This window comes from Simochromis diagramma, unplaced genomic scaffold, assembly GCF_900408965.1.
Source record: "Simochromis diagramma unplaced genomic scaffold, fSimDia1.1 OVJJ01000304.1, whole genome shotgun sequence".
NCBI classification, from domain to species: domain Eukaryota; kingdom Metazoa; phylum Chordata; class Actinopteri; order Cichliformes; family Cichlidae; genus Simochromis; species Simochromis diagramma.
In genome coordinates, this window is record NW_024387030.1 from 12,072,703 (window position 1) to 12,144,178 (window position 71,476).

Consider the following 71,476-nt stretch of genomic DNA (forward strand, 5'->3'; position numbering starts at 1 on the left):
GTTCCACAAACATGGACTGCATTTAATTTCAAACCACGAGGAGCAGTGAGTAAGAAATAAATAACAGGTTTTCAAGTTTTAACTGGGCATCAGTGTGTTTGTCATATTCTGCAGATTACAAAGAGGAAGTGCAACATCCTCAGTTGATGGCAAATCTTTTATCGCTTTGGTTTCACTCAAAACTGATGTGGACGTAGGCTGGTTCTATAGTGTCACATTTCCAATTCAATTAAATTCAATTTTATTTATATAGCGCCAAATCACAACATAAGTCGCCTCAAGGCGCTTCATAGGTACAGAGAAAAACCCAACAATCATATGACCCCCTATGAGCAAGCACTTTGGCGACAGTGGGAAGGAAAAACTCCCTTTTAACAGGAAGAAACCTCCAGCAGAACCAGGCTCAGGGAGGGGCGGGGCCATCTGCTGCCACCGGTTGGGGTGAGAGAAGGAAGACAGGATGAAAGACATGCTGTGGAAGAGAGACAGAGGTTAATAACAGATATGACTCAATGCAGAGAGGTCCATTAACACATAGTGAGTGAGAAAGGTGACTGGAAAGGAAAAACTGCATCATGGGAATCCCCGGCAGCCTACATCTATTGCAGCATAACTAAGGGAGGATTCAGGGTCACCTGGTCCAGCCCTAACTATATGCTTTAGCAAAGAGGAAAGTTTGAAGCCTAATCTTGAAAGTAGAGATAGTGTCTGTCTCCCGAATCCAAACTGGAAGCTGGTTCCACAGAAGAGGGGCCTGAAAACTGAAGGCTCTGCCTCCCATTCTACTTTTAAATACTCTAGGAACAACAAGTAGGCCTGCAGTGTGAGAGTGAAGTGCTCTAATAGGGTGATATGGTACTACAAGGTCATTAAGATAAGATGGGGCCTGATTATTTAAGACCTTGTATGTGAGGAGCAGGATTTTGAATTCAATTCTGGATTTAACAGGAAGCCAATGAAGGGAAGCCAAAACAGGAGAAATCTGCTCTCTCTTTCTAGTCCCTGTCAGGACTCTTGCTACAGCATTTTGGATTAGCTGAAGGCTTTTCAGTGAGTTTTTAGGACATCCTGATAATAATGAATTGCAGTAGTGCAGCCTGGAAGTAATAAATGCATGAACTAGTTTTTCAGCGTCACTAAGCGACAGGATATTTCTAACTTTAGAGATGTTGCGCAAATGGAAGAACGCAGTCTTACATATTTGTTTAATATGTGCGTTGAAGGACATGTCCTGGTCAAAAATGACTCCAAGGTTCCTCACAGCGTTACTGGAGGCCAAAGTAATGCCATCCAGAGTAAGAATCTGGTTAGAAACCATATTTCTAAGATTTTCAGGGCTGAGTACAATAACCTCAGTTTGATCTGAATTAAGAAGCAGAAAGTTAGCGGCCATCCAGGTCTTTATGTCTTTAAGACATTCCTGCAGTTTAACTAATTGGTGTGTGTCATCTGGCTTCATGGACAGATAGAGCTGGGTGTCATCTGCATAGCAGTGAAAATTTATGCTATGTCTTCTAATGATGCTGCCTAAGGGAAGCATGTATAATGTAAACAGAATTGGTCCTAGCACTGAACCCTGTGGAACTCCATAATTAACCTCAGTGTGTGAAGAGGACTCTCCATTTACATGCTACAAACTGGAGTCTATTAGATAGATATGATACAAAACACTGCAGCACAGTACCTGTAATACCTACAGCATGTTCTAATCGCTCTAATAGGATATTATGGTCGACAGTAGCGAATGCTGCACTGAGGTCTAGCAGGACAAGCACAGAGATGAGTCCACTGTCAGAGGCCATAAGAAGATCATTTGTAACCTTCACTAAAGCTGTTTCTGTGCTGTGATGAGCTCTGAAACCTGACTGAAACTCTTCAAATAAACCATTCCTCTGCAGATGATCTGTTAGCTGTTTGACAACTACTCTTTCAAGGATTTTTGATAAGAATGGAAGGTTGGAGATTGGCCTATAATTAGCTAAGACTGCTGGGTCTAGAGATGGCTTTTTGAGTAAAGGTTTAACTACAGCCAGCTTGAAGGCCTGTGGTACATAGCCGATTATTAGAGATAGGTTGATCATATTTAAGATTGAATCATTAATTAATTTAATAAAATTTCTTTGAGCAGTTTTGTAGGAATGGGGTCTAAAAGACACGTGGATGGTTTCGAGGAAGTAATTATTGAAGTTAACTCAGAAAGACCAATTGGAGAAAAAGAGTCTAACTTAACATCAATGGTACTAAGAGTAGCTGTAGATAATATTACATCTGTGGGATGATTATTGGTAATTTTTTCTCTAATGATAAAAAATGTTATTTGTGAAGAAGTTCATGAAGTCATTTCTAGTTAACGTTAAAGGGATGGTTGGCTCAAAAGAGCTCTGACCTTTTGTCAGCCTGGCTACAGAGCTGAACAGAAACCTGGGGTTGTTCTTATTTTCTTCAATCAGTGACGAATAGAAGAAGAAATCTGAGAGGAATTGCTCAAGAACCAGAACATCTAAGATATCAGATAACGTCAAAAAAGTTTTAACCCTCTCAGGCTCAAATTAAACTTTTTGTTGCTAATGCACAACCAAGTCCTGCAGTGGTACTTCTGAGTAAAAAAAACTATGTATGTGGGGTAATCAGGTTGTTAGTTTTCAACTGTTGCAAATCGGCAACGCCTGCCTCGAGAGGGTTAATAACCCAAATAAAACATAAATGTGGTAACATTGACCAGCTACTAAACTATTACCAAATAAACTAAAGCTAACAAACCTTCACAAATCACACAATTAACACAAGTATAAAAATTCAACTTCAATTTCATTTTAAATTCACACTTAGCTCATACAGTAAAGGTAAAATTGCTTTGATTAAATGGCCTTTTTGTAGTATAAAGGATAACAAGAATCCTAAAAAGAAGTACCAGCCATAGTAAAAAATAAATTAATTAATTAAATAAAGGAAAGGGTGGAATTCACACTCAAACTGTGCTTGGTTAATCCAACATCATTAAGTTGTTCTCTGTTTTGGTAGGTGCATTTACAGACTGCCTAAATGTGTGCCATTTGAAGAGCACAAGGACCCCAAAGTGCTCTCACTCCCTTGAGTGGAAAGCAGACACCGCTACTCATTTCCTCCTCCGAGAGGAGCAAGCAGCCGTGAGAGCTGAGGTTTGACACTGGGCCACAGGAGACCAGCTACCTTTCCCTCAACAATGACCTCCTAAACCACTGCAGGACTCATGAGGCCGCCCTGTAGTTGGAACACGTGGATGACATTTATTGTGCAGTGGAATTCAGAACTCCATCAGTAATCTCATAAGCTGTATACGTGCAGGGATAAAGTTGTGTGTGCATGAGTATGTGAGTGTGTGCAGTTTCAGGTCACTGTCTTTTACAGAGGTGAGCCAGCTTCTGACACATGCTTCATTACTGAAAGAGAAGTCTAGCTTTACAAAGACCCTTTTGAGTAGAGCTGTGCCATTGTGAAAGCTTGTTAACTTTTACTTGTTCCACTCGGTGACTGTGCTTCTCATGCGTCCCGACTGATACAAATACACAGTGTGTGCAAAGGTGATGAAAGCAAGGAACTATTGCAGATAAAGTGATTTTGAGTGAGTGTGTTTGTGCATCTTTGTTTGCCTGTTGTGTGTGCAGAGTAATGACGCACTGTGTCTGATGGGAAAGTCACATCTTAATGATGGATGGTCGATTATAGAGAGATCTTTTGCTCATCCCGGGCCCAATGTGCTCCGTTATTAGCATGCATGTAAATGGATCATACCCAGCAGCCTCTTCGCTCTCACTTGCTGTCGCTATTAGATATGCAGCCCTGTCTCTCCATTAATAAAGCATAGTCACACTGGAAATTAGTGTGTGTACTTGTAGTGCGTCTGTGGATATGTGAATGTGACAGACAACAGCTTTCAGCTCACATTAAATCTTTTGGCTTGATCAAATGTCACAAGAAAAAGAGGGAAAGCATGAGAGATGAGTATTGTGAATATTGTGTTTAATCAGTTTTCTGTCCTTTACATTATTTAGACTCTGTGTGTGTTTGTGTGTCCGTTTAAAAATATCACTAGACATGCACCAGCCATGTTTTAGGTACACCTGTTCAGCTGCCTGTTTATGCAAATATCGAGTCAGCCAGTCATATGGTAGCAACTCAATACATTTAGCTATGCAAACATGTCAAGATTACCTGTTCAGTTCAGTTTGAGGATCAAAATGCAGAAGAAAGGTGATTAAAGTGACTTTGAACGTGGCATGGTTGTTAGTGCTAGATAGAATGAGCTCAGTAGTTCAGAAATTTCCCACCAGCAAATTTTGATTTAGTTTCAGTCATAGTTTTTTGACTTAGTTTTTATTTAGTTTTAGTTGACATGGTCTTTTTCACAGAATGGTCTGAAGCATTAGAAGTCTACACTTGGTGCCACTCCTGCCAGCAAAGAACAGGAAACTGAGACTACAATTTGCAGACAATAGAAGAGAAAATTGTCGCCTGGTCTGATGAATCTCAATTTCTGCTGCAACATTAGGGTGGTGAGACAGGATTTGGTGTAAACAACAGGATTAGTTAATTAGCTTTTAGATGGAGAAATTAAACTCCTGATGGCTCCTACCAGCAGGATAACGTGTCATGTCACAGAGCTCAAATCATCTCAAACTGGTTTCTTCAACAAGACAATGAGTTTGTTGTACTCACATGACCCATATAGTCAGATCTCCTTCCAATAGAGCACCTTTGGGATGTGGTGGAGCAGGAGTTTTGCATCATGAATGCACAGACGACAAATCTACAGCAACTGTGTGATGCTATCATGTTACTATGACCAAAATCTCTGAGCAATGTTTCCAGAACTTGAATCTGTGTATAATAATTCAGGCAGTACTGAAGACAAAAGGGGGTCAGATCTAATAAAGTGTCCAGTGAGTGTATATTAGTGCACAAGTCAGTGATGGAAAATAGTAAGCATGCCTTACAGTGTGCCTGTGTGTGTTTGTGTGAGTGCCTGGATGTAGAGGGTACAGTTTTTGCCAAAAGGCATTTCCTAATTTACTACCTGGCAATCCTCAGTATGGAAGAAGCGTGCCATCCAGAGCCACATAAATCTCTGTAATGTAGAGGTTATTGCACTTTTTATGTTGAAATTCTGCTTGCCTTTGAATGTGACAAACAATGTTTCCTTTAACAACACAATCTGTTCTACACAACTGCCATTTGTTTTATGGACTATATACATGGAGAGTTACACTTACAAACAGCAGACAGACACCAAGAGCTATTGCTGAGCACAATGAACTCTCTCCCTCCCCGATAATCTACAAAGTGACATCAGCACATTATTTAAGAGGAAAAAAGTGAATCATGTAAAATGTCTGGTAGTATTTACCACCTCATATTGCTATGATAAATCATTAAAGAGCATCATTGAAACTGCTGCAAGAAACAAGAATCTTCCATAAATCTGTGAATAGAATTGTGCGTATACATGTGCGCACACCAGTGCACGTGTATATGGCTGCATTTGCATCATTAGATTACAGCGTAGTCTCCGAAACCCTCCTTAATGATGCTGATGCGTTTCCTTTTGGGGCACTTGCTCCCAGTTTGAGCCAAACCACACATTACTCTACTCTAATAACCTTTTTAACAAGTCATTAGCTGTTTTCTGTGACCAAAAGCAACCAACAGCATCCTCTTTTACGCTTTGATTGAAGTATCTTGCGATAGATTTTCTTTGCCACATAAAGCGCATCCCGGGATGCTCTCTAGAAATACTTGGACTTAAACAAACAACACGAAAATAGAGCCAAAAACATTTTTTTTAAACAAACACAAAGTACTTGACAGCAACTTTAGCTCACACTCAGTATCTTTATGCGCAGACTGCAGTATCAGCAGGCGTCATCCAAACGCTTCGTAGCATTTAAGTGAAACATCAGCGTCACGCAGCTGTGGCTTTAACACCATTCTCAGCTGGACGAAAATATGTAACGAGAATATGGCGAGGTGTGCGTTGTTGTAAGCGGCATTCTTTTACACCTTGGGAAATAATGTCGGGGCATATACAGCAGGAAGCTTAAGGCCTCTTTGGTCGGCAGCCACCAGCAGCAGGGAAGGATCCTCTGTTTGGCATTCATGTTAAGTGTGTGCTTTGCCTCCCCCCAACATTTCAACCTAATAGTTTGCGTGTGTCTGCTCATGTGGTGAGGGAACTGCTGTTTTTTAGCATGTGTGTGTCCGTGTGTGTGTGTGTGCACATGTGTTGCAGAGTAGAACAGAAGAGAAGAAAAAGGAGAAAGAAGGAGATGGAACGGAGGAATAAGAGGTGGTGAGCATGTTGGAGAGAGGGTGAGAGAAAGGGCAGTAATGGGTTCAGTCCCAAAGGTGAGGGCTATAATCCATCAGTAACCTTTCCTCCCACATGCTCTGCACATCTGCACATGTAAGTACACATAAACTCACTAACTGTGACTAGCTCGTGTAACCCCTACCGTCAAACTCCATCCACCCCACTGTTGGTTGTTTGATGAAAACCAGAATGCCCCACAAGATCACACAAATCCCCCCCCTTTAACTTTCCAACAACTTTAGCTTCATAGACCAAACTCTGTCTGTGTTGACAATATTTAATGCCCAGGGATTATCTTCAGGGTTCAACAAAGATTTTTAGACCGCTGCTGTCTCACTGAGGGTTTACACAAGCTTTTGATAGATATCCCCAATTCTATTAAGCAGCTGTGTACTGTGGGTTTAGTTGTACCCTCTGGAGTGCTGCATCACTTTTTAGTGCACTGTAGTTTTATGTTAATTGTAGCAGTCTTCGTCTAGGTGCCAGCTGGGAAACCGAGGAATATCCAAAGCTGTCATCGGCACCTTGTTCTTAAGCCCTAAAACACAGAGTGTTCATAGACAGTCATCTTTCCTTTTAAAGGTAAAAATGTTTGTCTCTCTTTGCTCCGGTCGCCAAATAATATGTTTGAAAATTACCCAGGAATGAGAGATCTAAGCCAGCCTACTACATTTTATAAACACTATGATACAAGTGAGGAAGCCAGAAAAAGTGGAAAACCACATGCTTAATTATAACACACAGCTGAAGCAATCCATTTTCCTTTTACCAGTGGAGTAAGTAGAATAACCCAAGATTGCATGATTCTGTTGGAATAATTCATTTTTTGTGGTTGCCACGTTGTTTAAAGGGTGTAGAGGCATTGAAACTTGGCTGGCTTTACAAGTGAGAGAAATGAGAGCTTTCAACCTCCGGCCAGGTTTTGCCTGGAACAAGGCAATCTTCTTCGCTCACAGAGCCTGCATTTTTAATGAGAACATCTGCTCCGGTGGCCCTCTGGTGGAACCGAGGCTTGCTTAATCACACAGTCGAGCCCCTCAAGTCTGTTGCAGTGGGATCTGCTCAGCCCAGTGATCAGACAGAGCTCACCACTTTGCACTAGAGCAAAGTCCTTGCTGGTTGACTGGGTGGAGAAGGTGTTGGAGGGGGCAGAGCAGAGGCACTACATTTGATGCAAACTTTATCCAGGGGAATTGTAGCTGAGACAGTGAAAGATGCAGTCAGAGTAAAAGCCTAGTGCTGCATGTGAGGTCTGTGTGCTATAAGTGGGCTTCTGACTCAGAGGAAATCTGTTTCTCTCATTTGCTCAGTAAAGATCCATTTGAAAAAGGTGTCGTAATCTCACGGGCTTGGAAAATTTACATATTCTATAGGTAATACAGTGGTTAGTGCTGTCACCTGAAGCAAGATAGTGCCAGGATTGAATCCACCAGCTGGTTATGCTCCTTCTATGTGGAGTTTGTATGTTTACTCTGCACATGTTTGGGTGCTCCCTGGATGCTCGAGCTTTGAAATGGATAAATGGATGTATAATTGTATTTTGTCTCTCATCTAGGATAATAAATCATTATATTTCTATCCATAAATAACTGCATATTATAACTGAAAAACTATCACACATAAGTACATCACTAAAACCGTTGGGCTTTAGCTGTGCCTTTTGAGATTTTTTTTTCATCTTCTAAAAGCATCTATTATCCCGTCTGTAGCTACTGTACGAGAGAATTCAGTAGAGACTTTCACAGCCTAGAATGGGTAATTTTAACAATTACTTACAGCAAATTAAATGCAAAATACTGTAAGATATTTTTCAAGTACACTGCAGCATCTTTTGTACTTTTGTTATACTCTCTCATGTTAAAGAACACAGTTAAAAAGGAATTGCTTCACTCTTCTTTCTGATGAAGAAAAGCACTATAGTTGCATTAGATCACTGGAGTGCCTGCAGTTGAATGAATCTGAGATGTAGGGTTAGGGTTCGGGATCTGTAAAAGCATGCCTTTTTTTAATTTTGGTGTGACTGTGGTGCTGAGTAGATTTGTAGTCACATAACCGTTACATAAAGAGAACATTTTTCTTTATGAATTTTGATGTGTCCATGTGCGTTCGCTCACAACACACTTTGTGAATGTGTAAGTTTCGAATGTGTGTCAGTGAGAGAGACCCTCTTAGCACACTGAGTACAGTGAAATATGAGCTGTTGTGATGGTATGAAACTTGTAGCCTCTGGTTGAACCTCCAGTGAGGCCCACCTCTGCCTCCACCACCACCAATTAGGATAGCACACATAATGCAACCTGAAAGATGCACTGAGCCTGGCAGCTTTATAAACATCCTCCCTTGTCTACGGCCAGTGCTCACAGCCCCGTCTTCTCTGCTCAGCTTTGTGCGTGGGTGTGGGTGTAAGTGTGTGCATCAGGCGTGACTGTGTACGTGAGCGCCGAGAGTGATAGATCCTCCCTCCCAGGGATGCACTCCCATCCTGACAGGGGGTGTTATAGTTATTGCTCTCTCTCCCTCTCTCTTGACTACATTATCTTATCTGATTACTCTCTGAGCCAGGATGCGCAGACATGCTGGAGACTGCAGTGTAATATAACATGCCTCTATATGAGTTGTGGTTGCTACATGAGATATGCCACCGCACACATCATACTACCGGTAACATCAGACTTGTCTGCTTGCCTCAGAGACCTGACAGCCTCATTGTTATTAACCATGCACAAAAACTGAAGCACAGACAGCCCAGCATGTCAATGCTGCAACAAACCTGTGTAATTACCCCATAAATCAAAGCAATCTCCGGCCATGCTCTGGCCAATTTATCTGCAAACCTAGATTTAATGTGTACAGGGAGGTTGCCTTGCCCCTTGACTTGTGTGCACTTCACAATTGAATAAGGTGTTCTGCGAGGGCGTTTAAACCACAGCAGTGAATGATGCCTCTTGCTTATGCAGTCTCCATATCTTCAATTGAAAGATAGCTTTCCCAGCTTTGGATAATAAAGCGGCAGTGAAACTGTAGCCTACCATCAGTATACAGCACTATTAAATAATCCACAGTGTTTTCAGTGGCCTGTGGGGACAATGTAGAGGATGGTATAAACATTAGAGTCAGGAACAACCCTCCAGTAAGCCGTTTTTACGGCATGCGAACAGGTGTGATCCCTGCCTCTCTGCTTTCACACAACTGTGAGAAGTAATAAGAGACATCAAGCATAGGATTGTGCTACAGGCTGCAAGAACACATTCTGCTTGAAGTATATCCAAATGATAGTCTTCTTAAAGCGGTATAACAGGGTATGAATACAGTCTGAATATTAAATAAACCAAAAAGCTTTGAGTTTTGTTGCAAGCATGCGGCTGACACACTGGCATACTGCAAGGCCTATCACGTGGTTGCATCAGACGTACCGTAAAGTAGAGGAGTTAACTTTAAATGGGCCACCGTGTTGCTCCAATCCATCATTCACGGAGCAGTCTTACTAGTTTGAGGTCAGAGGAAAAGATCAGTTGTTTACGAGAGCAGAAAATCCAGGTCAGACTGAAAAAAGAAGGAGGATATGAGATTATAGGATTTAAAGTGATAGAAAGACACCTATTTCCACTGACACATACTCACTGCTAGGGTGGTCTTCTACGTAGAAGAGAGACACGCCTTCTTCTCACATTTCTGTAGATGCAGTTAATAAAATATTCTCAATTTCAGACCGTACTTTAAGTGATAATGGCATAATGGCATTCACTCACTCCAGCTTGAAAGCTTGCTTAAAAAGCTGAAACACAGTGACAACTTCAGCATTTTTCATCTTATTTGCATGGTTTGATACTTTGTTCTTTTATTCTCTATTTCAGTGTCAAAGTAAGCAATGAATGTTGCTTTAGATACTTCCATGAAGTCTTGTAGAACAAAAAGGAAAGATGATGCCAGATTTGGAAGATTGACAGAAAGGGTTTACAAGCAACTAGAGATTAGATTAGATAGTCCTGCAAAGCGAGGTGGGTGTCTCTAGGCTGACATGGCTTTACCAGAGAAATCCAATGGACCAGTAAATTTTCAAATTAAAGCGCTGCACTGTGCATATTAATTATGCCAAGATGGAGAAATATTACCCCAAAGTTTCTTTCTTATTGTTAATTTTAAATCTTCATTAGTTACTTCAGAGTAAGAGTGATCATCTGGAATTACACCGATGTATCACAGTAGATTATCCTGCTTTATTTTATACTGTTTTCCATTTCCAACAGTCTGCTTCACAGTGGATTGGCTGTCACAGAGATTTCCTCCCATGTTATGAATGCAAGCCTTTGTTGCATGCATCTGTAAGATAGATCTAACCTTTGTAATAGTATCTTTGCCTTTTGTTGCTAGACTTCCTCCAGGGTAACCCAGAGGTCAGTCTTTGTCAAGTGGTTAAGATATTTAAAAACGATTTGAAAACTAAAACTATCGCAACTGATGCCATGCCCTACATGTTAAATGCAAATCCAATTTGAGACCAAACAAAACTAAGTTAACAGCTAAACAGCAAAACTAAGAGTTTAGTAATTACAGAAGAAATACCTTAGAGACATGAGAATGTGGCCCCCCTTTGCCTAAATCTGTCATTACTGTAAATACTTCTATATGTGCATATGGAACAAAAGAAACACAGTACACGCAAAGACATAAGACTTTTTTTCTTCAGGCTAGACCTATACAATTTTAAATTAGCTCGACTCCTCCACAGATCCCCTGGAAACATTCCAGAAGATTATTTTTTAAAGACAACAACAAGTCATTAAAATGAAAGATCATTTAATATTCACTGTTTATTCTTCTGTATTGCTGTGCTGTGAGAACGCTTTAAATTAGCCGGAGAAGCGGATACCTTTGGGTGCACTATCGCGTGCGTGTGTGTTGCAAGACTGCCAGTCTTTTGCTCAAATGAGCGTTAATGATACATCAGTCAAAACTACTCCACAACTTAACAGTATAGGGAATTTTAATACGTGTATAGCGTTGAGTTGTAACTATACATTGGCATTTTTACTAATGACTCTTAGGGATACATTTAATAGAAAGATTATACAGAAATGCGAAACCTGTAAAATGTTTAATAGAAAATCCATGGCGTTTAACAAAAAGGATGTAATCCACTCCATATAACTGCTGATATAAATGTCAGGTCAAAACTGTTGTTTAACAATGATGTTTTCAGGCTTTTCATGCTGGTTTATTTAAGTATTTTTTAATACCTAAAAAATACTGACAAAGAAAAAAAAATTTCAGCTAAATTTTGCTGATTTTGCTTTATATTCTGAGCGATTGGGATTTTTAATACCGAAATGAAGTTTCTAAGAAGTTCATATAGTCCTGCAGTTGTCTTTTTAGGCACTATATTAAATCTCTGGCAAGGAAACTTCTCGCAGGAGCATCATACCCACCTCAGTCAGATAAAAACTGGCCACTTTAAGTCAAACATGATGCTGCATCGAATAGGCAGGATTAATCATCTCCCTGCAACAGAGCCGAGCTGCTCCATCTTGGCCCGCAGGAGACATCAAACGTACTCCCCCTGCCCGCCTGCCTACTGTTTCCCCTGGAGAGACAGAGATGGGTTAGAGAGTAGAGACTGGCCTCTGGTAGTGCAACTCTCTGTGGAGTCTATATTGATTACACCTGCCACCAGCGGCTAGCTGGAGCTGTGTACTCTGACAGCTGGCAGCACAGGGCGAGATGGATAACTGCTCGAGTCGGGTTTTAGCCAGCTACATCATCACTTGGCTCTGTAGAGGTAGTTAGGAAAGCAAAAGTTTCTCTTTTTTTCTTTTTCTTTCTACTGTTTTTTTTTTAAGTTTACTTCTTTATAGTGTGCTTTACCTTGTTTCTTGTTTCAGTGTTTCTTGGCTTTTCTGTTATGGCACATATTTCATCTCAGGCACGAGGAATCCACTTTCTGTTGTACCTGTGAATGTCTACTTATAAAGTCGTAGAAAACACAAAGCAGGATGAGGCCTTGGCTCTTTCATCACAACGTCCTTTCTCCATATCTTATTATACGTATGCTTGACTTCAGAACTTACTCGCTAAAGTTTTCTTTTCAGAGATGGACAGCTTTAAAAGTGAGTAGGTCTTAGATTTATAAAATCATGTCTACTGTTAAACCATACCCCCGAGGACAACTCATTAAACTCTGTTTAGAAGTCAGAAGGATTGAGTTGTGGGAAGAGTTGGGAGGTGAATCCGGAGTAAATCCCTTTTTTCCTGTTAGCTCACTGTCCCTTCAGCTGGCTGCGAGGTATATGGTGTTGATTATGGAGATGAGAGCCATAAACTCAATATTTTCCGTGCTGAAGTGAGAAGACTGTAAAGCAAGCAAACACACTCTCCCTCTCACACGGGCGAGCCAGAGAGTGAGCAAGCTAAATGGGTGTAGAGGGATTCAGATGGCTTAGTCGGGATAGGAACTGGGATCTAGTGGTATGTTTCTCTTATTTGTGTCTCTGCCTCTCTCCCTGCTTTTCTCTCTCTTTTTATCACTGTGCTTTCTCACCCCAAAGGCCTTATTTGCAATCCTTTGCTTCTCACGCTGCAGTCTGTGACAACAGCACAGGTTGAAACATAAGCTTCACCAAAATCTCAGTTATTTCATTTTAAAAAATACACTGACTTAAAACCATTATAAATTAAAGGCAAATTGTTATGTAAATTGCACAGTTTGGTGTACTTTTGCAGAGTTTAGCAAACATTTGCTCTGCTTAATGATTCATATCCTTCAGAATTATTCTGATTTTCTTTGTCAGTCTGTGCGTTTGTAATTCCTCACTTCTCCGCCAGTGCAGCTTCCCCCAACCACCCTGGATCTGTCTGTGGTAGTGTTCATCAAAGACCGGTGACTCCCCAGATACTGTTACAAGAAACCAGGATCAAGTTGCTCTACTTTTATTTATGTGTAGTGCCGGGAGTTTAAATATCTTCCTGCGATGTGAGAGCTCGGTCTGTTTTGACCCAGCCATTACTTCTGTGGCGGGGACCACAGAAAGAAAAAAAAAAGAAAAACAGACCCGCATGCCTCATGAGAGACTGAATCAAAAAGTAAGACCAGAGATGTGGAGGAAGGGAGAGAGACAGCCAGTCAGTTTAGGTATTTTGAGAGTTAGTCATCCACTTGCCTGTCAAGCAAGCAGCTTCTCTGCTGTTTGCTGATGCCCGACGAAGCAGAAGACATGCCTAAACATTAATGGAACTAAAACAAAAATAAACCATTTTCATGTATAAAGAGAGATGCGCATACAAAGCTGCGTAGAACTTGGCAGTGCTGCCTTTCATTTATTCCTCTGGGGAAGAAGGACGGTGTTTGTATGTTCGGAAAAGGGGAGGGAAAGAAAAAAAACATGGCACACAAGGAACATTCCAAGTTTGCCACAGGAAATCAATTTATTTGAGAGGGCAGCCGGGCTAAAAATAGGGAAGCCCCAAAACAATAGTGTTGGAATTAATTGCCCAGATTTTTGTGAGAAGGGCAAGAAGACTCAAGAGAGCCAAAGTTTGTTCTCCGTCTTGTTTTCAAATGTGTGTTATGGAAATATTAGTCTGGTCTAGTTGTCATGTTATTTTGTTTTGGTATATTTCTGCTTGTCTGGAGCTGTCAAACAGAACTGAATCTCAATCATTTTCTTCCCCGACTTACCACTCGTCAACACATCTGCCAGCTGCCTTATTTGACAGGATATGATGATTTATCACAAGTTCTCCGCAGTAAATAGACAATAACTGTTTTGTCACACTCCACCGAGTTCTAACTGGGTTTTTGGGAGTGTGTGAGGGAGTGCTGTAGGGGCCTTATGGGGGCTGATGTGTCGTTTTTAATGAGATCTCACAGCAGTGTTTAAATATTTAACCGTTCCTGGTGAAGCCTCCCCAACAGCCGCCAGGCAAAACTGGTGAGGTTTCATGCAATCATCACAAACTATACTGAACCTATCCCCCGAAAACATCAGAAAATAAGCACAACCTGAATACATAATGGCATTATGAATACACAGCCTGCTGTGCCTAATACCTGCACCTATCGACAGACATGCCGTCTTTGCCTCTGCAAATAAGCAACATGACAAAGGGTGAGCGTGATGATGAAAAGCTGTTGAATTATACATCTGTTTTTTGATGGGATATTTTCAAAACTTTTCTTTCCTCCCCCCCACCCAACAAAGTAATCCCCATTTTGAGCTTTTTCTGTATGTTTCTGAGAAACATTTCACCAGCGATCAGTTCAACTCCTACACTCTTCATGTTTTTACATCCCACCGCCCGTCAGTCACAGAGAATGGTGCTGGGGTGTCTGCCACCACCTGCTGTGTTCAGAGAGACGTTTCGATGGTGTGCTTGCATACGCGGTGTTTGTGTGTACAATAGTGGAAGTGTCTGAAGGGCATGTTATGTTAGGGTGAGTGACTGTTGAGGAGATTGGTCTGGATGGACAAATAATTGTATTAAGATTTAGGGTCAAAGAAGACTAAAAATAAATCTGATTGTTTTGTTAATCATCTAACTTGGTCTGATGACATAAACTGGGTGATGAAATCAAAATACTTGTCCTTAAAGGTGTTTAAATAGCTCTAAAATATGAGTTTATGAGGCTGTACTCTGATTTAAATTTCCTTATAAATATCATTTGGGGGTTTTTTTAATCACAAATGTAAAATAGGAGACTTTAGTTGGTATTTGAAGCCGCTCGTGTGCTGTATTTGGAGGTGCGAGCAGTAGCAAGGGGAATCTGGAGGGACCTGAGCCCACGGATGGCAGCGTACGCGACATCTCCCATCACTCTCAACACTTCCACCCCCTTTTCCTGCATCCTCTCCTCTTTCCAGTCTTCCCCTAGGCTTCTCTTCCTTCTTTTATCCCCCCCCCCCCCCCCTCCCCCCACTGTAGACAGCCCATCCCTGCCAAACTTAGCTCTCCCAAAATCCACCACCACTCCATCCGGTTGCTGCTCTGAGGTCTCACTGATTGAAAGGAGCATTATTACCTCCCGCTATCCTGCCCGTCCACTGTGGAAAATGTTGCTTATTTGACAGTGGATGCATACAGATATTGCTATAGAGGGTCTTTAGAGTTTGGCAGACACTTGGTGCCAAATCATATGCATGACTCCTCTTGCCATGCCGCTTCATGTGGCTGCCAAATGAGGTTCACTCGGGTTTTTGTCAAGGGACCTAGACTATTATTCAACACCCCCCCACACCCCAACAAGCCACACTCCTAACATGCACACACACCCACACACAATATGAAAACCTGTGCTTCCTCAGTGCCCTCTTTCCCTCTCCCGACCTGTACCAGCCCTATGCCCTCCCACTCCCCTCCTGCCTATGCCTTCAGTCTCCATACCACACTCATTATTAATGATCTAAGGGACAGCTTTCATTTGATCTATTACTTAGGACGGGACGGCGGCTGCTGTGCTGCTGCATCCCTGCTGGATCTTTAATTATTTCATGGAGGGCTTTCCTCCTCTCCGCTGCTCCTTCTCTGTTGTGCAGATGAAATATTGAAGTTGAGGAGTGTAGTGCAAAGTGGCCCCATACAGAGTAAGGTGTGTGTCTGTGTGCGTGTCTCCTCTGCTTTTGTAAGTGTACAGTGCATTTGTGTGCACAGACATATATCTGTAAGGCCGAGTTTCTGCCGCTCTCAGATGGATCTTAGTTTTTCATTATATGAGGCTCCGACTTTTATCTTGAAACTTTAAGTAGTGAAGTCACAGATTGGAAGCAGATTGCGTTAGTTATTAACTTCTTCCTCGAACTGCAATTCAGCTTTGAAATATTTTCAGTGGGTGAATATGTGAGTTCTTGTTGTTGTTAAGACTCCAGAGTATATTCTGGCTATCTGACAAAAGAAATAGCCACAAATGTGTCCAAAAGGAAAAAGAAAATGCTACGACAAATGTGAACAGAATTATTTCGCTGCATGTGTAATGCGATGTGATTATGGGCCATAAATGTTGTATTACGGCTGTGTTGAGGAGCAGTAATGGCATGATATCACCGCTAACTTTTTGTTGCCAAAAATATCAGCGCTTAACAACATCTGACGGGGAAATGTGGCTGACACCGCTAGCGCACACAGCTTTGCATTCAGGTATGAAATATGGCAGGAGGCCTAATTGGCTTGCTCTCCCAACTTCATACATTTTGGACTCTCTGTGTTAATGGCAATCAAAATTCCACATGGTCTATACTACATTCATTCTGTGCCATACAGAACATCCACTGAGGCACGGGGCAGCTAAGGAGCTTATGAATTCAGCAAACTGTACACAGCTGCCTCATGTAGGAAACCATACTCTATAAACATAATGACTTAATTTTAGTCTGTGTGACGGCATGCGATGGTAAGATTTGCATCCGCAGCACCTCTGCATTCAGTAAAACACTGAATTGCTATAACTGGTAGAAAGAGTGATTCCATGCACTTATGTGGGGGACCAATGAAATGACATTGATATACAGCGCTCCATTAATTGCCATATGAATAGGGTCTGCATTGCTTGGCACTCTGCTGATGCATCGCAGTGAAAGAGATGGGTCACTCTGTCTTCTCCACCCTGCAGCTTTGCCAAGCTCATAATTACTAAAACCCCCAATTAATCTTCCCATCACATAGGCCAAATATACACTTCCTCCCTATATAAATGAGTTATAGTATATGCTCTTAGTAGATGTGCATGATTGTGTGTGTGTGTTTTACAAAAGTAGGCGTGTGTACATTTACGTGTGTCAACTTGAAAATGCCAGTGCTTATGAGAGCATCAAGTACAGATAGTGCCATGTGATCTTAGTGCATCACTTGCGTCAGTATCACACAGCTGAGTTCATGTTCTTGCAAACAGAGCAGGACATTGTGTTAATGTTCATAGCCAGTTATATAAGCAACACAAACATGCAGCTATACACAGTTTGTAGAAGAGAAAACACAAACAGATGTTTAGTGTCATTTTCTTTTAATTCAAAAACTTTTTTTAACAAGTGAAAATATGTTATCCGAAGATAGACTGGGTTCTGCATTTATTTTAACAAGCTAACATTCAACGTACATTTTAAGATTTGTTTTTTCTTATTTGTGCATTTTGATTCAATCTGCAGTAACTCGTCGCCCTTATATAAATGTTCCTATCCACTTTGCGAGCGTCAGTCTGCAAAAAAAAAAAAAAAAAGTGCTGCTACAAGGTATCTGGAGGCTACACAGTGTCTAATTTCTGAGAGGTCACAACAGCCGTTAGATGTACACTTCTTCCTGACAATACATTAGTGTGAGTATGTGTGTGTGTGTCTACATGAATATGTATTTCTGATTGTAGCATGCAGTTCTGGCCCCTGGCATTCAACCTTTACACGTTATGAATAGAATCTCTTCTCCACACTCCAATCTGCCCACTAGTCTGTCTGCAATCACATTTACGATGCCTTACTGGCACCTAGTGGTGACGGGATGCACTGCATACACTTGATGCTTGACTGCCAGCAGGGGAGATGGAGAGTTGTTTACAAGTGGCATTTGCCCCTAATTAAAAGCAGTACTTGTTGGAGCACTCGGTCTGCAGAAGGACTAGCATCCACAGTAACACAAGCTGGGCCGCTGATCCTCCGATAAGCCTCCTCCACTCTGCGCACACACACACGCAAACATTGGTCAAGGAGTGAAGGAAGCGTGCAGCACAAGACAAATTTTAGTATTGTGATTGCTTACAGCTTTGCTGCACAGTAAGGTATACAATACAGTACATTTTTGAGAAACAACACAGATGGCTCAGAGTTCTGCTATTCCTGTTACCAGTGAAGAATTGTCCTTTTGATAGTGGCGGGCCAAGTCTGCAGAATCCCTCACTCATTCACAGGCTGACTGTCAACTCCCTCCGTTTTCTAATTCTGCAGGCCCAACATCTGGCTGTCCCGTGTGGAAAGGCCATTATGTCAGGACAGAAGACGAATGAAAGTAGCCATCGACCTGTCTGTGTAGCAACTAACTAGGCCGGCAGTGCCTGCCAGTTTTGACCAGCTTAATGGAGCACAGCAGCTCAGCAACTAATCACCTGCTCTTTCTCATCAGCTGCCTCTCCCATGGGACCGTAATTGATTGTTAAGTGTTTGATGGATCAGACGAAGACTGAGCTGACTTGACTGTGAATCCACAGTCGGGTTTGTACTGATCTTCGCTTTCATGCTCTAACACTCATACTTTTTCTTCTTTTTCTTTTTCTTTAATATAAGTATAACATAGCGGAGCCTTTCATTTTTGTCTGACGTGCCTGACATCACCAAGTCTGGGTACCTAGAATCATCATACTTGTCCTCAATCAGATTAAGAGTGCCAGCAATATGCACAGAGAACTACTTTAAAAGATCCATATTAATGTTATCACAAGTTCACAACCAATTATTTACGCTTTCAGTCTAAATGGGCATTTTCACTTGCTTGATGAGTGTTCTAATGCAAGTATAATGCTAACTGAGTAAATAATACATTATGCATAAGCACTCCAACTACCTGAGTCTGAACAGCTGGTTGTGATCCAGCTCTTCCTCTTCATCAGTCTTTCCTTGACCTCTGTTTCTCAGTCTCCTCTTCCTTTCCTCGGGGTCAAGTGTGAGTAAGACCACCAGGCTGGGCTGAAACAGGTCGCTAGGCCAACAGTACACCTCTGAACCTTCTCCTGGAAGGTTGCACACTGGACCACTCACCGCTGTGGCGATGGCATAGGCCGCTGTGCTGTGCCAAAATCTGGGGACAGGTAATCAATGGTGAATTGAAAGGTGAATGACAGGTGGAAGTCGCATCAGGTGACTTGGTAGCCACTGAATATTGAGTTGTATAGATCTGGATCTCAGCGGGATCTACAAGTTCTTACAAAAGAAAAAAAAAGGTCACAAAACAGGCAGACCTCACTCCACCTGCAACATCTCAGCTGTCTTTACCTGTCAACAATGACAGGTGTCTTCGTGCCCTTTAGGCCTATTTGATCTGCTGAGATGTAGTTCCCCAGAGCATAGAAGGCCCTGCGGATGAGGGGTGGCTCCTGATCAAAGCGGGCTCTCCAGGGGGAAAGGCACTCTGGTGGGGATGGCAGAAGAGTGGCCCCCAGTGTATCCTTCAGAGACTCAGTCAGAGTGGTCTTACCTGTGATACAGAGAAGGACAGGAAATAGATTCACCTCAAAACCAAAGAAAACAAAGGTGTGAACATTTTCGAATCACAAAAGGAGGAATTCATCCTTTTTGTTCATATTAAAAGAAACTGCGGTGGCCCTTGAAAAGTTCAACTAAAACTCCCTCTTGAACCACACAGTTGAGGTTTCATGAAGGTTTGAAAATAGTATTAGAGGAGCGAGCTGCACAGTAAACCATTTCAAAGTGATGTAACTTTTCTGAGGTCATGATACATGATATTCCATTAACTGAAGCTCCCTGGCAGATAATGGCTTTAGCGGAGAACAACCAGCCACCACTTTAGGATGACATCTATGCATCAGACTGATCACATATTTATTTATGAGGTAATGGCATTAACCTGTGGCATCCAGGCCCTCTATGACAATAACAGGGAAGTCTGGTTTATTTCTGGCCTCCACCCTGCTGGGCAGCAGCTCCAGCACAGCCTTAGCTTCTGGGATGATGTCACCACACTGCAGAACAGACAAATCAGTTAAGCAGGCAGGAGTGAGTCATAGACTGCGCTGTCAATGAGCGCACACAGTGCTGTGGGCCACCTGGCCCTCCCTGATAGATAAACGTTAGAAGCAAGAGCTCTGGGTCGCTTGGTATAAACTGCTATCCCTACATCCTCCACAAGAGTGCGCCCGTTTGCCAAAATCTTATGCGGTATACTAAAATAAACATAAAACAGTCTTGTAAACATTAAAATGAGAAAATACGTACTTTTTTCATCACGTCATAGGCCTCATCAAAGCTGTAGAATACATCTGAATTGATAATGTTGAGAGTAGATGGGTGATATTCTGGCGCTTCTGAGGGTACCACATAGTATCCCTTTGCCACATCCATCACCTGGCTTGCTGTCTCTGACCACATGTGCTGCGTCCACTGTTGGCCGTCTTCAGCTGGAGAGTACGAACAAACTAACACTGGGTCATGTTGTATTAAATCACTCAAAAGCCGCTCTATCGGGGAGGAAGTGTCAGAATTCCCTTTTAAAAAGTAACCTTTAACGAGAGAATCCCTGACTTTTGGTAGAAATGAAGACATGGGAGACAAGCGACATTCCGGAGGTAAGTCCCTCAGCAGTTTGTCTTTCAGCTCCCCGTAAAACTTCGCCGTTTTGATTCTGTCTCTGCTGCAGTAAACAAGGACAGAGTAGCACTTGTCACGGTTTTGAACTTCTCTGAACACCCTCGGCACGTCTTCTCCCAGGTGCTGTTCCTTAACAGCAAAATAAAAAGGCGCTCCATTTAACTCCACTGAAAAAACACGAGAGCGCCACCGTGGAAGAAGAGACATTGCGTGTTTTGACATCTTGTACACCAGATGCCCTTATCTGTTTCCAAAATATGTCCCGAGACGCATCCTGTGAGCTGAAGGGAAAACGATAGTAACGGCGCCAAACGGAGAAAACGAAACTTTTCGTTTACTGTGAAACGCCTTTATTATTGAAGCCAACGCCTCGCAGGGGCAGCTCAGGAATTCTTTCCAGGAATCCAAGTTGTGTTTCTTGAACGTGTTTAATGAAAATGAGAGACACCAAGAGACTGGACAAGTAGCGAGGCTGTGAAAACTACAACTGAATGCACCCAGACTCGAAACAGAAACTGTTTTACAAAGAAGCATTTATCACTGAAAGTTTGACCATTAGAGCTAAAGATCTGCAATATTTAATGGCATATCACTACTGTACATAAAGGTCTCTAATAAAGGTTTAATGGACGAATGACACTGCGAAGAAATGCAAAGAATGCGTTGTCATGACGCGCGTAAATTATTTCTTGCATCTCAGCAGGATGGAACCAGGCTAGGTTTCGTTTTCGTTGTTTGTAAACAGAAACTTTTGAGTCGCTCAGCTGACAGGCTCCCCACACCCTCTATATAATAAGATGAGCCCTGCGGGTTTCGGCTTATGACGCGCCAGCAGCAAGTCTGACAGCACAACTCGTCATTTAAAAAATGGATTTTTCTCCTGCTGTCTCGTCTCCCAGGCTGCTTCTGCGGCGCTTCATTGGCACCATCTACTGCATTTTTGAGATCGCCTTTTCAAAACTCACTTACTGGACAACAGGAGCCTGCAAGGGAACAAACTCATTCGTTGCTGGTGATAAACTGGACCAAAACAAAGACCAAAATCCAACGATCCCAACGAGCGTCAACTACCACTTTACGCGCAAATGTAATTATAGATGTGGATTTTGTTTCCACACTGCAAAAACGTCCTTCGTCCTGCCCCTGGAGGAAGCTAAGACGGGGCTTAAACTTCTAAAGGAATCAGGTGATTTGACAAATTAATAACAATAAGCTTTGTTTTTTGTCAAATTGCTGTGCATGCTATTAAATTTATGTCTTTTTTTTTTAAGGGATGGAAAAGATCAACTTCTCTGGCGGAGAGCCCTTCCTGCATAATAAGGGAGAGTTTGTGGGGAAATTGGTCCAGTACTGCAAACAGGACCTTCAGCTCCCAAGTGTCAGCATTGTCAGCAATGGAAGCATGATCAAAGAAGAATGGTTCCAGAAATATGGTAAGATAGCTAAGTTATTAACAGCTTCTTTTTTTATGGGTACATTCCAGCTGTGCCATATACCATAGAATAATTTACATTTATGATCTCTTTCATTTTAATTTCCTCTTCTAGGTATCTATCTGGACATTCTAGCTATCTCCTGTGACAGCTTTGATGAAGCAACCAACCAGCTGATTGGCAGAACTCAAGGCAGGAAGAGCCACCTTGACAACCTCTTCAAGATCTGCAGCTGGTGCAAGGAGTATAAAGTGGCACTGAAAATCAATTCCGTCATCAACATCTTCAACTATGACGAAGACATGACACAGCAAATCAATTTGATTAATCCTGTCCGCTGGAAGGTAAAAATGAAAAAATAAGTAAATAAATATGTTTGTACGGGGTAATCATGGATGTACTGAACGTCTCGTTCTTGTTTTCAGGTCTTTCAGTGCCTGCTGATTGACGGGGAAAACGCAGGCGAGACAGCCCTGAGAGAGGCAGAGAGGTTTGTCATCAGTGATCAGCAGTTTCAGGAGTTTCTGGACAGACACAGCAGCGTCTCTTGCCTTGTTCCTGAGTCTAATGAGAAGGTATAATTCTCAGACATGTGCAGCAAGTATGGCAAATATGTTTAATGCAATAACCATAATGTATTCTGTGGGAAACATGTTTTTCATCCTTTTTTTTTTTAATTTTTTGATATAAGTAAGGGCGTAGAATTAGAGCTTGGTATGCCTAGAGTGAATAAAATGTGAATATTATTATAGTAAACACACACAATGCACAGTTAAACAAACAAACTATACAAAAGTTGACTTTTGAACACCACTGTCAGTTAGGAATTTTGATGTTGTTTTCTTGTTGCTGTATAGATGGCCACCAAATATAAGGGGATATTTTGGTATAGACTTTTGGTATAGTTTATAATGCTATGATAACTTCTAGAATATCCATGTTTCATATCTGTGGTGTGCTCATTCTGCATTACTCCTCAATTTTGCAGCACTATGGCATGAAAAGTAGGAACTAAACATATATATTAGGTTGAAACATGAGCTCAGGTCATCCTGCCTAAAATAATTCTTTGTTGTGCTGTAATTAATGGTTGAAAATCCAAAGTTAGGATACACAAAAATTAAAATTTGTGGTCTTTTTTGTTTTAATAGATGAGGAACTCCTATCTGATCCTGGATGAATATGTAAGTACTTCAGATTATTACTAACTGGTAGTGCGGCTGAGCCATTCTATCAGATGTTTAAGTAAAAAAAATGAACTGTATGTTTGAGTTATATGAATGTGGATTCCTCAAATTAAGTAAAAAGGCTTGAATTTGGTATAATTGTTTAAATTAGTAACTTGCTAGGCATTTTAGCTGAAGGAAACTTACTTCATATGTTGATTTTTTTCCTTATTTTTGTTACAGATGCGTTTCCTGGACTGTCGAGAGGGACGGAAGGATCCTTCCAAATCCATCCTTGATGTTGGAGTAAAGGAGGCAATTCGCTTCAGCGGCTTTGATGAAAAAATGTTTCTAAAAAGAGGGGGAAAATATGTGTGGAGCAAAGCTGATATGAAGCTAGAGTGGTAAAACGCTGAGCCCGTGACCTTCTTCAGCTTGTGTTTGATGCTCCTTTGCTAAGTGTTTGCATTGATATGCTCTACAGTATGATCATTTTGCACTAGGAATGTAAATATTCAGATATATCTAGGCGTGTGTGTGTGTGTTCTGGGGGGGTTATTTGAAGGTTACGGTCACCAAATAGAAGGTGATCCAGAAGTATTGTTCTTCTTTGTTTTTTATTAAATATCTAAATATCTGTCTTTTATGTTAAGCACTTTGGTATACCGCTGGTTTTTAAATGTTCTCTATAAATAAAGATGTATTGTATTGTAAATATATTGTACTGTTTATGATTGTTGAACAAAGTAACATTGAGTGTTATATTCAAATTGTAATTTTACACAACAAATTTAGATTGAAGGACAACTTGTCAATGATGTTGTCATAATTTATTTTTTATGTGGTTAAGTAACAAGGCAAAATAAAGTCATTTTTTCCACAATACAGTGGCTTGCAAAAGTATTTGGCCCCCTTGAACTTTCCCATATTTTGTCACATTACAGCCACAAACATAAATCCATTTTATTGGAATTCGCTGATCAGAAATGCAGCCAAGAGGCCCATGGTGACTCTGGACCAGCTGCAGAGATCTACAGCTCAGGTGGGGGAATCTGTCCATAGGACAACTATTAGTCGTGCACTGCACAAAGTTGGCCTTTATGGAGGAGTGGCAAGAAGAAAGCCATTGTTAACAGAAAACCATAAGAAGTCCCGTTTGCAGTTTGCCACAAGCCATGTGGGGGACACAGCAAACATGTGGAAGAAGCTGCTCTGGTCAGATGAGACCAAAATGGAACTTTTTGGCCAAAATGCAAAACGCTATGTGTGGTGGAAAACTAACACCGCACATCACTCTGAACACACCATCCCCACTGTCAAATATGGTGGTGGCAGCATCATGCTCTGGGGGTGCTTCTCTTCAGCAGGGACAGGGAAGCTGGTCAGAGTTGATGGGAAAATGGATGGAGCCAAATACAGGGCAGTCTTGGAAGAAAACCTCTTGGAGTCTGCAAAAGACTTGAGACTGGGGTGGAGGTTCACCTTCCAACAGGACAACGACTCTAAACATAAAGCCCGGGCAACAATGGAACGGTTTAAAACAAAACATATCCATGTGTTAGAATGGCCCAGTCAAAGTCCAGATCTAAATCCAATCGAGAATCTGTGGCAAGATCTGAAAACTGCTGTTCACAAATGCTGTCCATCTAATCTGACTGAGCTGGAGCTGTTTTGCAAAGAAGAATGGGCAAAAATTTTAGTCTCTAGATGTGCAAAGCTGGTAGAGACAGACCCTAAAAGACTGGCAGCTGGAATTGCAGCAAAAGGTGGTTCTACAAAGTATTGACTCAGGGGGCTGAATAATTACGCACACCCCACTTTGCAGTTATTTATTTGTAAAAAATGTTTGGAATCATGTATGATTTTCGTTCCACTTCTCACGTGTGCACCACTTTGTGTTGGTCTTTCACGTGGAATTCCAAAAAAATTGATTCATGTTTGTGGCTGTAATGTGACAAAATGTGGGAAAGTTCAAGGGGGCCGAATACTTTTGCATGCCACTGTAACTATTTGTCGCTGTACATTTTAAACTTTTTTTGATACTATAATTTGTTTTCCTCTTAAGGTAGAACAGAAATAAGAACACACTTTTATGCAAAGTAAGATAAACATGGATAGCACTGATCTGAAAGAACGGTGGTCTCCTCTCAGAGCAAGAGGCCAGACCACGAGGCTAACAACAACAAAGCCACACCATTGTGTGGACCTTCCAGGCCTTGGAAAATTAAGTACACTGATCTTATCTGTTGTATAAACCTAGCAGACTGTAGCTGGTTCCAACAAGATCAGCAATACTTTTCTACTTTCAATTTACTGGAAATGTTGTATAGAAGTTCAAATAGCTCGAGTGGTTTCAATATTTCTGTCACTGCCTCTATCTGGATATGGTTTAGTTGTTTTTTTTTGTCAAACACATACCTTACAATGTCTAATTTATGTTTTGCAACACTCACACATAGCTGAACTGAAACTAATGTTATTGCAGTTCACTGCAGCTGACTGAGTACTGAGATGTAGGTCACAATTTCGATTGTATAAAAGCTTGTGTATGAAAACACGTTTTTCTATTTGTAATTATTTTCATTTTTAGGTCTTAAATTTAGGCAAATAAATAAAATTTTGACTGGCAGACAAAAGATTAATGGAAACAAGCATGTATACTAGTTGAAATTAAAAAAAATTTAATTTAAAAAAATGCCATTTTAAGCCACAGCTTTTCTAAATTAACAGCCTTGTCAATTATTAAAATCACTTTTTATGTTACTGTAATGGCTAATGAACCAGTATACACATTTAATGCATTTAATCAAAATGACATTTTTAAAGCTAAAATATAATTACTGTTGTTAAAATGTTGTCAAATTTACTGTTTCACAAAAAGCTGAAAAATAGTGATTCACACTAATAGTCCAATATGCTTGTATAAAAAACGTGAATTCCGTAACAACTGATTAAATCAATTGTTAGTTTTAAAAAGTTATTGACAAACCGTATTTTCTAATTTTTTACCCAGATAAATAAGTACATAAAAGACATTTGTTAGGCACTGTGTATGCAATGTAGGCTGTAAAGGCAAATGAGAAAACGCTTAAAGGCGATTGCAGTGTTTTGACAGCAGGGGGAGCTGTTGTTTGGATAGGTGGCAGGTGCTGAGCTCTCCTCTAAGGGGCACCGTAGGACAGCAGACGGAAAACCTCTCACAAACAAATGGCGTCCCTCCAGTGCGAAGCAGCTGATTTCCTACCGAGCAAGGCAGGAGGAACGGCGGAAAGATAAACAGGGCGCCACCGGATCTCTTCTCAGCAAGGTTGTGTACTGTTTTTTTTGTACGATTCGTGTGGCAGGGATGACGACTGGATGTTGCGCACTGTTCTGTAATCGAGAGTAAACCGCTGTTCCGGTGTACAAACAATCCTCCTGTCAAGCAAAACAGAAAGAAGAGTGTCAGCTGCGGCTCGTGCTTCCCGCCGTTTGCTTATTTTATCTGCGCTTAGGCTTTTTTATGATTTGACTCGAGGTTTTTTGGTGTCAGTGTTTGACCAGAGCTCGAACTCAGGCGCTGTAGGCGACAGTAGCAGGTCAAATGTGTCCGCCCCGACGTTTCAGGGCTACATATTGAATATGGGCATCACCCCTTCAGAGGTATCATCCTCCTCCTCCTCCTCCTCTACCACCGCCACCTCCTCCGCCTGACTGGTTGGCCGCCTGTTCGTTAATCCAATTCAAGAGATCATCTCTTCAGCCCTTCCTGAGGTTACACTATCAAGACGGCGTTATCTCAGAAAGCCAGGTAAGGTTTTGCGCTTTTACTCAGTGTGAGAGGGCTGCTTGAGCTGTCACTGTCAGCACACGGCTGTCGCATATTTCCGACATTCTCCCTCTCTTTTTTTTTTTTTTTTTTTTTTTTTTTTGTTACTGCAAGATATGCTGTAGCTACCTGGCTTACAGCCAGCTGACTGATGCCGATGCCTGACGAGATAGCTCCCCTCTGTGTTAGCGAATTTTAACATAAAGAGTTGTAGTTAGTTGGCAGAGCAGTGGTCCTAAGTAGCTGTTGCTGGCACTTGCTTGGAGTTTGTGTAATTGGGTTGTTTCCCACATCCTTCTGTCATATTCGTCTCCTATGCCACAGCTGCAGGGTGCATAACATGCTCGGAGAAGATTGCTCCACTGAGCCCTGAAAAGGTCACTCAGCGCTTGCTATATACACGTAAAGCAGTCCTTTCAGGGTGCAGCTGGATTACATGCATTGCTGTGAAACCAGGCTACTAGGTAATCAAAGGATTTATGTTGTAATCAAGGCTCTGAAGTGCTAAAATACTCCTTTGCTAATTTCTTTGCTACCTGTACACCTCTCACATGGTGTCATCTCCCCTCTGAGGGCTGTCAGTAAATCTGGGGAAAATCTTTTTTTCTTAAACAACCATTTTTAGTAACGGAAGTCAGTATTGCCTGTATTTTATTAACATTATCTGACACATCAATGTGAAGAGAAATTGTTTTACTTCAGCATTGTTTTGTGAAATCAAATTCCATTTTTGACACCAATCCTGTCATAAACAGGCTTTTAGGTGCCCTATCAATGTGCTGGAGGGAAAAAATAATAATTTGCTCACTTTCTCCATTATTCTCGGATACAGCTTGCTCCCATCAGGGAATAAAATACATCAAGCTGCTATTCCTCTCTTCTGCAGCAAATTTGTCCAAAGCGAGCTATACTGTAGCTTGCTTTGTACAACACGCTCCTTGGAATGACCGGCAGCTTTCAGCCCACTCCCAGAGGAAAGTGAGGTGCTGAGTTGACTTAAGAGCCAGAAGGAATGAGGTCATGATGTCGAGAACCCAGCCTGCTATTGAAGTCAACAGACTGTCACAAACAACACACCCATGAATGCACATGGAAACCTATACGTAACAGACATGTATGAAGGGCACTTCATACATGTCTTTTTATATAGACAAGGAGGTGTTATGATTGTCCTGTTGTGCTACAAGGGCTTCACACAGGGCAGATACTTTCTTAGAAACGGTTTCGTGTTTATCCAAGCTTTGCAGTGGTCTGTTTGACCTTGGCATTTGCTACGTACTAAAAAATATGCAGCGATCTTAGCAGGATACATCATTGCTGTGCTGCAAATAAGGCAATCTGGGAGACTTGGGAAAGCCCTGGGTTGGGCATTTATGCATTCTTTAAAGAGCATGTCTGCAACGACTCATGGCTGATTATTTGAGCTATATTGAAGGCAATCATATACTAAGGGTAGTGATTCCAGTGTGATCTGTAGGTTGGACCTTCTGGTTTAATAACAGAAGGGTCTCTGGGAAATAAACCTAGGCAGGGCCTTGGTTTTTTTTGTTTTGTTTTGTTTTTTGGTGAAACAGTGCTATGCTGTAATCGACATCCTGGAGAGGCTGTTTGTCAGTGCTCTGTCCATCTTTAGGTCACTACAAAAGCACCTAATGTTAAGAAGATTAATTACCTTGAGTTGGACTTGGTGTAGAAGTGAGGCTTTCAGTTTAAATACCCCTAACCAGCGATCAGACCTCAATTACCGTCAGTCCTCCAATGGCAGTAAAGCCTTGTTAGAGAAGTAAGGCTAAATTTAGGGGGACTGACACTGAATGTCAAATGACTGTGCTTAGGTAACTGGACTTTCTAAAGCCTTAGCTGTCTCAGGTATACACTTCATTACTGCAGTCCAGCTTTGTTAAATTACTCCTTTATTCTGGTAACATTTACACTTCCAGAGAAAAAGTCATTTTAGAGTAATCTGATTTCAGGGGTCGTGTTCTGCCTTTGTGCTGCGAGTCCTCCAAAGATTATGCAACAGCTTAAATGCCATTTCAGCAGGGTGTTGCTTGGAGTGAGTATTCTGGGTGGTGGTGGTTTCCGTGTGTGTGTGTGTGTGTGTGCGCGCGTGCGTGGCTGGGGATAGAGTGGATAGTGTACACATTAAACAGGCAATACTGCTGTCAGTTGAGCCCTAAATAGCTCCCGAAAATGATGTTCTCTGCTCCGAGAGCACTTTAGCTCTGTGTGTTATGGCTTGTATCCAGCCAGTTAGGATTATGTTTGGATGAGACAGGGATTGTTATGAGAGTATTATTTGGTGCTTGTGCGCCGTGCTTCTTCCAGACAGCCACTTGGCATTTTGAACTGGTCTCACACGCCCTATTTTTCTCAGACAGGTAGGGCTTTGCAAATTGAGACGCTGTTATGTAACGCATTATCTGCTGACCGGGACACTTTATACGACGGAGTATTTCAGTCTTCTTCATCGTCTGCTTCTTTCGCCTGCTCCCTTTAAGATCGCCGTAGTGGATCATCTGGCTCCATCTCATCCTATCCCTTCCATCCTCTGTCACACCAACCCTCTGCGTGACCTCTTTCGTTACATCCATGAATCTTCTCTGTGGTCTTCCTCTTTTCATTTCAGTTAGTCCTAAGGGCTCAGGACAGTTTCACACAAACAAAGATTAAGAACAAAGAATTTTAGGTGAGGGAGAAGTGAACGCCAGCTAAACATCTGTTTCTTGCATATTAAAGTTTCCCGTGTTCCAGCAGATATATTTGACTTTCACTGCAGTTCTAGGTCCATTTTTTTTAAATTTTGTCATGCATTTTACTGACTTGTGCAGAAAAGTTTGAATACTGATAATTTATTATCATTATATTGTAGTATTTCCATCACATCTTTGTAAAGCTTTTATAAAGAGGAGAATTTGGTGTCTCACATTCACACACCACGGGTTGGTTAATAATTTGGAAAAGAGTCAGGAAGAAACATTTTGTAGGAGGAGATGGAAGTTTTTCCTCCTACAGTACTCTCAGTAGACTATAGTTCAACAACAAATTATGTTTTCTGTTCATTAAAGGGGTACAGCTCACACTTCAGCTACTGGGATTAAGCCAGCCCTTTGCTCCTATGTCTGTCTCCATCACTGACGCTCTCCACCTACAGATAAAAGCGGCAAATGGAACACGTTCGGGCTCGCACTCAGCTGAGAATCATTCGCAGAAATGATGAAAACCGCTAAGTGAAGGAGATGAGCCAAGTGGTAGGCTGGGATCTCGACACCACTGAAGCGAAATGTGGTGCAGCCTGGCATTTTGTAAAGCATAGATTAGTGCCACTGGGGATTGAAGGAGGAAAAATTACATTGACAATGTGAAAATCCCCTTGTTAGAGGAGATGTGATCACATTATAACTTGGCCTGTTGGGCAGATATCGAAGGTTTTTTCCTGCACCATTCTTGTTTTGGAGTGAATAAGACTTTGCAGCGGTGTCCTTAGTAGCATTAAGCACTAAGCAATAACAACACCAAGTGGTTACTGCAGCTTTAATGATTCCAACTTTCCAATTTAGTGTTCAGACTTGTTTGGATACAAGGCCTTTAAAATTTAGGCCTGTTTAATCGGGCTACTTTTTCAGTAATCCAGAATGATATTGGAAAGGCAGTCTTATTTAATTAAATCCTAAAGATCCTAACTTTAAGTGGCGTGAACATGTTTGGGAAGCTGTGGTCAATGCAAGTGTTTTTATGAGTAAGTTTTAATCAAGAACATTGCAGAGGGGTTTTCTGTTTCCAGCTTTCCATTTTTTTTTCATTCTCTGCAAAAATAATGTGAAAGTCAGAGTTTGTCAGTAACTCTGATCAATTTCTTCCCTTTCTTTCTAATCTCCAGTGTAACAAAAGTATCTGGATCGGTTATGACCAATATGTTATATACGTCTAATGCCTGACACATGTCCAAACTACAAATAGGTGAAGCCCAACCCGATAAGGATTGATAGAGAATATATCAAAGTATCAAAAAAGTCCAATGGGGCTTTCTTTTGTCACCAGGGTGTTGTAATATTTTCCCCCATGTAGATACTTTGAGGGCCTTTGCTTACCTTTAGTGAGATAGTATCCTCTGTGTTTCTACAACAAACCCAACAACAGGATGCCAGAACATTTCCTAGCATGGGTTTGGGGCTTCCTCCTTCCCATTTCTACGGGAGACCTGTAGACTGGGTTTTCTGTACAGGGTAGCATCCCACAACAGCAAGGAAGGAAAGAGCTGGGAGGCAAAGAGAAAATAATATGCTGTGGTGGTGATTTTTACGTGATACAAGAAAGCACTCTGTACAAGATGATAAGCTGTGATGTCATGGCAGGACTACAGGGAGTATGGAGGGTCAGACTGGGGCATGAGCTCTTGGGGGATCTGACTCTATCCACTCTTCTGTTTTGTCTGCTTTGCAGACTCAGCGATTAGCAAAATTGCTTGTGAATTGTTTAGCCCACTGCTTGGTGAGAGTGCCACTGTATCCCACAGATTAGACTCTGAGTGCCTCTCTGTTGGAGTGCTTCTCACTCCTGTTTTGTCCATGAAAACACTATTGTCCAGTGGAGTGACGGCAGTACTCGGCATGCAAGAGTCACGCTTGTTATTTTAGCCCTTGTTGTGTATTTTCCTCATTAAAATAACTTCAGTGAAAGACTAAAATGGCTGACACGACCCGACTCCACTTAAGTGTCTCGATCAGTATTATTTAGTGGCTTAAAGCTGTGGTGAAAAAAGACACGCAGTTCTTTTTATTATTTCTTACTTCATGTCATCAATTAGCTTTTTTGCCAGATCTTCACATAACCTACTCAGTTCATCTCAGTTCATTTAGCACAGTGCAGTGGCATAAGGAATTTGTCCCCAGGGCATTTTTTTCTAATGAGGGACATGTAGACTATGCCGTGTGTGTGTGTGTGTGTGTGTGTGTGTGTGTGATATGCCAATCACACACACTGAGTGTTCAGCCTGACATGTAAAGGGAATCAATGCTATGTGCTAATTTCTGTGTTAACACTCTTTCACCAGTTTAAAGAATATGAGACGTGTGTTTGACATAGTAAATTTTCTCATTTTTTTCAAAAGCAAAATTTAAGAAATAATAAATCCTATTTTCCTTGTCACATAGCTCCATTGTCACTTCATGATATGAACACAAGACCTGTTACGGTTTATTTGCCTTAAATCGTCAAACTGATGGGGTGAAGACAGAGTGGCATCACCTCCATTATAAGTCCAAATAAATCAGGAACTGTTCAATATTAGAAAATGCAAACATTACAGACATCTTCTTGCCTTTTTCTTTATTCAGAAACGCAGCCTAATATGTGTAGTTCAGGAACGTTCTATCAGCGTGCGAATACGGGCCTTATTTGTTGTCAGCTGCTGCTCTCAGTGGATGTGTCCTCGCGTTTGTCGGCTGTGTGCGTAACAGTCAAGATTTTGTCCATTTAGTCAATCTCTTCAGCAGCTATTAGTATTTTCTAGCATTTTGATTTGTATTAAAATTCACAAGAGATTCTAATGAGTCTGATTTCAGAGTTAAATTATAATAAATAAATAAAGAACAACCTGGTAGGGAGAAAAAAAAACAACATAAAGAACTTTTACAAGATGAAAGCCAAAAGCGCTGATCAACCAAACAGAGTCTGGAAAGAGAAAAATTCCTGCCAGCTGATATTTGTTGGATTCTGTTTTGGACAGAAGTACAAAGTGAATTCTGGACGCATTTGCATAACAAACTAAAACTAACTTTCCTTCATTAGACAAAGCAGTTCACACAATTTCATACCCAGCTGAGCAGTGTTACGGTATTAGATAAGTGTTCTTTGTCAGCTAAAGCCGGGAGAAGTTTAACAATTTCTCTGCATGATTACAGATATATAAATAAGTCAAAATCGTCCACTTTAATGACCTTGGACTTTACCTGTTATTGTCTGCTGTAATTTAGTCAAACCCTACATGTAAACATAAAGACTGAAGATGCAAAGCGGTGAGTGACAAAAGATGCCCAGCAAAGTCGACCCTTCGCCCAGGCTCTCTCCATCTGTCAATAGAAATGGGCTCAGTGTGGCATGCCTGTCATCTTCACTCAGCTTGCGAGACAATAATGTGTGGCAGCATGGGTTTTTTTGGAGGTGAGAACTAGCTCACAGTCTCTGGTTACAGCCTCATTTTTAAATTTTTTCTTTTTTTATTGCATACTGATTTGGTAAGAAACAAGTATCTCCTGTTACTGTCTCCACAATAACGTCCGTATCTTGTTTATTCTTTGTGCTGTAGAGAACTGTAAGTGTTGTTACCACTGACAATAAGACTCTGTAGGCAAGAACTGGCCCCCTTGCTTTAGCCCCCATCTGACTGTTTTGCTCTGTGTCTGCTGTTCACCATCATGTCATTCAGTATTCAGTCGTACTTTCTTTCTTTTTCTTTTTTTTGTATAAAGGAAAATGGGGTGGGGGGAGATCAAATATTAACAAAAAAAAGAGCTTTGTGAACTTTATCGATGAGTGTGGCCCAACATCGAGTCGACTTTCTTCAATGTAGGCTCTTTACAACTTGAAGGAAAAAACAAAATGCTACAAAAATCTCATGAATATTTACACTCAGTCATTAAGTACTGCCAAAGCTTCAGCTTGTTTGCCTAATGGTCTAGTTAGGAGGCATAAAAGAAAAGAGCCCTTTTTATTCCAGCTATTTTCTTGTATTTCCTCCAGTCTTTTTTTTTTTAATGTCACTCTTTCAGTCTGTTTTTACCCATTTCCCTCTTTTTCATGCTCACTCATGCTTTCATCTACATCTTCTTTCCTTCCCTTTTTTCTTTTTTGTTTCCTGTCTTGCTAGTCTGCGTCATTCTAGTTTATTTCTCTCTTTTCTCTGAAGGCAGCTCCAGCAGGTGGCATTAACACTGAATGTAATATAGCTTTGCTGTGTTCCCCCAAATTTCCTCTAGCTGTTGACACATTAATGGTAGGTGACAAAGATAATGGCAGTTAAGCCACTGTCACCTCTGAATGGGCTGCAATCTTTCCTTTTTGTCATTCTTGTTAAATTGAAAATTATTGGGGAAAACAAGACCCTACCCTCCTGTTCTTCCATCTGGTCATAGTTATTAGCTATATCACAAATTGAACTGGAAAATAAACCACAGAAAACAGCATAAACGGACAGGCTGTGGCATTTAAATGGTGTTCAGCTGGTATTAAGGGGACCTACAGTTTGCCAAGAAAATATCTGAAACTTTTAAACTTGCAGCAGTAGCCTGAACTATTGATACAAGGCAGACGCCAAATTCTGACCCTACCATCTGAATGTCACAGCAGAAAATGAAACTTGTCAGGCCAGCAACATTTTTACTTTTACGGCTTCTGTTCGTGCAAATTGTTGGCGAAGTTTCATGTTCTTAGCTGGCAGGAGTGGCACCCAGTGTGGTCTTCTGCTGCTGTGAGATTTATTCAGCATTCAGAGCTGCTTTTCTGCATAGCCCGGTTGTGACATCATTTTACTGTTGTCTTTCTGTCAGCGTGAAGCAGTCTGACCATTCTCCTGACTTCTGAGATAAACAAGACATTTTCACCCAGAGAACATAGTTTCTCTTTTTCAGAACATTCTCTGTAAAACTGGGAAAGATCCACTGTGATTTTCCCAGTGGATCTGCAGTTACTGAAATGCTCAGATCAGGCACCAACAACCAAGACATGTTCAAAGCTGCTTAAATTACCATTTCGATACTCAGACTGAAATTCAGCAGGCCGTATTAACCGTATCGACATGCTTGAGTGCACTGAGTTTATATTATATTTAGTCGGGTATTTTTTTTTTAATCACCATTTCACTGTCCGTCTGGCCCACACTGCAAGATGGACTTTGACTTGCTAAGCCCACTGAGACACACACACACACACACAGCACTCACAATGCCAAAATACATTTGGGTGACTGTGTAACTCACTGGGGCATATAAAAACTAGGCCTATCACAACTCTTGGCTCCCCTCCCCCCATCCCACCTCTGTGTCAAGGACAGACGGCGTCTGTCCCCAACCGCTGCCTGTCAAAAAGAGCAAGTCACCTTTCACTTTTAGCAATAGAGCCACCCAAAAATACTCTGTGTGCACTTTGACTTATAAAATGTAGGTTAGCTGCTCTAAAGAATAACCTACGCTGTCATTATATACACGGTAGTGCATTACGGTTATAGCTTCAGCAATCACATTACAGCTCATCAATTATGCCATTACTTTTGCTACATGGGTTGCTGTACTATCTGCATGATGTCGTCTTTGGATGTGCAGTTGCACAATAGTGTATTGCTGTTGTTACATCACTTCTCTTAAATTGTAACTGTGAACTGCTTTCTTTTTGAGGGTTTAAATGACCTATTGCAAAAGGGAACCAGTGTGCGACAGTGAAACTGCTAAGAACAGGAGCAAACACAATATCAATATCAAGTACCTGCAGAAGCTTACATGCTTACCTCTTTTATACACAGTCTATGATGCCAACACAATGCAATTCTCAATCAGAGTGTGTGCTGACCCCGACAAAGCAGTTTGACTTTTCAGAAAGCAACAAAAGCACTGATGAACAAGCTCGTAGGATTTTAAAAGCATACCTTCTACAGATACTTATAGAGTTGTGCTTAAATAAGAGTCAACTGACAGAAACCTCACAGCACAGAGGGTTTGGGAACATGGTAATGAGCCAGATGCTCAGTATTTTGAATTAAGAGTCAGATATGTAAATGGTTTGTGTTTGCTTGCATCTTTTAAGAAATAATTCACATGAAGCTCAAGTCCAGTGTAATACTGTTTTTCTGCAAATTCACAAGTTAAACTTGAGATGATTTATTATAAAACTTACTTTGAAGCATCTGTGTTGACCCCCCCCCCCCCCCTCATGGAGCACAGCTGCTTTACAGGATGCTCATCCTCAAGAAGTTTGTATTGTTGTACCTATCTTATTTGCTCAGTTTTGTGCGTAGGCTGTGGTTATAAATAAAGCCCGTGGTATGCCTGTTTGTTTGGTTGCCTAGGACAGCGAGTAAAAGCCACAAGCTTGCACCATGAGGTGACAAGAAGAAATATCAGGCAGTAAAGGTAAGCCAAGGGAGGCTGGGAAAAAAAGGCAAAATTGGCAGATTGCCTGTTGCTCTCTCTCTCCACTGCGTCTTCTTCCTCGCAGAGTTAATATGGCATAAACTTAAAGGCTGCACTAATTGGCCACAATGAGCTGGGCTGGGCTTTTGAGGGAGGAAAGGAAGGAAGGAAGTAAGTAAATGGGGTGGTCAGGGGCAGCAGAGAGCAGGATCACGATGTGGTTATTTCAAACTGATGATCAGTGTGCACAGCTCAGCCTGGAGTATTTTTTTTCTTTTACTTTTTGTTAATAATTCTTTAAAAACAAACAAATTCCAGTTTCTGTTAACTGTATCGAAATTTCAGAAGATTCAATAACTATTTGTCTGCGCATGGATTCTTGAGTTGCAATGAATCATGCTTCTGTGAAGAGTGATGCATTCCAGCGAAATGCAATTAAAGGACCGAGTCCAATGAGACGACAAGGAAATGATTGTAGCTGTGTGCCAGACAGAAATGTTGCTCAGAAAAGTTGAGAAAGATCTGTTTTCACCGATAAAGCAAGTCAGAACGAAAACTGTTCGTGACAGCTGGTGTTATATCATTCCTCTAACAATATTCATTTGGCTGTGGCAAATAATCACACGGGCGAGCATCTACTGCACTGGGCCGTTCTCATAATTTACGTAGGACAATATGAGCTGTTTACTGCAGCTGAACACAATTCGGTATTTACTGCGTGTCCTTCATCACACTGTCTCTGGCTCGTCTCATTGGGTGAGAGCAGTTTCTTTCTGAATCAGGCGAAAGACATTTTTGTGCGTGTCCACATGTGTGAGAAGAAAAAGAAAAAAATTGGGTTGCTCAAACTTGCAAAGCAGCTGATGGTTGCTGTCTTTCTTTTAATTTCAGATAGGATGCAACGTGAAACTGTGCTCAGTTGAAAACAAAGAGCTGAAATACTGATTCTTTCCGTGCTTGCCCATCTGCATCAAAGCAAATGACACAGTACAGATCGTACACACTGGTGCATTATAACCTGTTATTTGAGGCTGATTCCTAGTGAATGTAAAGGCTTGCATTGTTATTCAGCGTGAGGCTGCTTTTTGAAGCATGTGAAAATGTGCTCTCACTTCTAACGTCTCTCTGAGGGGGTTCAGGTGAGAATTAGCATTTTAGGATTTTCTTTACAAGCTAGGAAGCAGCATTTATATGAATGCACACTCTGATCAGAAGATAACACTGGGAGCAGTGTATTAATATCGGTCTAGCTTTTTTTTTTTTAATTTTTTTTTTTAAGTAGACTCATTTGTAATTGTTTACTCATAAATGACACACTTTCTGATGCATTAAAGTAGGTTGTTTGGTTTTAATAAGTAAGTAGAAAGAAAGCAATGTTCACAATTCAGGAGGACTTTGACTGGAAAAACACTGTAACTGTTGCAGATTTGTACAAACATTTCCAAGAAAGGAATTCAGAGTACTGCTACTCATTAAAAACACATGTTGACATGTAGTTATTCACCGTTGCTCTTTATGCTCTCCATATTTGTACCCACCTGTCATGGTGATGATGGCATCGCCCAGCTGCTGCAGATTTTCTGTTTCCAAGCTGCTCCATTGGATTGAGTTCTGGTGATATTTGTGTTAACAAGCAGTTCAACAGGTTTATCTGTAAGACGATATACATGAATTCCCCAATAATAAAGAGGCATAATGTTTATATGCTGGTGATGAGTGAGTCTGTGTCTGGTCTTGTATCATAGTCCTCATATGTACCATGAAAACCTTGAAATCGTTGAAGCGAGGTCAGCTTGTGATGTGAGGCTTCGGGCAGTATGCTTTTTGGTTAAGGTTCTGCTGTTACTTGCATGGCTTGTGTGTGTTTGTTTGACTGTGCTTGGGTTTGTGTACTGTGGCTGACCTTTGCTTTACATAACATGATGTAGGTGGAAAAAAAAACTTTAATGGGTGGCATCATATGCCTTCTACTGCGGCAAGAAATCCCATTTACTTGTTGTTCCCTGGAGAAGTCAGTCACTCCTCTGTGACTTGTTCCAACCCTGTTATGCAATGGGTTGTTAATGCGTGTGTGTGTGTGTCTGTTTGTCTCCTGGATATGGAGTCATTATGGCATGTATGGTGCTGTAGCCGGTTAAGCTGTGAGTGAGGGCTATTTTAGACTGTTGACTGACACATGGTGGACACTGCACAGGAAAGATGTTTGATTTCTGAGTCTCACTTTATTAATCTTTAACTCTCTGACCTGACCTTTTCAGACTTATCGTACTCAGGAAGGCTATATTTGAAAAGATAGCACCAAGTAGTCCATTGCTTTGAATATCCTGTGTATCTGTGTGTGTGCGCGCGCGTGTGTTTTTCTCAGTGATAATGGACCATCTAGTTAATAATGCAGCAGAGGGATCGCACTGCACCACCTTTTCTCGTGAAAACTCATTTTCCGTTTGCCATTCTATCTCGCTCGCTCCCCCTTTCCTCAGGCCATGTCAGGGCTTTACAAAACCATTTCATTTGTCCATATCGACCCAGTCTGTCAGTGTTTGCACAGCCGATATAAAACCTGGGATTAGAGGAAAAGGTTCAAGTATTAAAGTACCCACTGTATTAGGAGATCCTGCTCGTGGAATGTAAATGTATATTAATTAGTAATTTAGACAAAGAGTCAACCCCCCCCCCCCCCCCCCCCTTAATTTCAGTCACCCTGGAATATCTTATCATTCTAGTCATCAGCAAAGCTTTTAGCTTTGTAGTGTTAAGCATCTATCCTGTCAAGTGTCAGTCCACTCCTGCTGGTGGGGTTCAACTCGTATTCAAATCATATTTAGTGATGCAGTTTGTTGATTGAATGAAACAGTGGCTAAGCTGCTTCTGTTTTTATAGAAGTTCCTGCACATTTACTTTATTATTCATTTTGCAGTTGTGACATCATTAACATAGTAATTGGTTTCTCTTTTGACTTTTCTTTTTTCTTTTTTTCTCCTTTTGGCCTCCAAAGCACACACCTCCACGCACTCCCCCGAGGGTCATTTTTATGAGTTGGCAACACCCTGATAACAAATTGCCATTTAAGCTTTTCTATGAGTTCAGCAGCTACATAAAGGAGCTTCTTCACCACTCAGTGCTTTCTGGTGAGCGTGATGGATGGTGGATAGATGGATGGATGGATGCCAGGCATTTTGAGTGAGTCAGACATGAGCTGCATCTCATTTTTCTAATTTATCTTCTCAGTTTTTCTCACTTTGCAATTTCCTCCTTGGCCCTCCTACTTAAAACACGACAAAGAGATGCAAAACAGGAACAACTAAAGCAGTCCAATTGTAACAAATGAGACATTTGCCCCCAGTCAAGCAGCAAATGAATTAGCATCAATTACTAATAACAGTTTCCCAGCTTGAGAGTTTGAGTTTTTGTTTACACAAACGAGAGTAGTGACACATTTTATGTATTATTGTTTAAACCTGTACTTTCAGATGAGCAGTTTTCCATCTTAATGTACATTTAATCATGACTCTTCTTCCTCCTACTTCTACTAACTTGAGGATGAGGAGGCTGTCTCACAATGTTTGGAAATATTTATAGTGAAAACACTGAAATTATTCCCTTTATCATTTATCAACCCATTCTATCTAAAGAGAACCATTTGTACCAACAATCCAAATATACTTACACCCTTTAATTGGAACACTTGTTCAGTTCCTCTATATTTGACCCCCATTCTGTTGCTTGGTTTGAATGTTAGCAAATTGTCTTTACCATGTCTACAAGCCTAAATGCATTAGGTTGCTGCCATGTGGTTGGTGAAGAAAGGTGATTTAAATGACTTGTTGAACTGTGGCATGGTTGTCGTGCAAGATGGGTTTGTCTGAGTATTTTAGAAAATGCCGATCTGCTGATGAGTATTGTTGCTGACCATGTCCTCCTCTTTCTGACCTCACTGCTTCCCTATTCTTTGATGGCTGCTTCCAGTAGGAGAACACAGCTGTGTGATGCCATCATGTCAATATGGAGCAAAATCTCTGAATGTTTCCAGCACCTCATAAAGTGGCCAGTGAACTAAAAGAAGAAACCAGACACAATCCTACAAAGAGATATTTGCCACATTAGCAGATTGTAACTCTTATTATTTTAATATCCTAGCACACATCATCTGTGGATTGACTTTAGCGCTTAATTTACAGCTTAATGAAGTCAGTCAGTGGTGGATGCAATGACCTGCATTTCCCAATCTACTTAGAATGTGTAATGTGTTGTTAAGGAGGAGGATGGGATGTGTGTCTCTCTCATCGCTGACTAGCACATTTAGACAGCACAAGAGTCCATGGATATGAACTCTTCAACCCATCTCGTCCCACTTGCTTCCCTCTTCTGCAAACAGGCAGCTGCACATTGAAGCAGACTGCGACCAGTGAAGGCAAACTGCGAACTCTCCATGTCTCTTTCCCTCTGCCACGTTTCTCCCCCTCCTATCAGCTCACCCTCCACCTTCAAAATCCTCCTTTAGCCAGTTGCTAAGCAGCACGGGGAGAGCTTGACAGTGTTGATGCTGTGTATGTGCGGGAGCACTTCCTGTAAACAGCCGAGTGGGTGCTCTTTGCTCTCAGCTGTAGAGAGAAAGAGAGAGTGAGACGAGATGGCCTAAAATAACCCTTTCTGACTCTCATAAGAGACATGGAATGACGCGCAGTGAAGGAAAAAAAGTGTAACTTCATACCAAGTGAAAATTTCACAGGGAGCTGTGAAAGCTGTTGAAGATAACTACAGGAGCTTCAGAAGCTTTTTGAACCGTGTTTTCTTTAATGCCAGAAAGCATGAGGCCTGAAATAAAAATGAACAGAACTGACAACGGCCATTTAGGCGGCGAGCTAGTGTCGTTGTGCATACAGCGAGCCCATTTGTGTGTGCACAATCTCGCTGGACACAATTCGTAAAGCATTGAGTCAGAGCAAATCTTGGACGGGGGATTTATTAAGTGAACAGACAAAAAAACAATTCGAAGCTACACAGACTTTTTTTTTCTTATTTATTCTGTCACCAGCAGTATTTGTTTCACTATCTTCCAGGAAACATTGAGCTTAACTAATTGCTTTCTCTCCTCTTCCCTGCTGTGTCTTTTGATGTTTCAGCTCCGTGGCGGTGAAGATGACCACGGCGCGGTACCGTCCCACGTGGGAGCTGGCCGTGGACCCTCTGGTCTCATGTAAGCTGTGCCTTGGAGAGTTCCCTCTGGAGCAGATGACCACCATCACACAGTGCCAATGTGTCTTTTGTACACTGGTAAGTTTTGGGGATTTTTTTTTTCCCTTTTCTTGTGGCATTGCTGTGGCCTCAGGTACTACTTTAAGGAACCCTGGAGTCCTTTTTGAACCAGAAAAGGAGATGAAGTTAATACCACAGAAGATATTATTCACTGACACCCAGCTTAATCCAAAATTGAATTTAAACCCTTCTTTCTTCTATATAAAGTCCTGAGCGATAAGATTCTATAATCTTTAACAACTTGTAGTACCTTATGATCCCAATAGAGCATTTACTGCAGGCTTACTTGCAGTTTCTTGAGTTCCCAAAAGTACAATGAGAAGCAGAACATCAGCTATTTGCAAGCATCCTCTCTGTTTTTAAGGCTAGGTTTAAAATGTTCCTTTTTGATAAACCTTACACTTATGACTGGATCTGTTGACTCAGAGCTATCACTTATGCTGGGCATACACTGTGCAATTTTGGCCCATTTTGAGCCGATTTTTCAGTCGTGCGACCGTTTTGGGGATCGGCCTGAGTTTCGCCTTAATCGTGTGTCGTGCATAGTGTAGTATATATGGGGTAACGAGAAGCGATTAACACCGATTAACGACGATTAACGACCAGCTCACGATCATCAATCGTTTGGTCGTAAGAAGATCAAACCTGTTTGAAAACCTGTCGGCCGTCATGAGGGTGTCACCGCAGCCTCTCACACTGCGCACACGCAAACACAGAAATGAAAGTGAAAAGACGGAGCAGCACGGCAGTGCAGCATGTCATCTGGACACAAGCGATGGAGGCACAACTTGTAGAACTTTGGCATGCTCATCTGAGCCTTTTCGATGTCACCTCACAAAATTATCACGACTACAACAACCGTGAAAAGAGTTGGATGGACATTGCTGCTCAATCAAAGCTGCCTGATCAATGTTTTTCATTAGCAATTTAGCAAAGTTGATGGTGGTGTTGTGTGTGTCTGTGTAAGAGGGAGACAGAGGGAGAGCCAGAGACAGATTTTGTGTTATCATCTTCATGTTATGGACGCACAGTGTGAGCACTCAGGTCGCATCAGAGCATCGGGCCGTATTGTGTGAGACCCTGCATCGTGACCCACAAACCTCTAACCCCTGCGAGTCAGTCGTACAGTTTGAGCTGAAGCTGAATAACGCAACTGGAAAAATCGCACAGTGTTTGCCCAGCTTTAGTTGTCCTGCTAGGGCTCTTTCCATATTGCACTTAGCACTTCTCCTCCACTCAGCTGAACTTCAGTTGTGAATTTATATACCACTAATACATGTCATTAACTTTTGACTACTCTCTCTCGTAGTTTGTTTTCGTCCTGTTTGTTGCTTCTCTATGCTCTGGGTACCAGCTGTCCCTCTCTAAATCACATTCTGCCAAAAGTTTCTAACTTTAAAAGGAGCGTTCTTCCTTCCTGCCCCCACGAAGCTTTTGTTCATAAGGGATGTTGCAATCAATGGGGTTCTACTGTTGTGAACTAGCGCTATATAAATACATTTTAATTTATTTTTTTCCCTAAAACTCCAATTCAAACAACATAAATCTTACTATTATTAAACAGGCTACAATTATCTAATAATAGTAAGATTAAGTAAGATCTGCCTCTGCGTTGAAGTACAGTAAATGTAACTTCTGTGTTAAATTTAGACCCAGTAAAAGTCATACACCGAAATGGCTGCAGTATCAGTCTCACATCCCTCCAGTGTAACAGCTGAGGCTGAGAAACGATAACCCCCCCTCAATTGGTTAGCAGATGTAAACCAATCTTTTCCAGGGATGAGGAAACAATGCTCATGAATGACAACTAAAAATAGCTGCCATTTCCTAGAACTCAGTCTGGGGTGCAGCCGTAATTGCCAAACTTTCTTTAGCACACTTTATTCCAGAGTGCAAGCGTACTGCAGTCGGTAACTAATAACTCACCATTTCCTTCTTTTTTTTTTTTTTTTTTTTTTTTTTTTTTTTTGGCTGACATAAAATGAACAGTTTAAAAAAAACAACAACTAGAAAATAGCCAGTCGTGGCACATAGAAGGTTTATGTCGGTGTGTGTCTTTGGTAACACTCAGCTTTGTAAAACTTACTGGCTTCCCTTAAATGACTCATAGAAGTTTCACATGAAAAGCATAATTCATGTGTTTGCGCCAAGAAATGTTATAACATGCTAAAGCAGGGCATCTCTATTACTGTTGTACTATTAGAAAAATAGTTGTGGCTATCATTCAGTCTGATAATTACTTGTCTTTAGCTTTGTTTTGGCTTTTGCATAGTCTGCATATATCTTGACCAGGGAGTGAAGGATGGGCATGTTACAGGTTTTAGGTGAATAGAATTTGTTTTTGGGTTGGGTTTTTTTTTTGTTTGTGTTTTTTACAGCACTATCCATTTGATTAATCATTAAAAAACCAAAATGGTGAGTCAAAAGAAGCTGAAAAGCATCACAGACATGCTTTTCACAGACAGATCACTTGGTAGTGTAAAACAATTGATTAGTGCAGCTGTCAGCCTTTCAGAAAAAAGTGCCACCATTTGGTGTACATCTAACATGCATAGTGATCCCAAGACTGGCCACTGTTTGTTTGCCTTATCTGTTGCCGCTGGTTATGCTTTCATTTTTGTTTCATCTTGCCGATTAACTTGAGATTTTACTGGATTTATGTTATACTTGTCTGTTTTTTCCTCAGTGCCTGAAGCAGTATGTGGAACTCCTGATTAAAGATGGCCTTGAAACTGCAATTAGCTGTCCGGACTCTGCCTGTCCTAAAAGAGGACACTTGCAAGAAAATGAGGTGCGTTTCCATTATTAGAACGTCTTAGTTCTGCATTGGACATGGGACCACTCAGTCACTCGTTTTCCATTTAGCAGTATTCATTTTTTAAATTTCTACACAGGCGCAGCACTGTATGTGCAGATGTAGCAGAGTTAATGCACTTTGTGCAACTATTGAGTATATCGGTTAAACCTATATTTCTAAAACAACATTGTCAATTTAAAGCACCATCCTTAACTAAGACGTGCATTTCACTTCACTTTCATGTGTGTATTCAATTACAATGAGCAATCCTGCATGCCTTTTTCCGTAGCAGGTGTCACATTGAGGTCAAACTGCTCCTTCTTCAGGCAGTTTACCATAGGACGCAGCATAGTTTAGCACACAGCAGCATTCAGTTTCTAATTAGCGTCCCTGGCCCTTAATAGAACCAAAGCCACTTTAGCCGGTCAGGCACAGCATGCATCATCCCTTTCCATTCTTGTAATTCTCAAAGCCTGAATGTTTTTCAATGCCCATTAAATGAGTAACCATGTGTGGGCCTGCGTACGCACCTTGGCTGCACTTTGCAATCAATTTCTATTTTACTGTGGGGATGAGATTTAAGGCCCAAACAAATGGCAAGTTCAGGTTTTGTGGAATTTTGATTATGACATTGTTTTGGAAATGAAACTCGCGTGGAGAATTTATAATTGCTTCTTGCAGCTTCTGTCTACAAATGTCCACACTGACCTGCTCATTTCACTCCCACTTCTCTTCTCCTCACTTCCTGCAGATTGAGTGCATGGTGGCCACAGAGATGATGCAGAGATACAAGAAACTTCAGTTTGAAAGGGGTGAGTCAGTACAAGGCAGCTTCAGTACGTCAGTGATCACTTCAGAGTTCACCAGTAGGCGCAGTATGGGCGATGACTATCAAACGGAGTCACATGGACCCGTCTGTCCTGCAGAGATACTACACACAAAAGGATGACAGTCTCATTTTGCATGTGGAGCTAAACTGTTGCTTGCTCTATCTAGACTTAATCATTTTACCCCTGTGGACATTTTCGCTATTGAGTTACACCAGGGGGTGTCTGTGGAAAACTGCTAGAATAGATTTGGCAAATCCTTCTTAGCCCCATAAATTTCACTCTTCAACACTGACAGGTGTTTTCAAGTTTTCTTTGCATACATTTTGTGATATACAAAATGAAGAACAATTGGATTTCATTCTGGATTCAATTAAATTGAATTTCACTACAAATAGTCATTCAGTTAAGTAATATTCCTGTACTTTGTTTTGATATATTATAATTACATTGGTTTGGTTCTATAGTCAAGTGCTAGAAATCGAATGAAGAACCTCGATTGTGTTTCACAGCTGTAGACATTCACTGCTCAGACCTTCAGAAAACCTGGGGAGCTATTGTTAAAGACCTCTTTAAAGATTACATGAAAGTCTGGCTGCTTAGAAGCGAAGTCTAAAGAAATGAAGGGTGACTTAGTAGTGTACAGTAGTGTACAAGAGAGGGCAGTGTACTAAGCTATTAGTTAAGGCTAGCTAGCTTGGTTAGCAGGGGGCATCGATACAAACTGCATGGCTGGATGAAACTAACAGGTAATGTGCATTAAGGGATTGACCCACTTTTGCAGCCAGCCTCAACTGGCCACTGCAGGAACTACAGTTAATTGGCCTCTTTAGCCTTAGGGATCATCACCATTTGATCCCTTGTATTTTTGTTAAATTCCCATTGTCTCTTTCCCCCGTGTACTTTTAGTGTCAGCAGTTTATTTTCTAATAAATAGCTTGGATCTCAGAGCTGAAAACATGATGGCAGGTCTGTGTCGCTTTGCTTCACACTGTCAGTGTAGACATGCTAATCAGCAATATTTTAGTTCCATCCCTACAAGAGACAGCAGTGACCATGCTGTGCTATCACTCTTTGATGGTACTCACTCTGCAGGTTCTCCGCCTACACAGAGGCACAAACTATACACAGAACATGCAGATCACGCTTGCAGGAATAAATGCATATCCATAAAGACAAACACACATTCATTAACACAGAAGGGACCCTGTAAATTAATAAAAATCCTCAGAAAGAGCTGTTGATTCTGGATAAAAGCAGTGAGCCGTCTCATCAATGTCCCAGTCTAGTCAGGCAGAACAGTTTCTGTAACCGTTCCATATTTCTCAGGCTGAGCCAAAAGTGCAAGTGGAATGTGTGCTCATAGTTCTTGGCAGAGAGGCAAGGGGATGTAAGGACTGGATACAAGGGCAAGTGCATCATGCTATGTACTTAGAATTGGCAGAATCTGTTTTTACCACTTTTAAAAATATTCGAAAGAATTTTTGGAAGCCATGGAAACAAGTTACCAAATAATAGATGCAGTAACACAAGAAAAAACTTTTTTTTTTTTTTTAAAACAAAAGAAACATTTCAGTATATAAGAATAAGAACTTTATTGATCCCAGAGGGAAATTCATATGTCTAACATGACTCATCTGCTATTTGTATAAGAATTGAAAATGAAAATGAGTGAAAATGGTTTTGTTTCTCTTCCAGTACTGATGTTTTTTTGTTTGTTTGTTTGGTTTTTTTTTTGTTGCATAAAGATAAAGTGCAGAGAGCATGATATCAAATTATAAGAAGTTTGCAGAGAGAAACATTATTCTTGAATACATGTATCATTATTTCACACGTAACAGGAAATCCCGGGGCATTAAAAAAATCACCAAACAGCCAGAGAAGGTTCTAGTCTACTGCGCTACATCTTCAGAAATCTGCATCTGAAACTCATTAAATATTTTGGCTCAAATGAGCTAATAAGAGAGCCGGTGTTCATGACCTGGACCTTTTTTGTGTCGTCAGAGGTATTGCTGGACCCGTGCCGAACATGGTGCCCTTCGTCGACCTGCCAGGCGGTGTGCCAGCTAAAGGAAGTGGATTCTCCAGCCCTGCCCCAGCTGGTCCAATGTGCTGTATGTGCCCTCGAGTTCTGCTCGGCCTGCAAGGCCAACTGGCACCCCGGGCAGGCCTGCCAGGAGAACAACCTGCCCATTACGTCCTTCCTACCAGGAGAAAACAGGTGCTGCTTTCTACTTGTATCCACTCACTAGCTTTCACACTTTTAACATTTCATGGACCATAATCCAAAAAATACTTACAGGCTATGAGACATGAAATGAATTCTGAAACCTGTCCTTGTCCTTAAGCAGCGTCCTTGATGAAATCCATAATTATTAAGTCATTAATTATAATTAATTTTTAATTTTTGCTCAAATTTAAACATGAGCACTTCAGTAAAGTAATAATACATTTTGGCATGTGATAGTGCAGCAGGTATAAGGCCTGCTAGAAATACTAGTTTTGTCAATGCTATGTTGCTGTCTTAGCCCATCTGAGTGAAGGTGAGAAAAACCTGGCAGGATTCAGTCAGTGTGTCTTTTCGCTGCCACTTTTTGCTTGAGCATCAGCCAACACTCAAGCACATATTTTGTAGGTAGAGATAAAACAATCTGCTTCAACTAAACTGCAGTAAGGCTGGCTGAAATAGATTAATCATTAATTTTAAGGGTGCAGCATCTGTCTCCTAAGGTAGAACAGACTTGCTCAGAGATGCATGCAGCTGACCCATTTCTTTGTCTTATCCTCTTACCCTGGAAATGCCATTAGCTCTGCAGAACCTTCTGCTGTCTGCGCAAGAGCTCAGAGGCCACACTGGAGAAGAGGGTTCATAGTTGTAAAGAGCCTTGGTGTTTGAATTACACTTGTTCACCATAAAGATATCTCTAAAAGCATCATTTTCCCTGTGTTTGTTTGTTGTTTTTTTTGTTCATTTTGGCTACGCTTATGTTAAACATTAATCTCTCTGCCTGTCACAAGATTATGGTTTCTACAAGTCATACAAGTGTTTTTCTTTCATGATGCAGAAGAATTTTTTTTAACACAGTAGAATTTGCTAAACTTGGGAGAGGCAAAAACAAGTCATGTTCTAAATACAGTTCAGTGTTTTCTAGTTTCTAGCTAAAGTGGTGGAGGTGTTGAGACTGTATTGTGTTTCACTTAAACGAACAGTATGACAGATTCATGGAGACCGGCCTGAAAAATCAATGGGCCTGTTTGCTGTCTTCGGATAATTCGCAAAATGACAGAGCGCTGTTCATGCACAGGTTGTCGGAGTCAGCTGTTTAGAAATAATGGGAGAAATGGATACAGATAACCTGACACCGAGAGGACAGGAGAATGTTAGTCTGGGGTTGAGTTCAAGGCCATTTTAGTGACTGGTGACACCTACATATGTGTTTATTTAGATGAATCTGATTTAGAACTACATAAAATCCTGTTATGCCACATAGTATGAATATTGAATTGAACACTTAACTTGCGTCTCTTCTCCTCAGCTCTTTTTATAAGAACGAAGAGGATGATGCACCAATCAAGCGCTGTCCTAAATGTAAAGTTTACATTGAGAGGGACGAGGGCTGTGCACAGATGATGTGCAAGAACTGCAAGCATGCCTTCTGCTGGTACTGTCTGGAGTCCCTGGATGTGAGTGGCATCTTTATTCCTCATCCTGTAACGTATTTTCACACTGCTAATCTTGGATATTATTTGACTCCATGGGACAACAATATCTCTAATTATCAGAAAATTGTAGCTTTACATTAAGAGTATTTGCAATTTTCATTATTTTGACTGTTCAAAGCGACAGCCTCAGCTGAACTCATATAACTTTGGTGATTAATGAGCTGTGAGGTGCCCTTATATAATCCTAATTGTGTGAGCACACAGGCGACCGTGCTCCGCAGGTCACTTAAAAAGCAATTTTCTCTGAACGCCCACCCGTATCATTCAGATAGCTGATGGTCAAGTCTTTATCTGTATGTGTGTCATGTGCTAGGATGACTTTCTCCTGATCCACTATGACAAAGGGCCCTGTCGAAACAAACTGGGGCACTCCAGGGCGTCCGTTATCTGGCACAGAACACAGGTGAGAACACCCACCTCCCCATCCGCAAGTCACACTCGGCAACCCACCCCTCCCCCTCTGCCTCCCCCTCTCTTAGCCACGCTGCAGCATGTGGCCTCACACGTGCTCCCTGGCTCTGCTTCTGTCTCTCCTTCGGTGCACACATTCACATACAGTGATGGGCTCGTATTATGATAACAGCACAAAAGCAAAAGAACTCAATCCACATGCAGCGACAAGTGTCTAGTGGTCAGTGTCCTGCTGTTTAAGGCTTAAAAAAAAAAAGGTTTACATAACCAAGGTCTCTCTTTACCTGGCGGTAATCCAATAAAGCTACACATTGCATATAAAGGATTAGATTTCCTCATGATACAACATATTGAAGTGCTTAATTCATAGACTGAGCTCCCAAATGCCCTCTCAGTATCACTTATTAGCCAAAAAATCTATTCATAGCTTAGCACATCCCTTTGTCCAGCATATTTGCTATTTTCCCAGTATTAGCATACACATTGGCATCTGTTGCCTAGTAGGGCAGGCTGAGTCATATGATTACAGTTCAGCTGGTGGAGGCCAGCTATAGCTTCAGTGTTGTATGTGTCTCTTTTCTCTGTCTCGCTCTCCGCATTTCACTCCCGTTTGCGCTTTCACATATATGCAAGCCTCCCTTTCGCTTCCTTTATAAAGCCAAGGTGTATCAGAGCAAAGCATCTTCTGTTGTAGCCACGTACCATCGTTCTGAAGCAATGTCACATGCTATGCTTCAAAGTGCCACAACGATCTGTTAATAAGAAGACCCTGTACTTGATACTTTTTGTTATTTTTTTCAGCGAAAAGGCTTTGTGTAGTGAAAAACAAACAGTTAATGCATTAGCCAACGCTCAGTTAATGCAGGGTTTTTTTTGTTGTTGTTATTTATTTTAAAAGAACCCTGCATGCAAGCAATCTTGCAAAATATATTTTCCCAAATAAACTGGTGGAAGAAAAAAACCCATTGTGCTATTATAAGTCACTGTTGCATGTGACAGCCGATTATGTATTCTATCATGCTGTGTGAATTTCCTGGAGTTTGGCTCCCCCATGTGGTGGATTACTTAAGTTGCCTGGCTACCAACAAAACAAAGCTGGATTTTACCAACATGTAACTCTACAGTTCTTAAATCTATAACTGTGTTGGTAACTCCTATAAACCATCTCCTTAGTAGAACACTTGCATAACTTCCACATAAAATGGTTCTGCTGGAAAACAAGCATCCTTTGTGCCACTTGATTGGAGAAGTACATAATTATGTAACTGAATGTGTGACTTTGCTATGTACAGTCTCACTATGTGACAAAATCATGATGTCCTTAGATTTTTATTTTTTTGTGGGAGTAAGAACATTTTACTAAAGGCTTTCTGTCTTTATGTACTGCAGTATAGAACTTATTTTAATGATATAAAATGGCATCTCCATTGTTTGATATCCTTTTTTTCCCTCTGAGTAAAAAAAAAAAAGAAAAGAAAAGAAGTGAAGGACTTGCCCAATTATGAAAATATAGATTGTGGTGCCTAATGTGTAAAACTGGAATAAAACCGATCATTCTTAACATGTTGAAAAAAAAAAGATCATTTTAAAGCACTTGGTGACATCCACTGGTGAACATGTGTTACTGCAGAAATCGTGCTCATAGTTTGGGACACTTGGGAAACAGTATATGCACAGTTGCTCAAAAAAAATATCGGTAACTTATATGACACATACTGAAGAGAAAATCAGCAATAAAACTTTCAGAAATGACCTTGAAAGCTGTTAACGCTACTTGAATTGCAGGATTAATAGATTAAATGCATGGCTGCTTGTATGTTTAAAAGCGTGCTGCATTTATTTAAATGTTTTGTTTTTTTGTTGTTTTTTTTTGTTTTTTTGTTGTTGTTGTTGTTTTATTTAATGTCTCGCTGCTGTGTCCCTGCAGGTTGTGGGAATCTTTGCTGGCTTTGGCCTTCTCCTGCTGGTTGCCTCTCCCTTCCTCCTCCTGGCCACTCCCATCGTACTCTGCTGCAAGTGCAAGTGCAGCAAAGGCGATGATGACCCATTGCCAACCTAAAAAACACCATCTGAGTTGGCACAGGGAGCCGCTTCAAGGATGGGCCCATCTATTTTTGTCCTTTTTCACCCCTTTTACATTTTTTTCCCATCCCACCAGCTTTGAAAGCTTTCTTCTTTTTTTTGGGCTCAACCTGCACCAGCCCAAGCCGCTTGGGGATCCATTGCTCTGCATGAGGGAGGCATGGCAGAAAAGCGACCCTACATGTTTGTCTCAAGGGAGAGAGGTGCAGGGGTCAAAGGTTAGTGGACATGAGACTCGTTGAGGGACTACTGTGTCCAAATGTGTGAGAAGTTGCCAGACTGGGGACATGGAGGATGACTGCACCACTTCAGCTGCCCCCCCTCCCCCCCCCCCCCCTCTCCTGAGGTGTGGGTTAATTTGTTGTTGCACTTTGGTGGGTAATTGCAAGTGAAGGAGGGGAAAAAAAAAAATCAACATTAAGAAACGATTTTTTTTTCTTTATTATTATTCTTGTATGGACCATGTCATGCAGGAGCCACCTTAGAAAGAACTCTTACTTCATCGCTCTGTTTCGTCGGTTTGTTATGCGCAACAAAAGCTTTTCCCTCACCACCACACTCGATGTAGCTCTACAGATTCAGTCAGTAGCATAATAGAGTTACACCACGGATGTTTGGTGTTCACTCGATTTGCACACGGAACATGATTTCTTTGTCATGTCTGCGACTGAGGTAGAGATGGGAGGCTAGCGTCACTCTCAGCTCAGTGTATAGCACGTCCTCTTGATGATGTCAATGTTTTATAATCCTGCGCTTTTAATAGAACTGTGCTCAAAGTAGTGTCTATGTGTTGTACTTTACAGTGTTTTTCCAACTGTTAGGCAAACATATTAAAGGGGACTGCCTCTCAAATACATTAAAAGGAAAAAAAAAACAGTTTTTCCTGTGATAAAATGATAATCGCGTCTTGTTTTGGTTAACTATCACCTTTCTTTTACTGTCTTTGCATTCTACATTAAATTCACAAATGTCACAAATTGAGCGGCACTCCCCTTTAGCATTAAATTAAACTCTATCAAAGGACCTCGTATCCACGTGCTGTGGAGTTGTTTTAATTTAATTCACTAAAAGAGATGTCACTCCTGTATTTCTCAGTCCCTAGGCGGCAGTCTAGCCAAATAGAAATGAATGGCCTTAAATTAAAAGTAGTGAAAATCAGGCAAGCCCCCCATGCACTAAAAGAACAAGTCAGATCCAAATGATCCCAGGGAAAGCATGTTTTAAGGACTAGTCAGTGAAGCCCTTTATATCCAGACGATTCTATGATGTCATTCATATGCCGCTCTGTTAATAGCCATACTGTTAAAAAAAAGAAAAACAAAAAAACCGAGGATATCTCTCTCTACATATAATATAAACAATTGTTCTCAAATGGTGTTCTTTGTGATCTAGGCCCTGTATTTTCTGAGCCTCTTTAAGCAGGAGAGCGATCAATCCAGCTATGGTTGTGAATGATCTCAAGATCAACTCAGATCTCCCACTTTTTGAGTCTTAACAAATACCCGCTGGCTCAAACTGCAAACTTGCATATGTTAGTGGTCCGAGTGTCTGTTTTGTTTTGTTGGTAGTTAGACCTCCAACAAAAAGCAGCTATTCCTTGCAGGAATGTCAGAAAAGCCTATAGAATAAATTTAAAAAGCATGTTAACTCTTTGGGCACATGAATATCAAGCTGCTCTATACTATATCACTTTATCTATGCAAGTTTGTGCATTACCGTAATGATAAGGTTATTGATTGGCCATGATTAATTGTATGGAAGTATTGTGTAATGAGAGCTGCAGAATGTCAGCATATCGTCGCTTTAATTTAATCAGGGAATCATCTGGAAAATATCCATTTTATGATCATTATATACAGTGCATTGGGTTTTTTTGTTTTGGTTTTTTTGTCTTTAGGCTAGTTTTAAGGTTTCCAGAGAAGAAATTTGTCTTCTCTGGAAACCTGAAGTTGCAGTCTTCAGAAAGAAGTTGCAGTCTTTCTGAAGACTGCAACTTCTTTGCAGTCTTCAGAAAAATGAAATTACCTTTTTACAAAAACAATCTTACCTGGTTATAATCACGGTACGCCAACTGTCAGTTCGGAGGTTTTTCAGACCAGGACATAATAAAAGAAAATATTTGGTCCTCTGGGTCCAGTGGAGGAATATTGGCATGCTTATTTTTCAGTGTTGCTTCAATTCATTTAGGTTTTTGTGCAATTATCTATGCACAGCTCTCTTAATGTCTCATCACGGTATTTCAGTTGGGTTGATGTCTGGATTTTGACTGTGTCATTGCAACACCTTGATTTGCCGTCCCACCCCACCCTTTTTCCCCCCCTCTTTTCAGCCATTCTGTTGTAGATTTGCTGGTGTGTTTTGGATAATTGTCCTGGTCAGCTATGGACAGGTGTTCTCACATTTAACTCTAGAGTACTTTGGCTTACAGATGAGTGCATGGTCAACTCAAAGATTGCAAGTTGTCCTGTGGCTCGAAATCAAGCCCCAATCATCACCCCTCTATCACCGTGCTTGATAGTTGGTCTGAGGGGTCTGTGTTGACTTGGTGAAAACCAAACACAGCATAAGTGGCATTAGGCTTTATAGCCTAAGGTCTCCACTTTGGTCTCATCTATCCAAAGGATGTTGTTCCAGAAGCCTTGCAAGTTGTTCAGATTCAGCTTTGCAAACCTAAGGAGTCCTTTATAGAGAGAAGAGACGTTGTCCTGGTAACACTGCCAAACAAGCCATACTTGTTTGTTTTTCTCTTTTTTTTCTAATTGTACTGTCATCTTTAACATTTAATATCCTAACTGAGGCCTGGAGAGTCTTGAGATGTAGTTAATTGGTTTTTGCAGTTAGCACAGTAGTTGGTTCCTCACAGCGGTTGCCTAACAGCAAGAAGGTGCTGAGTTCGACTCCACCATCTAGCCTTAACCATCTCCCTTTCTCTGGGGAGTTTGCATGTTTTCCCCGTGTCTGCGTGGGTTCTCTCCGAGTACTCCAGCTTCCTCCCACAGTCCAAAGACCTGCAGTTAGAGGAGTTAGGTTAACTGGTGAGTCTAAATTGCCCATAGGTGTTAATGTGAGTAGTGGTTGTCTGTCTCTCTGCGTTAGCCCTCCGACAGACTGACGACCTATCCAGTGTGTACCCCGCCTCTCACCCTATGATAGCTGGGATATTCTCCAGCCCCCCACAACCCCAGTAAGGATAGAAGAGAGTAGAAGAGAATGATTGGATGGATGTGAAAAAATCTTTCACTGTAAAATAGTTTGGAGAAGGCCTTCCACGATTGATGGGCAGCAGCGGTCGCTCTTTAAGATCATTGCCGAGGTCTTCCCTCATTAAAAGCCACCTGAGTGCTCCAGACCAGCAAACCGACGCCTGCTTTTATAGAGCTGGTCACACTAGCACATGATCAGTTAAACAAGTGCATTTGATTAGCAGCATCTGGCTGCTATTGTCCCCTCTTATTTCCTATGGAAGCAGTAAGTCTGCACTGAAGTTTTTCACCCACGGTTTCTGCATTTTATCTCAGTTTTTGTTAAATAAATATTGAAGCAGTGTGACACATCATGTTTTGTTAATCATCTGAGGTGGTATTTACCCAATTTAAGACCTTCTAAAGACCAACTGATTTTCTTTTATTATGTCCCAACACGTAAAGCCTGCAATTGAAAGAGATTGTGCTTTTTTTTTTGTTTGTTTCTTTACCAAAACTGTAAGTCAGTTTAGGAAAAAAGTAGAAACCTTTCAGTTTAAAATGGAGACATTTAATTTATACTCTCATAGCACCTGCATGTCTTCGGAGTGTGGCAGGAAACCAGAGCACCTGAAGAAAAGCCACACAGGCGCAGAAGGAAAAACATGTGAACTCCACACAGAAAAGACCAGAGTTGAACATCAGGTTCGAGCTTTGAGGCGACAGTGCTAACCACTGTGCCAACCTGTCATAGCCATTCCAGTGTTTTAATAAGCCATTCGGTTTCTCGCTTCCCTTCTGGTGCAATTCATCAGTGTTCATGTAGCATTTCATTAAAAGTGTGGCTACAGTTGCCAATAAAGGGGTTAACAAGAGTAGCTAATACTGTATAAGCTAAACAGTAGCTGATCACCTGCACCTCCCACCAGTTTTCACCTGTTTTTAACTCTTATATAAAATTTTAGAAAAAACATTGTTATTATTAGTAGCCTTCAGGTTTGAATGCGTTACCTGTAGCTTGGGTTGCTTTCATTGGCCTTGCCTTCTGTAGGAGCATGATCATTTGACACTGAATTCGGTTAAATTTTCTACCTTTCAAAGCAACATTTCTTCGCTGCAAATCATTTAAATTGCTGAAACTCTCATTGTTTTAATGACAATCGTGCCAAGCAGATTTCCCAGAAGGCAAAAGGAAGCTGAGCTGTGTGTGCATTTTGATCACGTCTTTGTAATGTATTAACAGTTTTTACAGGGTTGAAATGATTGCTTCTTTATGTAAGCGCTGCACTGTATAATATGGATTTTATGGTTTTACTTCTTCTTGCTATGATCTGTGACGTGCGTGATATGGTGCCTGCTGTGTTTTACTGGAAGAGTTTAGCAGCTAAAATGAACTCTATGGAAAAGTCGATGCAGATGATCACAAATGTTTGTTTGGTTTGTTAAATTTGTTTTTTAGGGGTTTTAACAGTTTGAGGAACAGCGGGAGGGGGCTGATACCACTAGTAAACATTTAAGTCCAAAAACTAAAAGTCCATCAAATTCTTGAAAGGCACAAAGTAACAAATCATGGACACTTTGCTTCTTTTCTTTTTCAAACTCAACATTCTTCTTTACCAATGTCTGCTGGCATTAATAAACAGGTAGATACTGTATTATGCAACAAACATAAGGGCAGCATAATTACTTGTTTTTTCAGGGCTCGACATAAAGGCCTACAGAGTACAACCACTTCATGCAGATGATTCATCAGCACAGGTGCTGGAGAATAGGATGACCTGAGTAAGGGCTTGCTTCTCATTACTTGGGGCCCTGAATGGAAAGAGTATTTTACAAAGGCTCAAAATCAACTTTGTAACTATCAGATCAAGTTTGGTTACGAGCAGCAGTCTATATTTTATAACTTGTTGTGTCAAGAGATAAAGCTGCATGAGTTTTCTTTGACTTCTACATGGTAAATATAATATTGTAGCCTCTAAAGAGCTTTCATATGGTGGCACTGATAAAGTCGTCATCCTGTTTTGGTTTTTATTTTTTTTTTTTTTCTTCTTTTGTTTAGAAAATGCACTTTGATGTTCAGCCATAAAATATGTTGGTCAGCCTTCCTATAATTAGTAGATGGCCTTCATGTGTCTGTTACTTTTTTCTTTTTTGATATATTTTATGTTTTGTACACTTGTTACATCAGTTTGTGTATTTGTATTATCCGTTTATATAGAGGGATTTTTCGCCCCTTTATTGGTCGTATATTAATTACAATGAGTTACAATTATCGGTCACTCCCGTAGGTGGGTTATTTTCAAAGAAACTGCTTTGCATACACAGGACTATGAGAAAACAATGTCTCTAGTTCACTGAGTAATTAAAGGTTAAATGATAACAAAGCTATGACCATTGTAAAATTGCATTAAATCCATTCTGTACAACTTTAGAATTGGCATCTTAATATATCTACAGTTCCACTAACACTGTGACACCAGGTATTAAAGGTTGTTGTTTTCGTGATTGTGTCCTCTTCTTTCACTGATGCCAGTGGTTCTCAAACTGGAGCTGCTTACAAATAGGTGGAAAATGTAACCTAGAGACGTCTTTTACAGTTGTGATTAATTTCAGTTCGTATTTAAGTGTGGCATGCAAGGGAAATGAAAATCTATGGAAGCCCATTTCCGCCACTTAAAAAAAAAAAAAAAAAAAAAAGGATCCATAACTTGAAATTTTGAGTTATTTTCTCGAAATTTTGAGTTAATAAGTTGAAATTTCGAGTTAGCAGTGCCAATCAGTAATCTACGTGAATGCCGTCATTTCCTTGTTACCCGGAAGCTGAAGCCCTCAGGTACAAATGCTACAGCTAAGCTACCGGCATTACATCCAGTCATGAATGCACAGATTGCAGAGTATTTTCAGCGTGACTTCAAAAATGGTGAAATCCTTGTGTTATTAGCTGAATCACATGGCGTTACTATCAGCAAACGTACTCGCGAAATCGCCAATTTGTTGCGATCCGGTTTTGAGTGCGCGTTACTCTGCGCCATATGCTTCCGGGTAACAAGAAAGTGACCTCATTACTGATTGGCAGAGCTAACTCGAAATTTCAAGTTATTAATTTAAAATTTTGAGAAGTTTCTTGTAATTTCACGTTATGTTTAGAAATTTCGAGTTATGGATACTTGTTTTTTGGTTTTGTGGTTTTTTTTTGTTTTTTTTTTTAGTGGCAGAAACAGGCTTCCATAAATCTCTTAACATGTCTCAAAGACGCCTTTTGGCTCATGCAATTGTCAAATAGCTCCCTCTAGTGTTCCAAATGTGTAATTTTCTATTAAGAGATACCTGAAGTCCAAAGTGACTTAAAGAGAGTAACAGATCTGACAAAAAGCTAATTTTGTCACCTTTCAGAGGTTTATTTTATTTTCTTTAATTTATTCTAACCCTCCTGTCTGGTTCATTTAATAACTTGTATAAAAAAATGACTTTGAATCATATAGACAATAATATTTCGATTAGTCCTTATTTAACTTGCACCAAGCATCTTTCCTTCTTATTCACTGCGGCTCTTTCTGTTCCACTGCATCTCTTTGTGTTCATCAAAGATGTATCGGCCTTTTGTTAAGGTCTGCCAAAGAACAGGTTGTTCTCTCCTTCTCTCTTCCTTTGTTTCTATTTCCTGCCAGATGCTGGATCGGGAGCATTAACAAGACAACCCTGAAAATGAAAGTGCAAACGCTCGGTGATATATCATCCCTCACCAGCTGTTCTCTGTTTGGAAGTCGCTCCACCAATCACTAGGCAGGACCACAGGAAGTTGCCATCTGTGGGCACCATGGTGACAAGGTTTGTGGATGGGCGCTGAAGCTGATGTGTTATCTGGAGCAAATGAAGTATGATGCAGGGAGAGAGTGCCAGGAGGTGCGGGGATGGACGGAGAGACAGAGATGAGTGTATCACCTGCGAGACAAAGAGCTGAACCTCAGAGAAACTGGAAACCGAGAGCCAAGCCCCGGCACTGAAAGAGGGGCTGGATGGGAAGAGAAGAGACGAGGCCTTTGCACCTGCTCTGTTACAGAACACAAGATTCTGCTATCACACGTGTGTTGGCTGCCGGCCCATCAGGCTGGTCTGTTCTGGCTTTACCTTCCAACACTCTGCTGCCAAGTCGTCATCCTGCTCCCCATCAACACCCCCCTCATCTGCTGCTCTGTACTTACAATATCAACAATGCTCTTAAGCTTTAAGCTTTCAAAATTACTGCAAGTGAGAATTGAAAGTCTTAAAATAGTCAGAAGCCCTTTATTTACTTTTTAATTTAAACTGAATATACAATGCATGTGAACCTAGTGTGTCTAATGCATGAAATACAAATTGATCTTAACGGTGCTTTGCATGATCTGTCTGCTCGACCTGTTAGTAGTTGAATATTCAGAGCAGGGACTCAAAATCTTCTGGACTTCGATTCCCAGTCACTGAAGCAACAGTTCAAGTCTTTAAACTACTAACACTTCAGCAGATTTTACCTTATCAAACAGCTTTGTTTTTGCATGATTTATGTCATGACCTCATGTAGAGCTATTGACAAATTGGGAACCACTCATGTGAGAGCAGAAAAGACAGATTTAAAGACCGCAGTAAAACATACACACTGATTTTTACTGACGTTAATTGTTATCATGAATGTTAATGTCTGAATTAGTATTTACATTAATAAAAGTGTATAATCAGTTCTACTGTTAAACTTATGACATCACTAGAAATACCTCTGTTTCATATTGTCTGATACATTTTCCATTTTTTACATACATGAATCATTTTCTCTACCAACAATTAGAGAGTACTTAAAAATGCCTGTCTGATTTTGGTCAATGTGTTTATGTAGATATTCACTTCTCTCAGTCTCAAAAGGTTTCAGTTAAATGTTTGCAGCTATAAATGTTTTCTTTAGATTTTCTTTCAGTGACCAGAAATCAGTAGAAACATCCATATGAGCCATCCAGTCCATAAGGTGCGCCAGTGGGACGTAATCGATAGTGCTGAAAGCAATATTCACCATTCACTCGATATTAACCATAAATCCATTTGCCAGAAGAGGGAACTAGAGTGCTATGAAAAACATCCCATTGTGTTTGTGAGTAGTGGCACACAGTGGCTTTAAATATATCAAATATTAAGTGATGTGTTCAGTGCAGAATGGTTAAGATGGTTTTTTTTCTTTTTCCACCTATTTTTCGATCCTGCAACACATTTTTTCAAATTAGCTGGGGATAAATAAACCACACATTCATTCTGTTCACCTATTTGTTTGCACATGTGTCACTTGGGAAACACTGGTAGGTGCAGAATACAACAATACAACCGTTCAGTATTTTCTGTCCCACTGAGCTTTCACACCCATTCTGACTTTCCTTTCTTTCGCTCTCACGTGTCACTCTGATTGAGACTTCCACTAAGGAAAGAATGCCGTAAACACACATTGACATTATGAGCTAAGAGCTCCCTGCTAGCTCCCAATGGGGGTTAAGGTTTAATATTAGGCATGTGTATTTGCTCATACTTGCACAGAGGGCTCTAATTGTGACCAGGGGCCATTGTACATCAGCTGGTGATTGACATACGGTGACAGGGTTCCGCCTCTGATCTATTTTATCCCAGCGTGGAGCTGTACTGCTCATTGTCCCTCAAGGCTGTGACACCTATTAGCTCTCATTAGATTCCTGTGGTTCAGCAAGATGGGCTCAAAAAAAGAATGGATAGTCTTGAAATAATTTTTTTTTTAAGTGGATGTCGCAAAATATCACATTAAAGGAAGAATTTGAGATGTGGACAAAATATCAATGCTGAAAGTTGGATAAGAAGACTGATACTGCTGAACATCTTACCGACAAACATGTTTTTCTTAGCCTGCAGAAAACTACAAGGTTTTGGCATAGAAGAAACTTCAGGACATCACAGTTATGTGCAAAAAATAGTCTGTAGTTTCTTTTTAAAAACTTATTCCTCTCACAGGGTTCACTTGCTTCTCTCCTCTGGACAGATCCAGGACAGCTGTTTTCCCTAGCTTCCATTCTTTATGCTAAGCTAAGCTGCTGACTGTAGTTTCACATTTATTCCAACTGCATAGCTGTTTTTTAGATTAGTTAAACACTCAGATGAGTATTCCCATTCAAATTGGACAAGAAAGTGAATAAAAGTACTGGAATTCATTCAAACACAGCAGAGTTTGGTGAAGAAAAATCACTTTTATGTGAAGTTAAAATAAGAATATGTGTTTTCCTGGACTAATCCATGATGAAAAAAAATGTGTATTCGGCATTCTTGTTGATTTCATGTGTCATCGGCATCCTCTCCCTTTGCACCGAGTTTTGTTTGACTTAGCCTCCTGCGATTGCACCTCATTGCCTCATCGCCTAAACCCATTTCTTTCTCTAAACTATTCCTGTTTTTTCCAACTCCACTTGCCTCCTGTCTCATTCCCCAACATCCCTCCTTTCTCTCGATTTTTATCTGCGAGAAGTTTGCCTTGGGGCATTCACCTGAGCCTCCTCACCTGGCCTCTGAAAAGCCCGCCGGGACAGCAGGCCTGCCTGGTGAGGATAACAGTTGCCGATTGCCGGAAGAAATCTTAACAAATTCTGTTTTCTGTCAAGATGACGCACTGGTGAGGATCTCACGGAGTCGGGTTTGCCATGTACGCAAAGGCAAATACAAACGCACTCAAGTTAATGAGGATATTGCCAGGTGGAAAATGAACTGCAGGGAAATCAATCATGGAAGGATGCTCCAGTTCAGTTTATATTTGGTTTAGGAAGAAAATTATCTGAAGCTCACAAATTGATTTTTTTTTTTTTTTTATATAATACCCGAGGCTAGAGTGGGGAAAAAATATTTTCCTCTGCGAGTTTAAGAGGAAGTTTGTAAAACGGAGCTGGATCGATTTCCATCCCGCTGCTCTTTATGAAATGTCAGTCATGTGTCTTTTAGTCACTGGCAGTTGATGTGCGTTTGATTAGTGGGACTGGAATCATCAGCTATCAGGAATGACGTACTGTACCGAGCCCCTACTGCTCCGACCACCACCACAGCTTCCAGCCATGCACCTGTTCCCTCAGCCTGCTCCATCTCTCACTCACTCAGACGCACACGTCTGTGCCTGTGGTTCCAACTTGGCTTTTTCTCATTAAAGACTCAGTGAAGTGACAGGTTTTGACAGTGAAGGCTTCCACATCGAGCCTGCCATAGTGACAGATATCCGACAGCTTGACGATAACTGGTGCTTTATTGCAGAAACACAGGTGTCCCTCACGTCTGACGACAATAGGCAGCTCTGAGTGATGGGCAGGTTTGATGAAAAGTTACAGAGCCGGAACACGAGCAGAGCGTGCGCGCTGGGATGAAAACAAGCTGGAGATGGTGAACTTCTGTGGTCACTTTTAAACTCGCTTAGTAGTAATGATCAGATTAAATGGTTTGATGTTGACTAGATGTAAATTTCCAGTATTACTATTCTGGATGCAAGCACATTAATGAGCATACCCAACCCCATCCTTCTTTAGCACCTACTCCTTTGCCTCCTCCTCCTCCTCCACCTCCTCAGCCTGTAAATCAGCTCCTTAGCGCTGCTTCTAATACTGCTTGAGTGTGCAATCTTTTTAGCATGCCCCGGTGTTCACTCCTCTCACGTGCCCTCTGTCAACAGTAAACTTTCTGAAAAGCGAGCTTAACAGGCCGTGAAAGGGCGGCACAGATGGCTACATCCTAGGTGGTAATTATCAACCACTTCCTCCCAACAAGAAAAAAAAAAAGAAGAAGAGAAAAAAAATGTAGAAGAAACAAGCGAAGGTGTTGCAGACAGGTCAACTGATGCCGCTGACACATTTGTAGGCTCTCTGGCAGAGAGCTCAAAGAGATGTACAGGAAAGGGCCTTCTGGAGCCCAGACAGCGCGTTGACAGTGTCAGAGGTCAAGCATAGCCATAAGAGGATGATTTTTGGCTTCAGTGCACATCAGCCTGAAGGAGATCTATATTAAAACACAACTCCAGTTGGCCAGAAAAACTGCAGTTTTTCTCAATATCATCCAACATGCATTGTTTTTTTGTTTTTTTTAACTTAAGTTGAGAAGTTTTAGAAGTTCTTTAATTGCACTCTAATAGGTTAGTGATGAGGTGCAATGTACAGGAGACAGGCAATAAGAGCCAATTAGTCCAAAAGTGTTTCAGTCTTCACTAGCTATAGGTAATAGCAGCATTTATATGCACACTAAACAAACAAGGGGATGTTTTTCTTTAAAGAGATTAAGCATTTATTTAGTTGTAGATCTATTAAAATTGAAGGTGACAGCTAATTTAAAATCCTCTTTAATTTGGGGGAAATTTAATACACTACAAGGTGATAGGCGAGGCTCCCCCTACCTCCGTACAAGCCGCACGCCACATGCAAAAATATGTAAATGACGCTCGTATTAGAATCTTTGTCTGGTTGTCATTCTCACATGGGGCACATCAAAGCCATATGACCTGATTTTGCACCTGCTGTTTAATTAAATTTACAAGACAGACACAGTCTCCACTCCCGGTGATATACAAATCTGGCTTTATTACCCCGGCACTGTAATTTACAAGGCAATTTACTGCTGGGCTGTAATGGTGCCTGCCAAAGTGTTCCCTCTGAAAAGATACACAAACATGCACAACAACAAGTTATCCCATTTCCTTGCCTGAAGATGGGACCAAGAATGCCAAGACCGCTCTGTAAAATGTAACCACAGGACGAACGTGTGTGTTGTCGAGGGCCACAAGGCATGTTCTGCGCAACACATTTCAACGCTCCCCTCGCCGAGGAGTCCAATATTAAATTACTAAACTTCATTTTAGGGTTATGGATTTGTTTATTTTAGGCGAAAAAATCTGAATGAGTGGCCTAAGTGTCAGTAAGACAAAAAGGTAAGTGATAAATTTGCTAAAAAAGCTGCACTAAACAAAAAAAGAAGTAACATCGTGTCTTTGGTGTCAAGACTTGCCAATCAGCACAAGCAAACACAAAGATCAGGATTTGAGGAGGAGGGTAATGAACTTAGACCACATTAGAGGGCCAACCTGTTTTATAGCAGCTTCACACGGCTGCAATCACAGATGGGGTGAGCAGTGTCCCATCGCAGAGAGCGGACAACTGCACCATTTTCAGAGTCTCTTAGTGAAAGCATTTATTTGGCATTTAGTTATAAACACAAATCTTAGAACCTAAACCTTGCTTTTAAGCTCTACTCACCTGGAAAATAACAGCAAAAAGTGAGTGTAAGTAATTCCAGTATGTGAACAGTCTGGGTGGAGGGAATTCCTAGTATACACAAATGTCAGAGATGTACAGATGAAGCCTGCAGGTTGGTGGGTTGGGTAAGTTTGATGCTTAGGAAGACCTACTTGCAAGTAGCAAAAGCATGCATGAAGCAAAGTAAAAATAAGTTTTTATTAAAGGTAATTTGATCCCTTTTTTTCTATAAACTGCATATAGTGTATTTATGTCCACAATTTTTTTGGACAGTGACACATTTTAAAATTTTGCCCCAATCCACAGCCACTGTGGATTTTAAATCAAACAATCTGCAGGGTTTCAGCTTTAACTTAAAGGGTTTAATGAAAGAAATAAATCAACTTTTTAGGTATTACAGTCATTGTTATACGTAGTCTCCCATTTTCTAGGCTAAAAGTAATAACTGACTTAAAAGGATATTCATGGACAAATGAGCCCCGTCCCCTTTTTCTTCCATGACTAAGCAGAAAAAGTATTTTGTGTTGATTTCAAGGTCTGAAGTCATCTTTGGGGGCTTTTCACTTGGACTCTTAATATGAGGTCCAAAGATATTAAAAATGTAAATAAATCTATCAGAGAACAAAAACACTTCAGGAGCAGGCAAAGAATGTCATTAAGACTCAATGCACCGACCAGCTCATTAACACTAAAAGACCATAAAGATTTCAAAATTCTTCCTTTGGTGATGAAAAACAACTTCACAACATCTAACCAAAGTCAAGGACACTTTCAAGGATGTCATTGTCAAAGTCCATAATCAAGAGACGCCTTGAATGGAAATACAGGGTTTACAACAAGGGTGTCCAACTCCAGGCCTCAAGGGAGGGTGTCCTGCAGGTTTTAGATGCGTTTGATCCAACACAGTTGATTTAAATGGCTAAATTACCTCCTCAACATGTCTTGAAGTTGGCCTGGTAATGAACTAATCATTTGATTCAGGTGTGTTAACCCAGGGTGATATCTAAAACCTCCAGGACACCGGCCCTTGAGGCCTGGAGTTGGATACTCCTGGTTTACAACAAGGTGCAAGCCACTAGTTACACTCAAGAACATGAAACCCCGATTACACTTTGACACAAAGTATCTAAAAACAAAAAGGCTTGCCCATTTCTAGAATAATAAATTATTTGGATGATGAAAGCCAGATCAACTTGTGTCATAATGATGAGAATTGAAAAGAATGGAGAAGGAATAAAACAGCTTATGATCTCAAGCTCATCTTTCAAACATGGTGGCAGCATTGTTATGGCATGGGCATGCATGGCCGTCAGTCTGTTAGAGGACTACTGGTGTTTATTGATGATGTGACTGCTGATAAAAGTAGCAGGATGAATTATGAAGTGTACTGGGCTAATGCTGTGAAACTGATCAGACAGCATTTCACAGTGCAGATGGAAAATAACCCAAAGTATACTGCAACAGCAACCCAAGAGTTTCTCAAGGCAAAGATATGGGATGTTCTTGAACAGGACACATTTAAAAAGGAAACATCTGAACCCATGATACTGAGTTCTCTTTTATGCATTGTGCAGGCATGGTTTGGGCCCATTTGTTCTCTGAGAGTTATTCTGAGTGAATAAATGATAAAACAGTCTGAGAAGGCCTTGGTTTGACGATTATAAAAAAAGACGATACTGTGGCCTTCAACGTTTTCAAGATCACAACCCAGAACTTGAATATTTCAGATGTTCAAATGCGGAAACATATTTTAGAAGAATGGCGGTCCATCCCTTTAAAACAACTCAAAAGAAAGTTTTCTGGCAGAACATAGTGACCCAATACCTTAAGACAATTTTTGGTTTTTGTCAGGGTTTTTTTTTTTTTTTTTTTTACATGGAGTAAGCTTGTATCGTGCATTATTAACATAAAGTATGAAGGGAATATAGCATCTATCATTTTCTAAGTAACGGCTGACTGTAGCAATTGTTCTGCCGTTTGGCAAAAAAGCAGCAGTAACCATGGCAGGGAATCTAAGATCTAGGGAATTGGGATGGATTAACTAAAAACATGAATCTGAGCTGCAGGAGCTTAAAAAAGAAGATAGCAGCTTGATACATTTAACTAATTATGACATAAAGCCTTCACATATTTACCTGAATTGAGGTGCAAATCAGCAAAACTTTGCACCCTTAGAGATAACTTCTAATGAGATTTCAGCAGTCTATCAACAAGGACAATATATTTTCTAGACTCTAATCCTTTGTGAATCAAGAAGTCACACCTATATACATTTTTATTTATGTCCTCATGGCTCGCTGTCACAATACTAATACACCAAGTTAATCCAGCAGTCGCCCACTTACAGTTAAATTGTCTTGATTGCCTAACATCTGGCACGAATGCTAATGTGGGTGGTTTTTTCTGTTTTTTTAATGTGAAGTGGTTCTTTTAGCTGTTTAGTTGCACTTAAAGAATCATTGTTTGCGTGGACACATTTCTGTGTTGAAAAATGCAACAATTCATTTCACCTTAAGGTTCTGTCTGGAAGTTGAAACTTTCTGACGTTGGCACATCTTACTCATGATAAGTTAAGGATTAATATTCAAGCCACATACTGTACATGTACGCAATAAAGAAAGCACGAATGCCAATTGTTTTGGTAACAGAAGTAGATTTTTATCAATGATGTGGCGTCCTGTATCATAGGTAGTACTGAAGGTGCAGTTTAACCTTTTAGGTTCTGTTTAGATAGACTTTAGAGGTTTGACATGCACCACCAAAGCGGATCTCAAGTTGCACATGTGAGTGTGCATGAGTGTGCACAGAAATTTGTTAGTGCACGTGAATCTGAGACATGCCCCTGGTTGCAGTAGAGTGTGCATCTCAGGCAATCCATAATAGATGATGAAATTTGGCAAGCAGTCCAGCCTTATGGTCCTTTCCTCCTCCTGCAGCTGCTTGTTTTCCCAGAACTCATCTGTGCTGCTGACCAAGAGTTGTGTGCGCATGTGTATCAGAGAGAGTGAGAGAGAGATACCGTGTCCGTATGTCACTGTCTTTGCCCACAAGCACTCCACGAGCATCTTTCCATTGCTCAATATGTCAGACTTGAATATGAAAATGGGCAACTTTTTCATCACTCACCCACCATGTGCACATAAGGCCACAACGCTAATGGTGAATGTCAAAGTTGAGCGGAAAGGCCAAGGACCAGTGACAAAGCACCACAGACTATAAATACATGCTGTACTCTGGTGATAGACACAGATCACAGTCTAGGTTTGGCCACTCCAATAATCAGTCTAATGTTAAAGGAGATCAATTCACAGATGTAATGACGGCAAAAAATCTGCCAGTGGGTATTGCACTGTAAACAAGTACAAGCTGCTTCATATGAGAAGTGTGTATGTATATGAACTTGTAACTCTCTGTAACAAAGCAAAGAACTAATCCTTAAATTACTGAGTTCTATGGAAGCAACAATGCATTTTCCCCATTTAAAAACTCTTTTTTCAGGTTAACTCACCTGAGGCGAGTTGACCTAAATGATGTGTTTTAGCTCAAACTGTAACACTGCAGCCATATGTGAAAAATAGTTTTCACAGAAGTACAATCTTACTGTTTCCATAGGAATTGAAAGGGTACGTTGCAGCCAGGTGCTGCTAATCAAAAGCATTGATCAACTGCTCATTAGGAAGTGTGAGCACCTCTATAAAAATAGATTTCTTTGGCAGTTTGTTGCTCTGGAACGTCCAGGTGCCACACACAATGCCGCAATATTTCCAGGAGTTGATGTCCCAGCTATTTCACTCCAATGTCTAACCCCTCTCAGATTCAGTTATCATATTAAATGTTAAAATTCCTGACAGTGCACTTAGAAGAAGGCTGAACAAGTGTGGCTTGTTTTCAAGGGATGCCAGGAAAATGCTTCTTTTCTCTATGAAGAATGTGACAGACATACTGCACAGTGCCACGTCTAGAAGAAACCCAAACACAACACCTCATACCAACTGTCGAGCAAGGTGGTAGAGGGATGATGATTTGGGCTTGTTTTGCAGCCAGAGGACCAGGATCTATATACCAAAGTATTCTAGAGTCAGATGTGAGGCCAGCCGTGTGACAGCTAAAACTTGACTGAAACTGTGCCATGCAACAGGACAATGATCCCAAGCACTGCAACATCTCTACGGCTGAAAGTCTGAAAAAGAAAAGAATCAAGGTTTTCAGACCTTAACTGGTTGAAATGCTGTAATGAGACCATAAATATGAACAAATGCCTGCAAACCTCAATGAACTAAAGCAATGTGGTAATGAAGAGCGTTCCTAAATATCGACACAATGATGTGAGAGACTAATAAAATCTGGCAAAAAATGTATTACTTCAAGTTACTGCTATTAAAGATGCTTCAACAACCTATTGAATCATGAGGTGGACTTTAACTTGAGGTCTGCACAAAGTCCCATGACAGAACTTGTTGGGACCTGAAATCCCAACATTTTAAGAAATGCAGTTGAAATGCTGCTTGATCAGCTCACTGTTGTCAGTAACTTTGGTTCAGGAATGGGTGCAGGCATGTTTTCAGATCTCTGCAGTTGCTTTAGTAACTACATTTTGTTCATTACTAAAAGAAACAATGGCCTAAGTTGTCAAAGTAAACCACATCTTGTTATAAACCTTCATGATCTTGAATCACTGTGCCTTATTTGAGTGGTTCACTTCAACCAAGAGATGCTGAGGATGGTCAGGGAAGTATTGTCGTGATTTCTGAAACATTTAAAGCTGGAACAGCGGCCTTAGGCCTCCTGGATAAGTTCTTTCAGAGTTATTGACCCACAAAGTTCCAAGTTTCTCCCTTTCTAGCACACTTGCATTCATACAAGCAGGGGTAAGCAGTGTGCCATGATTGATGGGATAGGTTGGGCTGGTAAGGGGGGATGCCTGTGTGCAGGCTGTAGAGCAGCTGTTTTCTCCGAGCTCGAGGAGAGCAAAGACAGAGAGAGTATGTGCGAAAGTGAGAGAGAGGAAAGAAAGAGAGAGAGGTCGAATAGAAAGTGAAGGGAGGGCAGAAGGAGGGAGAAGAGAGAGAGAGAGCAAGCGTGCCTTCCTCGTGCCCTTCAGGCAGACCAGGTGTCTACAGCTCCACGCTGAGTCGTACCACAGAACCTGGCACGGCAGTTCTCAAACAGGTCCTACTCATCGTTCCCCCTTTCCCCAAGGATGGCTGCAATTAACACACACACAGAGTGCACAGTGTAGAGAAAACATGCCGAAAATGACAACGCCCCAAGCCACAGCACATGGAAAGGAAAGGGAGAGAGAGAGGGAGGGAGAAAGAGAGAAATGAGGGAAACAAAAACAGAGAGAGGGAGCCAGAGAGACACACCGGAGAGCTTGTTTTATAAAGGTGCAGGTGCAGGATTTGAGTGACTGCCAGGTTGCACTCTCCTTTTCGTTCCATATTAACGTTGTCAGCTTTTTACCTCCCCTCTCCTCACCTGCACTGCTCCATACCTCACCATGTTCTGTTGTTTGCTCATTACCAAGGGCTCCCCTCACACCCAGACGCTACACGATCCACAGAGGTGCAAGAAAGTTTGGCAAAAAACTTTCGGCTTTGCAGAGTTGTAATATTTTCTGAATCCTTTCGTGTGACAAGGCGTTCTCAAATCAAAGCAATGCATATATTTAAAAACGTCATTCTTTCTGAAAGAGTGAAGATTTTTTTTTTAAATGAGTGACAGATGTCACTCAGTAAACGGGGACGTGGTGTCACTGTGTGGCAAAGCTGCAAGGACACAATATATGAGCAAGTCCTGACTTTCCCATGATTTTAATTGTATGCGTCTGAGTCATATGACAGCAGGGATGATCCAAATCCTGACAAAAGGATTTAGTACAGATGTTACAGCGCAGTAAAAAATGCTTTCTGAATTACCCAAATGTTCATTCTGAGGAAGCCTTTATTTTGCCATTTTATTCAAATGGTTACTGTCCATGCTTCATGTCCCACCTTACCAGTTTCTCGTTTCTATCATGGCACAGTGCATGGACACAGCTGCTGTGTTATATATGACAAGTGCTTTACCCACCAAGCCTGTTATGGTTTTTGATCTGTAACATTGACTGACAGACTTTCGTCTAACTGTGGCATTTGGAATCTGGTGCAGTCAGCACAATCTGGAGCTGGACACTCTTAAGACTGTAGAGATGACAGTGGACTTCAGGAGACATCCCTCAACTCTGCTCCCCCTCACCATATCAGACAGCCCTGTGTCAACTGTGAAGACCTTCAAGTTCCTGGGTACAACCATCTCCCAGGACCTGAAGTGGGAGACCAACATCAACGCCATCCTCAAAAAGACCCAGCAGAGGATGTACTTCCTGAGACAACTGGGGAAGTACAGTCTCCCACATGAGCTGCTGATCCAGTTCTACACTGCGGTCATTGAGTCTGTCCTGTGCTCCTCCATCACAGTCTGGTATGGTGCAGCCACTAAACAGGACAGGAGCAGAATGCAGCGGACTGTACGGGCAGCAGAAAGGGTCATCGGCGCCCCCCTGCCCTCCATCCAGGATCTGTACCTCTCAAGAACCAGGAAACGGGCAGGGAAAATCATCACAGACCCCTCACACCCTGGACACAGACTTTTTGATCTGCTGCCCTCTGGCAGACGGTACAGAAGCCTGCAGACCAGGACCACCCGACACAGGAACAGTTTCTTTCCCCTCGCCATCTCCCTTCTTAACAGTTGACCTGTCACACTGCCAGACTGCAGCTGCACCTTATGTACATTTTGTAGTATTCATTCCACCTCATTCATTTCTGTATTTTATGTATATAAGTTTAGATTCGTTATTTATAGTTGGTTTACACAGCTTTGTGTATGTATGTGTAATGTGTATATAGACACATGTGTGTGTGTGTGTGTGTGGGTGTGTGTGTGTGTGTGATTTACATTGCTGTGCTTGAGAGCCACCATCTACCGGAACCAAATTCCCTGTATGTGTCTGCACATATACTTGGCCAATAAACACGATTCTGATTCTGATTCTGATTTAAAACTACCACGTGACCAAAAACACCTATAAATACAAGATGTTACAGAGTAAAATTCAGTATGCCTGCCCAGTGAAGTGTGTGATAAAGTGATTCATTGCTATCTACGTAGACCTATAATGTACAAAACATTATTATTCAAAATAAAAAAAATATATATAAATATATAAGCATAAACAACAGCTGTTGGTATGTCTGAAAAACAGCTGAAAGTTCAGAAACACTAAATATGTCGCTGCACTGGCCAAATCACAGTGCACACTGTACATATATAAAATATACTCCTCTGTGTGTGCCATCTTCAGTCCCTTGATTCTACACTTACTAAATATCAATGCCTGTCTACATTATTTGGCTTTCCAGTATCATTTTGTCACATTATCTGTGTCGTTTTGGCCCTGCAGATGTTTTCCCTCATAGGAGAGTTGCATTTAATCAGTGAGACAGATGTTTCCCATGACAAAAACAAGTGATCATAGTTTATTTTTTCTATAAATTATACAGTTAGTAGCAATAAATACAAGTGCTTCACATATTGTAATGTGCATCTGAGCTCTACACAAACTTGCATCAGCGAAGAGGCAGAAAGAGTCTTTTGTCTCTGGTATACAGTATTCACAGTTTTCATACTGATGAAAAGTATTACAGTCTTCTATGAGCTATAAGGCCATCTTTGACAGAAGCTGAGCTTGGAGAGAAAAAAAAAGTTTCACAAATGGCCAAATGTCACTAATTAGT

General features: G+C 41.0%; 3 protein-coding genes across 4 annotated transcripts; 2 read left to right on the plus strand and 1 right to left on the minus strand.

Annotated features, from left to right (window-relative positions):
• Positions 1-17,316: 17,316 nt before the first annotated feature.
• Positions 17,317-20,948, minus strand: cmpk2 (cytidine monophosphate (UMP-CMP) kinase 2, mitochondrial). The gene is made up of 5 exons (XM_040042551.1): positions 20,266-20,948; positions 19,898-20,012; positions 19,306-19,507; positions 18,878-19,111; positions 17,317-17,995 (listed from the first exon to the last, which is right to left on the minus strand). Exons 1-5 carry the CDS (start codon positions 20,857-20,859, stop codon positions 17,875-17,877), a joined length of 1,266 nt encoding a protein of 421 aa, XP_039898485.1. The 5' UTR covers positions 20,860-20,948; the 3' UTR covers positions 17,317-17,874.
• Positions 20,949-21,456: 508 nt separating this feature from the next.
• rsad2 (radical S-adenosyl methionine domain containing 2) lies at positions 21,457-24,121 on the plus strand. Its single transcript, XM_040042552.1, has 6 exons — positions 21,457-21,823; positions 21,909-22,070; positions 22,185-22,414; positions 22,496-22,645; positions 23,222-23,254; positions 23,480-24,121. Exons 1-6 carry the CDS (start codon positions 21,505-21,507, stop codon positions 23,642-23,644), a joined length of 1,059 nt encoding a protein of 352 aa, XP_039898486.1. The 5' UTR covers positions 21,457-21,504; the 3' UTR covers positions 23,645-24,121.
• A 2,266-nt stretch (positions 24,122-26,387) lies between these two features.
• Positions 26,388-56,949, plus strand: rnf144aa (ring finger protein 144aa). Of its 2 annotated transcripts, none has more exons than XM_040041753.1 (8): positions 26,388-27,026; positions 41,290-41,440; positions 44,109-44,213; positions 44,971-45,031; positions 47,051-47,267; positions 48,583-48,730; positions 49,083-49,172; positions 51,108-56,949. In XM_040041753.1, exons 2-8 carry the CDS (start codon positions 41,306-41,308, stop codon positions 51,237-51,239), a joined length of 888 nt encoding a protein of 295 aa, XP_039897687.1. In that variant the 5' UTR covers positions 26,388-27,026; positions 41,290-41,305; the 3' UTR covers positions 51,240-56,949. The 2 variants fall into 2 exon arrangements, with proteins under 2 accessions (XP_039897687.1, XP_039897688.1); XM_040041754.1 differs by having other exon boundaries at positions 26,388-26,543.
• The last annotated feature ends 14,527 nt before the right edge of the window (positions 56,950-71,476 follow it).

Excerpts from the sequence above, each read along its gene's own strand:
- cmpk2 (XM_040042551.1), bottom strand. The coding sequence starts at position 20,859 with ATGTCAAAACACGCAATGTCTCTTCTTCCACGGTGGCGCTCTCGTGTT. Across the intron at positions 19,508-19,897 it reads AGAGGGCCTGGATGCCACAG|GTAAGACCACTCTGACTGAG; the intron begins GTTAATGCCATT and ends TCTGTATCACAG. Across the intron at positions 17,996-18,877 it reads AACCAGCTGTTCAGACTCAG|AGTGGAGGAGGCTTATCGGA; the intron begins GTAGTTGGAGTG and ends GTGTGTGCGCAG.
- rsad2 (XM_040042552.1), top strand. The coding sequence starts at position 21,505 with ATGGATTTTTCTCCTGCTGTCTCGTCTCCCAGGCTGCTTCTGCGGCGC. Across the intron at positions 21,824-21,908 it reads TAAACTTCTAAAGGAATCAG|GGATGGAAAAGATCAACTTC; the intron begins GTGATTTGACAA and ends TTTTTTTTTAAG. Across the intron at positions 23,255-23,479 it reads ATCTGATCCTGGATGAATAT|ATGCGTTTCCTGGACTGTCG; the intron begins GTAAGTACTTCA and ends TTTTTGTTACAG.
- rnf144aa (XM_040041753.1), top strand. The coding sequence starts at position 41,306 with ATGACCACGGCGCGGTACCGTCCCACGTGGGAGCTGGCCGTGGACCCT. Across the intron at positions 41,441-44,108 it reads AATGTGTCTTTTGTACACTG|TGCCTGAAGCAGTATGTGGA; the intron begins GTAAGTTTTGGG and ends TTTTTTCCTCAG. Across the intron at positions 45,032-47,050 it reads GAAACTTCAGTTTGAAAGGG|AGGTATTGCTGGACCCGTGC; the intron begins GTGAGTCAGTAC and ends TTGTGTCGTCAG.